The sequence below is a fragment of the Lathyrus oleraceus genome, chromosome 7 (assembly GCF_024323335.1).
Source record: "Lathyrus oleraceus cultivar Zhongwan6 chromosome 7, CAAS_Psat_ZW6_1.0, whole genome shotgun sequence".
NCBI lineage: Eukaryota > Viridiplantae > Streptophyta > Magnoliopsida > Fabales > Fabaceae > Lathyrus > Lathyrus oleraceus.
In genome coordinates, this window is record NC_066585.1 from 286,680,036 (window position 1) to 286,741,846 (window position 61,811).

Consider the following 61,811-nt stretch of genomic DNA (forward strand, 5'->3'; position numbering starts at 1 on the left):
TATTTGAGTCATTGTTGAGTGTTATGTGTGGAACACAAACAAAGAGAAGTAGTTGGTCTTTGGTTTCAAAGGTATTGAGTAGCAAAAGGGTGTCAAATTCATTATCACAAGGTGAAGATGAGAATGAGTTTGCAAAAGTGGACAATGCTTTGGAGTTATTTGCTTTTAACATTGGAAGCAAGTTAAGTGATGTTGAAAATTTGCAAAATAAGTTGGTGAGTTTAGGATCATGCATACAAGACTTTGAAGAAGGACTTGAATCATTGTTTAGGCGTTTGATTAAAATAAGAGTTGCACTTCTCAATATCCTTAATCACTAGTTGAATACTGAACCAGATGCATAAGAATTTTGGAAAATATAACATCTTGTTTGTATGATACAATTGTAGATAATATGTTATGTACCTGTTAATTTGATGGTAAAAGTTCATGAAATGATGTGAAAATATAATATGTACTCGTTATAAGTGGGGTGAATAATGAATTGCATCCTCACTTTACCTTGTGATATTGCACCCTTTAATTTAGCATTTTAAGATCAATCTTTGGATCCATATATATGGAAGAAAAATACTCCTAAGATGATTATCCATCTATGAATTACATAAACTAATAACAAATACGAAAACACTAATAATAATTTTAAAAAGAGAGTAATTCAATGAAATCACTTCCTATGTAATACACTGTTACGAATGGAAATTTGACTCATCTTCAATGGGTATCCGCAAATTTATCCACAATGGATACTGACATGAACTCGGATAATTATCCGTAAAAATAAGCGGGTACAAGTGCGGCTATGAGTGTTTTGATACCCACTCCGGCTCATACTCGAACACTATATATATATATATATATATATATATATATATATATATATATATATATATATATATATATATATATATATATATATATATATATATATATATATATATATATATATATATATATATATATATATATATATATATATATATATATATATATATATATATATATATATATATATATATATATATATATATATATATATATATATATATATATATATATATATATATATATATATATATATATATATATATATATATATATATATATATATATATATATATATATATATATATATATATATATATATATATATATATATATATATATATATATATATATATATATATATATATATATATATATATATATATATATATATATATATATATATATATATATATATATATATAAATTTATATTTTTATATAAAAATGCATATCTATCAATTATAATACGTATATAAATGTTAAACCATTACGTATTTAATATAAGTATTTATTTATTCCAACAATAAATTATTTGAATTTTTTTTAATGTTTTTGAAAATTTAAAATTATATGATATTTTATAACTAATCTATTTATTTTTAATAGGAATGAAGGTCACGGATACGGGTATGAGTACTTACATATGCATAGAGCATGAGTACGAGTGCTAACTTTGGCACCCAAGCAGGTATGAACACGGACACGGAATTTTTTTTGAATCTCGGATATGGAAATGAGTACTATAATACCCTGTCCAAACCCTATCGATTACCATTCCTAAACACTATTAGTCTAAATAAGACAATAATAATGTTAATTAGATATTGAGATTAATTGAAATACACTGACAGTGTAAAAGAGTTTTACACCGTCAGTTAATTATAGACGTTAGATATTAAAAGAAGTTTGACTTTTATTTTAAAAATTTATAAAGTAATACAAACGGGTGATGGTGATGAACCGACGGTGTAAAACTTTTTACACTGACAGTGTATAGTAATTAATCTCTTAGATATTTATCTTTAACACGTAATAATGTTGGCTATTTATAATAAGTTCACTTAAATGAGAATGAAAAATTGTTTTTAAAAAATGAGAATGAAAAGTATGTAAGTTTCTTGTAAACATGAGTATCTCATGAAAAAAAAATGAATGGTTAATATTTATTTTCACGTCTTTCATAGGAAAATTTCAAAAATCTTGCATAAAAAAGTTTGAATTCCTTATCTGATTTATAAAGATTCTCTTGATTTACTTTATAATTAAACTTAGTAAAAAACAATAATGTGATAATGATATGTTGTAATATTTTAACATTTTTTATTTAAAGTTAAAACACATGGCAATTGATTAATAATTAGATGCAAATAAGACAAATTAATTTCATTTAATTACTAATTAACCCTATTAAAATTGTAAACCCTAATTCAGATTAATTTTATTTAAATTACTAGTTACCCCTATTAAAATTGGAAATTCTAATTTCTAGAACTTCCTCTTTCTTTTTTGTATTCACTTTTTTTCTTTTTCTCCTCCTTATGTGCTTTATCTCACTATTGTTGTTGAAGTTTCACAATAAATTTCTCATCATACCCTTTCACCTTCAAAAATGAAAATGACAACAAGTTTCAACTCAAACGTGTTTTTAAATGGTTGAATTGTTGGTGCAAAGGTAGAATAAATGAAGAACGAAAATATTCTATTAAGAGAATGACGGCTACAAAACATGATAAAAGTTACAATGATTGTCACCCTATATATAAGTTAAAACTAGGGTTACTAGAATAGGATAAAATACTAAAATACTCTCTAACAAACTTAGGGGCTAAGAAAATAGTACAACTAATAAATATGAATTACTTCTAATACCATCCCTTAATTCATATTCCATCAAAACTTGTAACACCAATTCCATCCCTTAATCTGAGAAATTGATCAGTCTTGATAGCTTTCGTCAGAACATCTGCTAACTGTTTCTGAGTGCTGCAGTGTACAACTTCTAACACTCCCCTCTGAACTTGATGTCTCAAAAAATGATATTTGGTCTCAATGTGCTTGCTTCTCCCATGCAACACTGGGTTTCTGGCAAGATTGATTGCAGACTTGTTGTCAATCATCAGCTTCAGGGGTTTGTTTACTTTAATCTTCAGATCCTGCAATAGATTCAGAATCCACACAGCTTGGCATGCAGTAACAGCACCTGCAATGTATTCAGCTTCACAAGTTGACAACGCCACAACAGGTTGCTTCTTGGAACACCAAGAAATGGGACCTCCCAGAAATTTGAATAAGTACCCAGACGTACTTCTTCTGTCAACTCTGTCTCCACACCAATCAGAATCTGAATAACTCAGAAGTTCTGACTCATCCTTTCTTCCAGAAGGAAATAATACTCCATACTTCAGAGTTCCTTTGATATACCTCAGAATCCTGACAGCAGCTTGGTAATGGGACCACTTAGGTTTACTCATGAACCTACTAACCATCCCAACTGAATAGCAAATATCAGGTCTGGTATTGCACAAATACCTCAGAGAACCAACCAACTGTTTGAAGGTTGTAGCGTCCACATCCTTTCCATCAGAGTCAGAATCCAGTTTCTGATTTGTATCAGAAGGTGTGACAGTAATCTTACAATTCTTCAGATTAAATCTCTTCAGAAGTTCTAATTCATACTTGAGCTGATGCAAAATAATACCTTTCTTAGAGTATCTGAACTCCATCCCTAGAAAGTATGTCATTTTTCCTAGATCAGTCATTTCGAATTCATTCATCAGAACTTTCTTGAACTTGGCTATCTCCTATTCAGAACTTCCAGTCAGCAGTATATCATCAACATATAAACATACCAGAGTCATATTTCCTTCAGAAGTATGCTGAACATAGACACCGTACTCCATCTCACATTTCTGAAAACCTTGCTTCTTGAAAAATGAATCAATCTTCTGATTCCAAGCTCTGGGCGCTTATTTCAATCCATATAGAGCTTTGTATAATCTGTACACCATCCCTTCCTGATTCTTTTTCACAAATCCAGGAGGTTGTGACACGTAAACTTCTTCTTCTAATGGACCATTTAGAAATGCAGATTTTACATCTAAATGCATCAGAGGCCAATTCCTGTTAGCAGCTATTGCAATCACCATTCTGATTGTTTCATGTCTTGCTACAGGTGCAAACACTTCAGAGTAATCCAACCCAGGTTTCTGTAGAAATCCTCTGGCTACCAACCTTGCTTTATGTTTGCCAATTGAACCATCTGACGCTGATGGCTTTCTTGTCTTTTGGAAGTTCTGTCAGCTTCCAAGTCTTGTTTCTCTCTATAACATCAAGTTCTTCTTTCATGGCCTTCAGCCAGAGCTTCTGCTTAAGATCCTCTTCTGTACTCATGGGTTCAGAGTCTACTAACATGGCACACTGTATAACTTCTCCTTCAGAGTCTACTTTAGTGTCTTGCAGCATGTCAAATTCTGCATATCTTCTGGGGATGTTTCTGATTCTTTGTGGTCTCTGAACTTGTTCAGAGTCTTGAGCTTCAGAGTTTCTAGCTTCAGATGGTTGACTTCCTCCAGAGCTTTGACCATCTTCAGGGGTTGGCATATTTCCAAAGTCTGAATAGCCACCAGAATCTGGATTACCATCAGAGTCTGGGTCATTAGAGTCACCTTCATCTTCTGAGTCTTCTCCAGAGTCAGAATCACTATCAGAATCAGAATCAACGTCAGAGTTTACTCCAACTTCAGAAAATCTTAACTCTGACCTTTCTTCAGAAGTTCTAACATCAGAATCAGATTGAGACTTATCCCAATTCCAAAATTCTGATTCCTTCACAATCACATCTCTGCTGAATTCAATTTTGTTGGTTTCTGGACAATAGAGCTTGTATGCACCTGTACTGTGGTACCCTATCAGAATCATCACTTTGCTTCTATCATCCAGCTTCTGTCTTCTGGCTTCTGGAACATGTTTATAGCAAACAGAACCAAACACCTTCAGATGACTAACACTTTGCTTATCTCCAGTCCACTTCTGTATTGGAACTATTTCCTTCAACTTCTTCGTAGTACATCGGTTGAGTACATACGTTGCAGTGGCAACAGCTTCTCCCCACAGCTTCTGAGGAAGTTTCTTCTCCTTTAGCATGCTTCTCACCATATCAAGCAAAATGTGGTTTCTTCTTTCAGCAAGACCATTGTGTTGAGGGGTATAAGGAGCAGTAACCTCATGCTCAATTCCATTCTCCTCACAGAACTTCTGGAACTCTTTGGAGTTATACTCACCTCCACCGTCAGTTCTAAGAATCTTCAACTTCTGACCACTCTGATTCTCATCCTTCATTCTGAACTTCTTGAATTCATCAAACACCTCGTGTTTAAACTTAATAAGGGATACCCATGTCATTCTTGTGAATTCATCAACAAATAACACAAAGTATTTATTCCCTCCAATCGATGCTACTGGAAATGGACCACACACATCAGAATGTACAACTCCGAAGGCATGTTTTGCTCTTGGAGCAGTTTCTGATGCAAATGGCAATCGTGGTTGTTTTCCTTCTATGCAAACTTTGCATGACTTTTCAGGCTTTTTAATTGCAGGAATTCCATGTACCAACTTCTTTGAATTCAAATGTTTTAAGCTTCTGAAATTCAAATGACCAAATCTTCTGTGCCACAACTCACTCTCCTTCTCAGCACTTGTTGCACTAAGACATTCTGAGTCTGCAGTTCTGACATTCACCTTGAATGTTCTATTCCTTCCCTGTTCTGACTCCATAATCAACTTCTGATTGCAGTCATACAGCTTCAGAAGATTGTCCTTCATGGTAACTAAGAAACCTTTCTCAATTAATTGTCCCACACTCATCAGATTGCTTCGGATGCCAGGTACATACCACACGTTCTGAATCAATGTTGTTTTCCCATTGTTCAGAATCACTCTGACATTTCCCATACCTTCTGCATTAAGATATTTGTCATCAGCACATCTGATCTTTGTCCTCTTTTCAGAGTCAAAGTCAACCAGCCATTTCTTATTTCCAGTAAGATGATTTGAACAGCCAGTGTCCATATACCACCAGTCTATCAGATCCATATCATCAGATTCAGAGGCCATCAATAGCACAGATTCGTCATCAGAACTTCTGGCTATATTTGCTTCTTCTGATTTTCTCTCCTTGTTTGACCAACAGTCTCTAGCAAAGTGACCAAACTTCTTACAACAGTAACATTGGATCTTCTTCTTGTCATACTTCTCTTTTCCCTTCTGAGCATTCTTTTGTCTATTAGAGGTTGAGCTTTCTGACTTCTGACCACCATCAGATCTTCTCCTGGCTTCTGACTGCTTCTGATACCTCCTATCAGAAGTTGCTTTCAGAGCCTGCTACTCTACTTCCCTTTCAGAAGTTCTCTCAGTCAAACGCAACTCTTGCGTTTCTAGACTGCTCTGCAGCTCTTCAATTCTCATGGTGCTCAGATCTTTGGAATGTTCTATTGCTACCACAATGTAATTAAATTGAGAGGTAAGGGATCTCAATACCTTCTCCATGATTGTTTCTTCAGAAATAGTTTCTCCACACGCTTTCATCTCATTAGTGATCAGAATCACTCTGGAGATGTATTCAGAAACTTTCTCATTATTCTTCATGTTGAGATTCTCATATTGCTTTCTCAAGGACTGAAGCTTCACCTTCTTCACTGATGCATCACCACCATAGCATCTAACCAGTGTGTCCCACGCAACCTTTGTTGTCGTTGAATCTACAATCTTCTCAAACACATTTACATCAACACATTGATGAATGAAGAACAATGCTTTCTGATCCTTCTTCCTTACTTCCTTCTGCGTGTTTTTCTGTTCATCCGTCGCATCTGCTGCTACCGGAACATAACCATCAGTGACAAGATCTAGAACATCTTGAGCACCGAACAGTACACACATTTGGATCATCCAACGATTCCAGTTTTTACCGTCAAATACTGGAAGTTTGGTGTTCATGTTGCCGTTTCCGTTCATCTTTCTACCTTGCACAGTACACTCAGATTTCTCACACAGTGTTTCCCAACCCACAGAATTAAAATTCTGATCAGATTTTGTTCAAGATTCAACACGAATCTAAGAATCAAAATCAAACACACAAGACCTCACGTTCACTCATGTTTCCCTAATGAATCCGAACCGGAGCTCTAGATACCAATTGTTGGTGCAAAGGTAGAATAAATGAAGAACGGAAATATTCTATTAAGAGAATGACGGCTACAAAACATGATAAAAGTTACAATGATTGCCACCCTATTTATAAGCTAAAACTAGGGTTACTAAAATAGGATAAAATACTAAAATACCCTCTAACAAACTTAGGGGCTAAGAAAATAGTACAACTAATAAATATGAATTACTTCTAATATGAATCACTCCAAAATATGGACATGATCTTTCTATGAAATTGTTTGTTTCAAAGTCTAGTGAAAATCTTGAAAGAAAATAATGGAAGTGCAAATACCGAAGGGTCAGTTCTCTAATTGTTTACATTCTTCTTCTCTATGTTTTCTCCACTATTATCCTCTCCAAGATGTGATCTTCAATTTATTTATACAGAGGAAAATTGTGAATTGTTTCCCTAGGATGATAATTTTTTGTTGTTGGTATATTTAATCTTTATTATACATAGAAATGTTAATTTAGCTCAGTTTAATAATAGGAAAGTTGAATAAGTATTATGGGTTATAAGTTATTATAGTTTGTTATTCCTTATTATTCTCAGAGGTTTTTATTCAAACCGTAAGGCTTATATAAATCCATTATATTTTCATTTTGTAAAGACAAGAAGTGATCCCACTTGATTAATATTATTAAAGTTATTATTACTACTTCTTCATTTGGTATCAGAGCTCCATCACATGATCTGGTATAGTGAGTAAACAATAGTGTTTGACAGGAAAAACACTATAGTGACTGAAAAAAGTGAAGTGGATGAATCAAACAATTTTACTGCACCAAGTGTGCCTAAGTTTGATGGAGACTATGATCATTGGAGTTTAATCATGGAGAATCTACTTCAATCAAAGGAGGACTGGAGTGTTACTGAATCTGGAATGAAGGAACCAAAGGAGAATGAACAGATCACTGCAGCACAACAAAATGGCATTGAATGCAGAAAAACTCAAAGATCTGAAAGCAAAGAACTATCTATTTCATGTCATTGACAAATCCATCTTAAAAACTATTACCCAAAAATAAACAGCTAAACAACTGTGGGAATCCATGAAAGCTAAGTACAAGGGAAACACTAGGATAAAACGAGCGCAATTGTAGAGGCTTCGAAGGACATTCAAAACCTTAAAGACGAAGACAAGTGAATCAATGAATGATTATTTTGGAAGAATGATGGAAACAACAAATGACATGAGTAATTGCGGAGAGATTATGGACGATGTGAAAATAGTTGAGAAGATACTTAGATCTCTGACAGAAAACTTCAACTTTGTTATATGCTCAATTGAAGAGTCTAAGGACATTCATCTCCTAACTGTGGATGGGCTGTAAAGTTCACTACTTGTTCATGAGCAAAAGGTAAGAGAGAAGCAAAGTGAAGAACAAGTTGCGCAAGTTGAGCATGACACGCGTTATGGACGTGGAAGAGGAAAAAACAATTTTTAAAGAGGAAGTAACAGCTATATTAGAGGACGGGGAAGGGCAAATCCATTTATAAATAGGAGTGTTATTATATGTTATCAGTGTAGAAAACAAGGACACTACCAATTTGAATGTCTAAGTCTATAAAAAGAAGAAAACTATGTCGAGTTTGACGAGGGGGAGAAGTTACTCTTAATGGCTCATGCCGAAGTTCAAGATAATAAGACAAAGGGATATGGCTTCTTGATTCTGGTTGCTCAAATCATATGATAAGAAATAAAAAATAGGTTTAGATGAATTTCACCTCAAACAAGTTCAATCAGTTTTGCATAGAGAATGGAATTAAACAGAAATTAACAATTGCTTTCACACCACAACAAAATGGGGTAGCCGAACGAAGAAATTGAAAAATTATGAATATGGTGCGCTTCTTACTTACTGAAAAAGATATGCCAAAGACCTTATGGGTAGAAGTTGCGAAGTGGACAAATCACGTGATTAATAGAAGCCTTACCAAAGAAGTAAAGAAAATGGTACCAAAAGAAAGACGAAATGGATTGAAACCTAGAGTTGACTATTTTAGGGTGTTTGGATCCATTGTACACATACATATACATGAGCAGAAGAGAACTAAAATTGATGATAAAAGTCGTAAATGTATCTTAATTGGAGTGAGTAACGAATCAAAAGATTATCGGTTGTATGATCCAATATTAAATAAAATCACATTAAGCAGGGATGTCATACTTGAAGAAGGAAAAAAATGGAATTGGAGCGTAAATTCAGAAGAAGCAAAAGAATTACTCTTGATTGGGGTGATGATGGTAGTGACATGGAGGATTTGGATGAAGAATCAGATACAGATACAGAGATGAGTAATGAAGGAAACCATGAGCATACATTACAAAGTGAGGAACGAAAACATGAAGAGCGACAACATAAGGAACGACCAATAAAAAAGAGAAGAGTGCCTAGTAGGCTGTAAGATTACGAAAGTGGTGAGGGTCTCTCTGAAAAAGAACAAGAGGTCGAAATGGTTTAATTCATGTCAAATGATGATCCCAAAAATTATAAGGAAGTTGTGAATGATGTAAATTGGATAGAAGCCATGAAACATGAAATAAATGCCATCGAGAAGAATAAAACACGGGAGTTAATGAATCTACCAACAAAAGTTAAGAAAATTGGAGTGAAATGGATTTACAAAACTAAATTGAATGAATAAGACAAGATTGATAAGTACAAAGCTTGACTTGTTGCAAAATGGTATACACAGACATAAAGGGTAGACTATAATGAAGTATATGTTTCCGTTGCACGATGAGGCATAATTCAAATTTTATTGGCAGTGGCAGCACAAAAAGGATGAAATGTGTATCAGTTGGATGTGAAAAATATCTTCTTATATGAAAAATTGAAGGAAGAGGTATATGTGGATCAACCAGAGGTCTTCTTATATGAAAAATTGAAGGAAAAGGTATATAGGTTAAATAAAGCCTTATATGGCCTAAAGCAGACGCCAAGAACATGGTTTAGTAGAATCGATAGTTACTTCTAGCGAGAAGGATTTACAAAAAGTAAACATGATCATACTTTATTCATTATAAGAAGAGAAGAAAAAATAATCATGGTAAGTATTTATGTTGATGACTTTATATATACTAGGAATAATAAAGAACTGTGTGCAATATTTAAGCAGTCCAGATGAAAGAATTTGAGATGACAAGCCTTGGTAAAATGAGGTTCTTCATTGGAGTTGAAGTAAGTCAAAATACAAATGGAATTCACTCATGCCAAAAGAAATATGCAAGAGAAGTTTTGGAAAGATTCAATATATGGAATTGCAACTCTGTCAAAAATCCAATAATTTATGGAACTGAGTTGTCAAAAGAAGGTGGAAAACATGTTAATTTAACTTTGTACAAGCAATTGGTAGGTAGTCTAATGTATCTTACAACTACATGACCAAATATGATGTACGTAGTGTGTTTGATTTCATGTTACATGGCTAATCCAAAGGAGGAACACATGCAAATTGCTAAAAGAGCATTGAGGTACTTAAGAGGTACTTTGTATTTTGGCTTATTTTATAGAAGAATGACTGCCTCGAAGCTTTTGACATTTACTTATAGTGATTATGCAAAAGATGTATATGAAAAAAAGAGTACTTCAAGGTATGTGTTTATACTAAGTGAGACATCAGTTTGTTGGAGTTCGAAGAAGCAAGCAATCGTTACCTTATCTTTTACTGAAGTTGAATATGTGACGACAACCTCATGTGCTTGTCATTGTGTTTGGATGAAGGGTGTTCTTGAACAAATTGAAGATGAAAATTGTGAATGTATTGATATTTTTTATGACAACGGTTCATCAAGCAAGCTCTCTAAAAATCCTATGATGCATCGGAGAACTAAACACATTGATGTCAGATATTATTATATACGTGATCTTTCAAATTATGGAGTGATAAAGTTGGTTTTCTGTGGAACACAAGAACAAATTGTAGATATTATGACAAAGCCATTAAAATTGAATCAGTTTGTGAAACTTAGAAGACTATTGGAAGTACAACCACTTAAAAATTAAATTGTATGTTCAATGAGCATTTCAGTTTAAAGGGAAAAATTTGTTGGTATATTTAATAAGACTTAATCTTCATTATAAATAGAAATGTTAATTTAACTAAATTAAATAGTAGGAAAGTTGAATAAATATTATGAATTATAAATTATTATAGTTTGTTATTCCTTATTATTTGGTGAGATTTCTATTCAAACCGTAAGACTTATATATAAAGCCATTATATTTTTATATTGTAAAGACAAGAAATGATCCCACTTAATTAATATTATTAAAGTTATTATCACAACTTCTTCATTTTTTGGTGTAATAAAAAAAAACTCCGAAAGATGATGATGGAGGCAACATGTGTGACATGATGATATAATATTTTTATATTGGATTTACTTAGTTCAATTTTTAGGAGTATGTAACAATAGAACTTGAGAGGTAACAATGTAAGTTGATGTAACAATGGAACCAGATGCGTAATGTAGTTTGATTTTGAATGAATGAAAACCAAGATTCTGCCATTATATTATTCTGGTTCAAAGTTTTGGCAGTTAGCTTATCTGTTTCAATTCAAAATTATGGCATACGAGTTTGTCACTGCCATTAAGTCTCATTTGGTTAGTAAAGAGTCTATTAGGGTGTTTGTTCTAACCCTAAGTGGGTTTAGATCAATGTATGCTTTTGAATTTCAATTAAATATGCTGCTGGAAGTTTACCTGGTCCCAAGTTTGAGGGATTATATGGTTTGGTTAAGTGTAAACCTGGACGCCAACTTCTCAAGAAAAGCTCTGATTTTGATATTTTGTAATCCATATAGCTTGCAGAATAGTGCTATAGCACTACTTAAGGTGCAATATTGGATTCTCATGGATTCCAAGTTTTACTCAAATTGGAAGCTGCTACTAGTTGTCATACGGTGAACTGACTTTGTGTGTTTTTGCTTTGGAAAGCAAATGTCGCGGTTAGCAAGAGTCGCCACCGACTTTTCTTTTATCCAATAAGGAAAGGTGGAAAAGAACAGGAAAGACCTTAATTAGATTTTGGGTTCGGGAGGTACATTATACAAAGGGAAGGTGTTAGCACCCTTTGTATCCATGGTTATCCATGGGCTCTTAATTGCTTGATCACTTATGTTTTTCTTGTCTGAAAAAGTGTGTGAGAGCTGTTTAGAAAATGTTTTGAAAAGAGAGTTTAACTTTGTAATGATTCTTGTACGAATGTATACAAAGTATTTATCTCGTTTAATTTCGAAAGCTGTTTAGAAAAATATAACTTGACAATGATTCTAGTACGAATGTATGCCAAGTGGTGATTTTCTAATAGAGGTTTTGAAAAGTGTGAGGTGCGAAAAGTAGTTTAAGCTGTGAGCAAGCATTTAGGAGTTATACCTACCCAAGGTCTTTATGGGCATTTCCTATCCTTATGAGGGTAAAACTGTCCTTACTATTGAGAAGTAAGTAGTCTTATCCCTTTGGATGTAAAAGGGTCATCGTAGGGTCATCAATTGGTCATTGAAGGCAACATTTGTAAGGATACCTTAGCATTCGAAGGGACGATCATCATTTAACCGTAGGCTACAACGAAGGGTCATCGAGGGACAAAATCGTATATTCGCAGGCAACATCCGAGGGACAATGATTTATTTTATAGGGACATGATGATTTAATCGAAGGGTCTTTGCTAAGTGTATCCCCACATTCGCGGGACATGACCATAATACCGTAATACCGTAAGGCAACAAAGAGAGGTCCAAGATCACATATTCAAAGGCAATATTTTACAATCAATTAGGTAGTTGTAATCAATTAGGTAATTAGGTCCACATTATAATCAATTAGGTAATTAGGGTGAATCTCCACAAGGGTATCCCACAAATAAAGTGGAATACCTAGCAGGCTACCTTCTCCGGGAGTATGTGAACCCTTACAAAATTCAGCAAACAGGTCAGAATACCAAATCAGGGTGCAATCGAGAATTACACCACAAAAGAAACACAGCGGTAGGAATGTCAGGCAAAATAACGCATGGTTAGAATAAAACAGATCAGATAAGCATAGAACAGAACAGAAAAATCAGCGACTGTTACGTTCGCCCCTGCCTCGCCTGGCGAAGGCTTAGCGAATACTCGCTACATGCTCGCTTAGCGATGTGCTAGCGAGCGGCTGCGGGTTCTGGTTTTAATAACAGTACAATTCCAGAAAGCTTCAAACCCTATGGCATCCATTACAGAAATTACATGGTTAAACGTCCAAGATATTCATACATACTTAAATTCACATGTAAAAACTTAAGATATTTTTATAAATTCAATCATAATGCCGCATGCAAGTTAAGAACATAAAGCGGTAATAGTAATGCAAACCTGTTTGCAACTGAATTGCAACCTTGAATTGGCAAGTCACTCTTAGGGTTGGCGCCGGATTGAGTTGGGCGGAGATAACCTTGGTGCAGATGAGTTTCCTTCAGGGTTTCCTTTAGGGTTGCTCTGAATTCTCTGGGTTAGCCTCCAGGGTTTGCTGTGCCTTCTCTCTATCTCCCGTTTTCGTTCTCCCCTTTTCTGACTGAAGTGTTGGTATTTATAATGCTTTTTCGTGACCTAATAGGCTCAGAATGAAGCCCAGAATTTTCTGGTATTCGCAAGCTTCGCTAGGCGAGTGGCATAGCGAAGGGTTCGCTAGGCGAAGGAGCTGCTCGCCTAGCGAGCATGCCAGTTTGGGCCATTTTCTGGATTTGGCCACCTATGTGTTGGGTCTTTGTTCCTTTAAGGTCAATGCCTTGAGTAATGAGTTGGAGTGCCTTAAAAAAATGTCTTGCAAAATTAACGGGCAAATTTTGGGGTATGACACTAGTACATTGTGTTTGCGGTTGTTTCAGGTTTCAACTATCACACTCAGTTGCAGTTTCTAAGGAACAAAGCATATATAGGGAAAATAGTGCATTAGAGAGATTTGTACTCATGGTCTGATGTATCAAGAAGCACCAGTGGTCTAGTGGTAGAATAGTACCCTGCCACGGTACAGACCCGGGTTCAATTCCCGGCTGGTGCATTTATTTTTTGATGGAAAAGAATATTTTTTAATGGCTATAATATCATTTGGTTGCAGAAGAAGAAGCTATTTTCTATTCTCAAATAGCATGCATTCTTTTAAATTTGTCCACTTTCAGTGGATCAATTGGAGACACGAGGAATCTTCTTGTCCTGGTTTTAATACAATTAGTACATTCGGATGACTATATACTTTGCAATCTCCCAAACTTCATATCTACTATTGTTTAATCAATTATTAATATAATGCATCTTATTTGATAATACTTACGTTTATATGCGACTCAATTAATAGATTTGGTGAGATTTCTATTCAAACCGTAAGACTTATATATAAAGCCATTATATTTTTATATTGTAAAGACAAGAAATGATCCCACTTAATTAATATTATTAAAGTTATTATCACAACTTCTTCATTTTTTGGTGTAATAAAAAAAAAACTCCGAAAGATGATGATGGAGGCAACAGGTGTGACATGATGATATAATATTTTTATATTGGATTTACTTAGTTCAATTATTAGGAGTATGTAACAATAGAACTTGAGAGGTAACAATGTAAGTTGATGTAACAATGGAACCAGATGCGTAATGTAGTTTGATTTTGAATGAATGAAAACCAAGATTCTGCCATTATATTATTCTGGTTCAAAGTTTTGGCAGTTAGCTTATCTGTTTCAATTCAAAATTATGGCATACGAGTTTGTCACTGCCATTAAGTCTCATTTGGTTAGTAAAGAGTCTATTAGGGTGTTTGTTCTAACCCTAAGTGGGTTTAGATCAATGTATGCTTTTGAATTTCAATTAAATATGCTGCTGGAAGTTTACCTGGTCCCAAGTTTGAGGGATTATATGGTTTGGTTAAGTGTAAACCTGGACGCCAACTTCTCAAGAAAAGCTCTGATTTTGATATTTTGTAATCCATATAGCTTGCAGAATAGTGCTATAGCACTACTTAAGGTGCAATATTGGATTCTCATGGATTCCAAGTTTTACTCAAATTGGAAGCTGCTACTAGTTGTCATACGGTGAACTGACTTTGTGTGTTTTTGCTTTGGAAAGCAAATGTCGCGGTTAGCAAGAGTCGCCACCGACTTTTCTTTTATCCAATAAGGAAAGGTGGAAAAGAACAGGAAAGACCTTAATTAGATTTTGGGTTCGGGAGGTACATTATACAAAGGGAAGGTGTTAGCACCCTTTGTATCCATGGTTATCCATGGGCTCTTAATTGCTTGATCACTTATGTTTTTCTTGTCTGAAAAAGTGTGTGAGAGCTGTTTAGAAAATGTTTTGAAAAGAGAGTTTAACTTTGTAATGATTCTTGTACGAATGTATACAAAGTATTTATCTCGTTTAATTTCGAAAGCTGTTTAGAAAAATATAACTTGACAATGATTCTAGTACGAATGTATGCCAAGTGGTGATTTTCTAATAGAGGTTTTGAAAAGTGTGAGGTGCGAAAAGTAGTTTAAGCTGTGAGCAAGCATTTAGGAGTTATACCTACCCAAGGTCTTTATGGGCATTTCCTATCCTTATGAGGGTAAAACTGTCCTTACTATTGAGAAGTAAGTAGTCTTATCCCTTTGGATGTAAAAGGGTCATCGTAGGGTCATCAATTGGTCATTGAAGGCAACATTTGTAAGGATACCTTAGCATTCGAAGGGACGATCATCATTTAACCATAGGCTACAACGAAGGGTCATCGAGGGACAAAATCGTATATTCGCAGGCAACATCCGAGGGACAATGATTTATTTTATAGGGACATGATGATTTAATCGAAGGGTCTTTGCTAAGTGTATCCCCACATTCGCGGGACATGACCATAATACCGTAATACCGTAAGGCAACAAAGAGAGGTCCAAGATCACATATTCAAAGGCAATATTTTACAATCAATTAGGTAGTTGTAATCAATTAGGTAATTAGGTCCACATTATAATCAATTAGGTAATTAGGGTGAATCTCCACAAGGGTATCCCACAAATAAAGTGGAATACCTAGCAGGCTACCTTCTCCGGGAGTATGTGAACCCTTACAAAATTCAGCAAACAGGTCAGAATACCAAATCAGGGTGCAATCGAGAATTACACCACAAAAGAAACACAGCGGTAGGAATGTCAGGCAAAATAACGCATGGTTAGAATAAAACAGATCAGATAAGCATAGAACAGAACAGAAAAATCAGCGACTGTTACGTTCGCCCCTGCCTCGCCTGGCGAAGGCTTAGCGAATACTCGCTACATGCTCGCTTAGCGATGTGCTAGCGAGCGGCTGCGGGTTCTGGTTTTAATAACAGTACAATTCCAGAAAGCTTCAAACCCTATGGCATCCATTACAGAAATTACATGGTTAAACGTCCAAGATATTCATACATACTTAAATTCACATGTAAAAACTTAAGATATTTTTATAAATTCAATCATAATGCCGCATGCAAGTTAAGAACATAAAGCGGTAATAGTAATGCAAACCTGTTTGCAACTGAATTGCAACCTTGAATTGGCAAGTCACTCTTAGGGTTGGCGCCGGATTGAGTTGGGCGGAGATAACCTTGGTGCAGATGAGTTTCCTTCAGGGTTTCCTTTAGGGTTGCTCTGAATTCTCTGGGTTAGCCTCCAGGGTTTGCTGTGCCTTCTCTCTATCTCCCGTTTTCGTTCTCCCCTTTTCTGACTGAAGTGTTGGTATTTATAATGCTTTTTCGTGACCTAATAGGCTCAGAATGAAGCCCAGAATTTTCTGGTATTCGCAAGCTTCGCTAGGCGAGTGGCATAGCGAAGGGTTCGCTAGGCGAAGGAGCTGCTCGCCTAGCGAGCATGCCAGTTTGGGCCATTTTCTGGATTTGGCCACCTATGTGTTGGGTCTTTGTTCCTTTAAGGTCAATGCCTTGAGTAATGAGTTGGAGTGCCTTAAAAAAATGTCTTGCAAAATTAACGGGCAAATTTTGGGGTATGACACTAGTACATTGTGTTTGCGGTTGTTTCAGGTTTCAACTATCACACTCAGTTGCAGTTTCTAAGGAACAAAGCATATATAGGGAAAATAGTGCATTAGAGAGATTTGTACTCATGGTCTGATGTATCAAGAAGCACCAGTGGTCTAGTGGTAGAATAGTACCCTGCCACGGTACAGACCCGGGTTCAATTCCCGGCTGGTGCATTTATTTTTTGATGGAAAAGAATATTTTTTAATGGCTATAATATCATTTGGTTGCAGAAGAAGAAGCTATTTTCTATTCTCAAATAGCATGCATTCTTTTAAATTTGTCCACTTTCAGTGGATCAATTGGAGACACGAGGAATCTTCTTGTCCTGGTTTTAATACAATTAGTACATTCGGATGACTATATACTTTGCAATCTCCCAAACTTCATATCTACTATTGTTTAATCAATTATTAATATAATGCATCTTATTTGATAATACTTACGTTTATATGCGACTCAATTAATAGATTTGGTGAGATTTCTATTCAAACCGTAAGACTTATATATAAAGCCATTATATTTTTATATTGTAAAGACAAGAAATGATCCCACTTAATTAATATTATTAAAGTTATTATCACAACTTCTTCATTTTTTGGTGTAATAAAAAAAAAACTCCGAAAGATGATGATGGAGGCAACAGGTGTGACATGATGATATAATATTTTTATATTGGATTTACTTAGTTCAATTATTAGGAGTATGTAACAATAGAACTTGAGAGGTAACAATGTAAGTTGATGTAACAATGGAACCAGATGCGTAATGTAGTTTGATTTTGAATGAATGAAAACCAAGATTCTGCCATTATATTATTCTGGTTCAAAGTTTTGGCAGTTAGCTTATCTGTTTCAATTCAAAATTATGGCATACGAGTTTGTCACTGCCATTAAGTCTCATTTGGTTAGTAAAGAGTCTATTAGGGTGTTTGTTCTAACCCTAAAAATCTTAGTGGGTTTAGATCAATGTATGCTTTTGAATTTCAATTAAATATGTTGTTGGAAGTTTACCTGGTCCCAAGTTTGAGGGATTATATGGTTTGGTTAAGTGTAAACCTGGACGCCAACTTCTCAAGAAAAGCTCTGATTTTGATATTTTGTAATCCATATAGCTTGCAGAATAGTGTTATAGCACTGCTTAAGGTGCAATATTGGATTCTCATGGATTCCAAGTTTTACTCAAATTGGAAGCTGCTACTAGTACATTGTGTTTGCGGTTGTTTCAGGTTTCAACTATCACACTCAGTTGCAGTTTCTAAGGAACAAAGCATATATAGGGAAAATAGTGCATTAGAGAGATTTGTACTCATGGTCTGATGTATCAAGAAGCACTAGTGGTCTAGTGGTAGAATAGTACCCTGCCACGGTATAGACCTGGGTTCGATTCCCGGCTAGTGCATTTATTTTTTGATGGAAAAGAATATTTTTTAATGACTGTAATATCATTTGGTTGCAAAAGAAGAAGCTATTTTCTATTCTCAAATAGCATGCATTCTTCTGAATTTGTCCACTTTCAGTGGATCAATCGGAGACACGAGGAATCTTCTTGTCCTGGTTTTAATACAATTAGTACATTCGGATGACTATACTTTGCAATCTCCCAAACTTCATATCTACTATTGTTTAATCAATTATTAATATAATGCATCTTATTTGATAATACTTACGTTTATATGCGACTCAATTAATAGATTTAATTTTATTAATCAGTTACTTAATTACTTCTTTGGTGACTCTTGAAGTGAAAAAATTTGCTTACTGGTTTAACTTCTCTTTCCTTTCAGATATTTTAATGCACAACATTTGGAAGAAAAAGGGATATTGAAAGATAAAGATTTTGAAGGTAACTGATCAAGAGAGATAGATGTTGAACTAATCGGATTTGCGTAGTAGCATAAAATATATCATTCAAATAAATGGAGCAACAATTGTTCTTTATTATGAATGAAAAACCAAACTTGTCCAACCAAAAAATGAAACTAATATTCTTTCTAATTGCAGGTACATAATAACAGTTCTCTAACTGAATTATTAAACCACTAGGTAAAGTCAATATATAAGTTCCTACAGCTAAAGCAGTAACCTTTGCTCCATTGCCAACTTGTAGGTCAACTTCACCCTTTGCCTGATCTCTACTCCTCTTTAGCCCCTGCACATTGGTACAAATGTGAGAATCACATCTATTATCTAATATCCATGATGCAGAAGTAGATAAATTAATTTCAATAACAAAAATACATGAAGTTGAAGTCTCTACTCCATTCTTCTTATCTTTAAGGTACTTTGGGCAGTTTCTCTTCTAGTGACCAGTCTTACCGCAATGGAAGCAAGTGCCTTCCTTTGTTATGCCTCCACTAGACTTCAAAGCAGGAGCAATGGGTTTGGGTTTGGCAACTTCCTTGCCTTTCCCTTTACCACCCTGCTTGGTGGGCCTTTTGTTCTGTCTATTTTCATTTCAGATCATCAGAATGGACTTCCCTTTTGACTTCAAATTTTGCTCAACAGTTCTTAACATGCCTAGCAGTTCGGGAAGAGTTTTGTCCATATCATTCATGTTAAAATTAAGGACAAATTGACTGAAGCTATCTAGAAATGATTGCAAGATCAAATCAGTCCCAAGTTCCTTTCTGAGGGGAAAACCCAACCTCTAAAGGTTATCCACATACCAATCATTTTGAGCACATGGGGACCTAGAGGGGCTCCCTCAGCTAACTTGCCTTGAAAAGGGGCTTTTGAAACTTCAAACCTTTCATGCCTTGCTTGCTCTTGAGAGAGCATCTTCAGGTGTCCGATCATACCGAACGCTGCCATGTTCTCATGTTGCTTTTACAACTCTGAGTTCATGGTAGCTAGCATGAGGTAAACCGTTTCATTGGCATCATCGACATGCTTCTTATAAGCATCTTTTTCTGTCTTAGGTGCGTAACTAGGAGGTTCCTCTTCAGAAACAGGTTTCTCCAAGACATACAACTTTCTATCATGCTTGAGGACAATCCTCAAAGTTCGGTGTCAATCCAAAAAATTTGTCCCAGACAATTTTTACTTATCAAGGATTGATCGTAAAATGTTGTTAGAGGTGTTTGTTGTCATGGTAATCTACATGAAAAATATGAAAATATTAGTATCACTAAAAGAACATATTTAATTAGGCCTTTAATTAAATATACTCCCACTATTTTACTCAAAACAAATGACCCTCACCATTTGATTCGGAAAATCCCGTTGGAAGATTTTCTAGTGGGTCGAGATTCACATTTCACTTTGTTTTAAGTCCGCGTAGGCAGATTACACAAAACTAGGTTATTTAGGTAGGAACTCCTTCCAATTGTATCTAATACAACTCTCGAATATTTTAGTTGGGTGAATGACTCCTTATTCCAATCCATCATATGGATCATTTCCAACTCTTTCTTCTAAACGTATATAATCTTATTAGAATTTGTTTCGTTAAGTTTGACCCATTGTTTTAGCAATTGGATATTACAATTATCCTATTGCACCTTACAGATATAGAACATGCACCTCGCGTAGGCGAAACCTACATTATCTTATCCCATTGATATACCCTCAATATTACCTTCACTTGAGTAAGATGACTAGTCTTGGGTTTAGCTAGATATCTAGCACATACACCTACAAATAATGTGATGTCAGGTTTACTTGCTGTGAGATAGAGCAAATTCCCAATCATACTTCTATATAAACTTTGATATACACAAACTCCATTTTTATCTTTGGTCAATTTCACATGTGTAGCAACATAAGTTCTTTTGTGGCTTGCATTGTCAAGCCCAAACTTCTTCACTATACTCTTATCACTCTTGCTTTGAGATGAAAAAATGCTATCTTCCATCTGCTTAACTTGAAGACCAAGAAAATAAGTGAATTATCCTACAAGACTCATCTCAAATTCAAACTTCATTTGTTAGACAAAGTGTTCCACCATGTGGTATGATATTCCACCAAATACAATGTCATCAACATATATTTGAGATATCATGAGCTTTCCTAAATGATTCTTCATAGAGAGTGTTTTATCTATTCCACCTCTTTTGTATCAATTATTGACCAGTAACTCATTTAACCTTACATACCAAGCTCTTGGAACTTGCTTCAAGTAAGAAAAAGTTTTCTTTAACTTGTACACATGATCTGAAAATTTGGTATCAATGACCCTCTTTGGTTGCTCTACATAGAGTTATTCATTAAGATAACCATTTAGAAATGCACTTTTAGCATCCATTTGATAAAATCTGAATTTCATCATGCATGAAATTTATAGTAATAATCTAATGGACTCAAGTCTAGCAACTGGAGCATATATTTCATTAAAATCAACTCCTTTTATTTGAGTGTATCCTTAAGCAACTAGCCTTGCCTTGTTCCTTGTTACATTACCACATTCATCAGACTTATTATTGAATATCCACTTAGTACCAATGAAATTTACATCTTTAGGTCTTGGAACTAACTCCCATACATTATTCCTTTTGAATTGACACGATTCCTCTTGGATATCATTTATCCAAAATTCATCATTCAATGTTTTTTTTACATTCTTTAGTTAAATCTTATAGATGAATCAAGAGTTGGAAATTATATCTTTGGATCTGGTGATGACTCAATCATTCAAATTTGCCATGATATTTTCAATGCGATGATCCTTCTGAATTTTGATAGATGGTCCCTTGTTGCTGGGAGTTTCTCTTGCATTTGTGCTTTTAGACTCAATATCAGACCTGTTGTCTAGGACATATGCTGGGACATCAATCTGTTGAGGAGATACATCATCTTCTTCCTTAATAACATCATTTTCTTCAGGATTATCATCAATGACAACATTTATGAATCCATCATAGTCTTGGTATGACTGTTATATACCATGTAAGCCATGCTATTTATAGAGTAACCTAAGAATATCCCTTCATCACTCTTTGGATCCATCTTTCTTATTTGCTCACGATCTACCATGATGTAACACTACTAGAATAAGTCATTTTAGCCTCCTAGTTTAGAGTCGGCCACCGACACGGACACCATTAGTGTCGGCTAAGCCTACACTAACGGACTCTATCTAGGTACATCTTTTAAGACAAGTTATTTTTTTTATCAGTGTCGGCAAAACCGACACTACTTGTTATGTTACCTTTGAAGAATGTTTGATTAATTTATTTAGAGTCGGTGAGACCGACTCTATCTAGTAGCATTATTTTTTAATTAGTATTTATTTACTTAGAGTCCGCTGAGCCGACTCTATTCTTATAACATATACATTTTCCATTTATTTATCTATAATATATATATATATATATATTTAAGGTTTAAGTATTTTATTTATTAATTAGAGTCCGCTTGGCGGACTCTATGGAATTTTCTATTTCGGACCAAAAATTGCGCGACAGCTTATTTCCCTCTTTCCTTTTCCCTCGTGATTTTTCACTCTCCCTCCATTTCATTTCACAAAACGAAAACCCTAATTCCATGCTAAATCGTGAATCCCTTTTTTCCCTATTTCGTGAACCGATTCGTGAATCCCTAATCCGTGAATCCATTGAAGAATCCCTAATTCAAAATCCCTCGTTAAAGGGTTTCTGAATCATCAAAGGTAATGCATATTCATCTCAAGTGATTTCCATGGAGTTTTGGTTTAATGAGTATGAGATAGTCATATGTTTTATGTTTTCTGAATGTAGGTTTTCCAGAACTATCGGCTTTGTGGATGCTGGAATCAACTTTTCTTTGCAAGTTTAGTATTGTTTCCAAATATGTTTAAAGTCTCCTTTAAGTCTGAAACTACAAAAATCAAATTATTTGCTAATTGGTTTTCTGAATGTAGGTTTTCAAGAATGCTCATCTTACTTAGTGGAGGCAGTAAGCAGTTGTTGAATGCAAGTTAATTTGGAACCGAAGCACTATATCATCCGGGATTTTGCAAAGACAACTCTTTCTCAAGGTTAGTCATCCCTATGTTAATTTGGAACCAGACTGAACTGTTAGTGTTTGCAATAGTTAGTGTTTGCATCAGTTAGTGCAATAGTTTGAAATACTTAACACTTTAGTTATTATACAATTATTTGGAATAAGTGAAGTTGTTGAGAATTATTTATGAATTGATTTTGTGGTTATGAGGAGGCTATGGAATTTCCTAAGTTCTGCTTAATTATTTCTTATGGGGTCAAACTAAAAGAGCTGAAAAAGTTTGTGCTGGTTTAGATTTGTTTTTGTGGAACCAAGGTTTCTGGTATGTTGATGATATTGATGCATGTTTTCATCCTTCCTCTTATCTTGAATGTCCTTCATGTGGTTCTCTTGATGATGTTTCCTCCGAGTAATTTCCAGTTGTTGCATTGTGTATTGATGATGCGGCTGCTTGAGTGCTTTATAGATGAACTCATATCTGTAGTTTAGTTTCCCTTTTGTTGCTTGATGTATGTCCTCTAATGCTCTAGATTGTCCTGTTCTTGATGAGATATTTGCTGTTGAGCCTTCCTTGCTTCAGGCTGAAGGTGATGTTTTCATTGTGCCACCTGATTTGGCTGTTGTGCTTCTTGAATTATCTGTTGTGCCTGCATTCCATAACTGATTTCTGATGTGAGTTGCAGTGCCAGTATCAGCCATTTGTAACAATCTGTGTGTCTGCTATATATTTGTGACCTGATTATTAGTGCTTGTTTTCTAACTGTTGTTGATGTGTCTTAGTTAGTGCTTTGCTTGCTTCTAGTGACTGCAATTGAGAAGTGTTCCTTTGTTCTGTCTTGTGTTGTTGTCCTGTTGTGCTAGCAGTTCATCCATATTTTTGAAATCAATATGTTTCTCGATTCCCCGAGTTAGCTTCACGTGTTTCTGATTTCTCCATTCCTACTGTCTTGTTTGTCTTGTGCTTCCTTGTGTTTTAATGGATGATTGGATGTTAAATTTCCATTTTCCTTGCAAATAAGATATTCTGTTATACCCTGCTTGTGAAGCATAGTGAAATGGATAATTGGATGTTACTTTTGGAATAACATTGTAAATAATCATAATCTATTTTGTTTCTTCTTTTTGCACTGTACGGCTCTGTTTGCGTAGACGGTTTGGTTATAGTTACCGTTAGTTTTTGTCGGCACCGTTAACTCTAATTGTTATAAGAGAATTGTTTGATTGTGGTTACCACTTGTTTAAACTCATAGTTCGAGCTAAGTGTATGATTTACAAATTTTTGAACTTTATTTTGATTTCGAACACGCATTGGCTATGTTGTGTTTTTCTCTTTTCGGTTTCCCTTGGATTGCGAATTGGTTATGTTGTAAATGAAATTCTAGCATCGGGATATAACCTTTCACCTTTGTGGCATTTGATTCGCAAAGATTTTGTTTATATTTCGAATTAAGTTCTATTCTGTTGTTGTGATTGTCCCAGTGTTGTGTTTTTTTTCTGGTTTCGAGGCGGTTGCTTTGTGTATCGGCTACCTTATGCGTTTTGGTTGCGTATGTTTGTAGGTAGAAGTTTTGTTTTGGTTTGTATGTTGATTTGTGTTGGCATGGTAATAATTTGGTACTACTGTACATGACAGTCTATATAGTGACTACATACTGCAAGTTGTTAGTTATTTCCATTAACATGTAGTTTTGGTTCGGTTTACATCAAAAAATAAACTAAGAATTAAGGCTTACATTGTTTTAGTTAGATTTCAGGAAGTGAGTACAATAGCTTATTGGATTTGTTAAAATATACAGCAGTTTAATAGATTTATAAATCTGTGCAGCAATTTTGTTTACGGTCTGAAATAATAATGTACAATAGTATTAAAATTTGGTATGTTCGTCATGTTTAATTTTTGAACCACTGAAAATAAAATAAAAATCCCTTGGAATACATGTATTCTATTCTCTCCTAATACCCATTAGGAAGTTATCTGATTTTCTCCTAATACCCATTAGGAACTTATCAGCCATTCATTTTTGTCTAATATATGTTTTAATTTTCAGTGGTTGACGAGTTAATTGTTTGCCTTATAGAAAATGGATCGTACTTGGATGTACGATAGAGTATATTCCAATAGACACGGATTGAAAGAAGAGTATGTTCGCGGGGTTAAAGACTTCGTAAAGAGGGCTTTGAAACAACCTATTTGTAAATCTGAGGGAGGGATAAGGTGTCCATGTATAAATTGCAAGTGTCTCAAGATAAGAACACCAACTAATGTTAGACTTCACTTGTATCGAGATGGATTTCAACCAGACTATTGGATTTGGACTCAACATGGAGAAGTAGAGCTCAATGTTAATACAAGGAATGATTCAAATAGTAGTGAGCATGTGCATCATGATGACCAAATTGAGGCAATGAATCAGATGGTGTATGATGCTTATAGGCCTTATGGAGTATTCTCTCACGTGAATGATAACATAGAAGTTGAGGAATATACGGAGGATGAGTTTCCCAACGAAGATGCCAAACGATTTTATGACAAGTTGATATCTTTCAACAAGCCCATTTATGAGGGAGCTACCCAATCAATATTATCAATATCTACTCAACTTCTTGAAATTAGGTCTAATTGGCATGTACCACAAAAAGGTTTAGATTTTGTTGCACAAATGCTTAAAAGTGTATGTCCAGTTCAAAAATGCTTGCCCGAGAACTATTACCAAGCAACACAGTTGGTATCTAAGTTAGGGCTAAAGGTTGAGAAGATTGATTGTTGTAAGAATGGTTGTATGTTATATTACAAGGATGATAGCAATCTATCAGAGTGCAAATTTTGTAATGCTCCTAGGTTCATTCCTCGCAAGACTGGCATGGGAAAGTACAAAGATATCCCAGTGAAGAGAATGTTCTACTTCCCAATCATTCCCAGATTACAAAGATTGTATGCATCAACTGAGTCGGCAAGTGAAATGAGATGGCATCACATGAACAAAAATAGTTCCAACATCCTTCGCCACCCGTCAGATGGAAAAGCATGGAAACATTTTGATAGTGTATATCCTGACATTTCTAGGGAACCCAGAAATGTAAGGTTGGGTCTGTGTTCAGATGGTTTTACTCCTTACATTCAAGCGTCTGCTTCTCCATACTCATGTTGGCCAATAATAGTTACTCCGTATAATCTCCCCCCTGAAATGTGCATGACCAAACCATACTTGTTTTTGGCATGCCTCATACCCGGACCTAAAAACCCTAAATTAAAGATAGATGTCTACTTGCAACCATTGATTGATGATCTACATCGATTGTGGTCCAATGGAATATTGACCTATGATATATCTACAAAACAAAACTTCATCATGAAAGCCTGCTTGATGTGGACAATTAATGATTTTCCAGCCTATGGTATGTTATCTGGATGGGGAACACAAGGTAAATTGGCATGCCCTCATTGTATGGAACACACTGATGCTTTCACCTTGAAAAGTGGCCATAAGAATTCCTGGTTTGACTGTCATCGTCGTTTCTTGCCATCTAATCACTCCTTCAGAAGGAGTAAAAGAAGTTTCCTAAAAAATAGGGTTGTGACCAATGAGCCACCTCCCATTTCCACAGGGAAAGATATATGGGCGGTAATAAGTAATTTTCCAAAAGTTACTGAAATTGGATGGGAGGCGAAATGGAAAGAATTCGAAGGGTATGGAGTGGATCACAATTGGAAAAAGCGAAGTATTTTTTGGGATCTCCCATATTGGAAGGATAACTTGTTAAGGCATAACCTCGATGTGATGCACATAGAAAAAAACGTCTTCGATAATATATTTAATACTGTCATGAATGTTAAGGATAAAACAAAGGATAATGAAAAGGCAAGAGAAGACTTGGCTAAATTATGCTTTCGCGGGGACTTGGAGCTCCAACCCTTAGAAAACGGAAAGAATGGTAAACCAAAGGCTAGTTACACTCTAACCAAATCTGAAGCCAAGTTGGTTTGTAAATGGCTTAAGGAATTGAGAATGCCAGATGGCTATGCTTCAAACCTCAGTAGGTGTGCCAATGTAGAAAAGGGTACGGTGCATGGGATGAAGAGCCATGATTGTCATGTTTTCATGGAATGTTTACTCCCAATTGCATTCCATTCATTGCCAGATTTGGTTTGGAAACCATTAACTGAGCTAAGTCGATTCTTTAAAGATCTTTGTTGCAATACATTGAGGATGGACGACTTAATTAAGTTGGATGAGAATATTCCAATTATCATATGCAAGTTGGAAAGGATTTTTCCACCAGGTTTCTTTGACTCAATGGAGCATCTTCCAATCCATCTTGCCAAAGAAGCAATTCTAGGTGGTCCAGTACAGTACCGATGGATGTATCCATTCGAAAGGTAATTGTTGTGGTTGATTTTATTAAGTTATTGCATGTTTATCATAAATTAATAAACGTGGAATGATTGAATGTGCAGATTTATGGGAGTCTCAAAGAGGGCAGTGACAAATAAGGCTAGAGTTGAAGGTTCCATATGCAGTGATTATATACATCGCGAGACAAATTACTTTTGCTCTCATTATTTCAACTCTTTCCGTTTGTTGCCAACCATAAATCTTAGTAACAAACCTCATTTAGACAATGATGACATTCTACCTACAATGTCCATTCTACAAAGTGGCGGTCGACCAAGTGGGAAGTCACGAAAATATTTTCTATCTGATAAGGAATGGAAGTCTTCACATGTGCATGTCTTGATAAATTGTGATGAGGTTAAACCATATCTTGAGTAAGTGTGCATCATAATATATTCAATCAAATTATTGATGCATATCATAATAGATATTTACTTATGAATCGTGTGATTTATTTCAGCATATTCTTAGAGAACCACTCTCTAGATATAGAAGATTCATCTGGGCGCATACATATAGAGTTTCCCATATGGCTGAAGAAATATGTAAATGAGGAGACAAATGGAGTTACTAACCAAGATATAATTGCCTTATCTCGCAGTCCTGCATCAATGGCCATATCATGGAACATGTATTTTATCAATGGGTACAAGTTTCATACTGAAGAATGGAGCAAAGGTAGAAAAACTAGCAATTGTGGTGTGCACGTGAAAGGTCTTGCAGAAGGAGGAAATACTGATTTTTATGGAATAATCAAACATATCTTTGAGCTAGATTACTTTGGTCTGAAGCATAAGATTCCAGTTTTTAATTGTGAATGGTTTGATCCAACAAGGAATACGGGCACAAAGGTTCACCCACAATATAAAACTGTGGATATTAAGATGGATAAACGTTATCGTCCTTATGATCCTTTCATCCTTGCGCAAAATGCAAGACAAGTGTATTATGTCCCATATCCAGAAATGTGTAGAGATATGCGTGGATGGTGTGCGGCAATCACCACAAAACCAAGGGGTCGCGTAGAGATTGACAACATAGAGGATGAAGTACCTTATCAATCTGATGGGATGTTACCGGCGCTACCCAATGTAGAAATTGAAGCAATATCTTGTTTGCGTGACATGTCACAATTAGATGTGTTTGAAGAGATTTTTGATTGCTCTACTAGTGAAGCAGATAGAGGGCATTGATGAAGATAAGCGTGATGTGACGTGAATGAAGTTGTTGTTAATCTTTTAGTTATTATTACTTTAGGACCACAATAGAGTATGCATATCTTTCTCTTAACTTTTTTTATTGATTGATTAATATGAGTCCTGTTTTTATAAGGTTTGGAGATGTATGAGAATATCGTACAACAACAATGAATGTTTTGTTTTCTAGTAGAACTAGAATTCACTTTATATGTTTTATGAAATTTTTTTATTTAGCAAGCAGCCGCCTCCCTTTATCTGTCTTCTGGCATATAATAAAAAATCCACATCTTCTCTGTTGAAACTAGGGGGCATTTTGGATTCTCCATTAAGAATCCGTACTGTAAATTGCTCAAATTGTTTCCTGTAGAGCAGTGTTGTGTTATCAAATATCCGTAACTACGGCGCTATGGTAGGTATACGTGGCAGTTTTCGGACTCGCCACAGTATGGAGAGGTTTTTGCTGTTGTTGATGTTTGGAGGGGTTTTTGCGTGTTATGATAATGTTTGGCAACTGCATTTGAATTATCAGAAACAACATTGTTTCTTTTCTTTTACTTTTAATTTTATCAGAAACTGCATTTGATAATGTTATGATAATGTTAAGAGTGTGAGACTGACTAATCCTTTTATTTTTATGACAACAGATGACTAAAAGAGGTGGAAAAGCTAAGGTATTAGCACCAGGAAAACTTCAAGAAGAACGAAATCGCATAATTAACAAGAAGCATATCGTTAGGAAACCTGCTCAAACAACATTGTCTATGCAGGATGCATCATCGGCACCAACACCAGCTCAGGCAGCACCGTCCGTGCAGGTTGCATCGTCGATGCCGACATCAGCTTCGAAAAAATCATCTGTGCAGGCTGCATCGTCGATGCCAACACCAGCTCAGGAAGCATCGTCCGTGCAGGTTGCATCATCAATGCCAACATCAGCTTCTAAAAAATCGTGTGTGCAGGCTGCATCGTTGATGCCAACACCAGCTCAGGCAGCATCGTCCGTGCAGGCTGCATCGTCGATGCCAACACCAGCTCAGGCAGCATCGTCTGTGCAGGCTGCATCGTCGATGCCAACACCAGCTCCAACTGTAGTACCTGTTCATGCCACTACCTCTGAGAAATTCAGTTTTATGCCTACTCCAACTTTAAGCCATCAAACAATGGCTGGCCCTCAAAGTATAAACCTTCAAACAATGGCTAGCCCTTCAAATTTGGCAGAGGAGGAAGATGTGGATGCTGATGAGGATGAGGCGGTGGGTCAAGAAACTATTACCCCTCTTGTGCCAACAATAGATGAGAATGGGAAAGTTATTATAAAACCATCTGGTACTGGGTAAGTCATATATATTCTCATAATTTAATAATTTAGTAGTTTTATTATTGTATTTTGTCTAAAATATATATAACCTGTTAAGAAAGTTGAGAATATTACTATCCATATGATTCTTAATAATTTAGTAGTTTTATTATTGTATTTTGTAGGCTAGTTCCTGCCAAAGAAGTTGCTGGTGCCATTAATTATGCGATACGCAAACAATTTTATAAACCTATACATCATTGGTCTGCACTCGATCCTGATACGAAAGCTGATTGGTTTAAGTTGTTTGGAGTAAGTATTTATTGACTTTTGTCACTTAAGTTGATCAAATTATATTTAAAAAAGTAACTAATTGGTTATTAATATTAATTATGTGATTTTAATTATTTTTAGGAGAAGGTTTCGTGGGATCCTTTCGATCATGCATTTGTCTATAGCGCATTTGAAAAAAAAGGAAGAAAACGATTAAACGACATGTTGGGGAAGGCGAGGAGAAAAGGGACTCGACCTTCATGGATTGGTGATGATGCTTGGGTTGAACTTCAAACTTATTGGAAAAAGACCGAGTTTTTGGCTGTGTCTTCTCAAAACAAGACCAATCGAGCTTCCGCAAGAGGCGGAGCAGTCCACACCACAGGCCGTAAGGCTCATATTGATGTTGCACTTCAACTTGTAAGTAATAAAATCCTAACAAATTATTATTATTATGAAGATTCTTTATATCTTGACAGTTTTACTCGTATTCTGTATTGATTATTGGATTATTTGATTTTTGTAGTCACGTGAACTTCAAAGGGATCTGCGTCCCGATGAGTTATTTTTAAAAACACACAAGAGGAAAAATGGTGAATGGGTTGACAGTCGTGCTGCATCTACTTATGTAAGTTCTCGTAAATTTTACTGCAATCAGTTTGCTGTGCTGTTTGATATTTGTTTGAAATTCCTGCAATCAGTTTGCTGTGCTGTTTGATATTTGTTTGAAATTCCTGCATCAATATTTGCTGTGCTGTTTGATATCAGTTTGAAATTCCTGCAATCAGTTTGAAATTCCTGCTATCAGTTTGAAATTCCTACTTCCTGCTATCAGTTTGAAAATGAAATCCGATTGAGGTTTCAAGTGAGTAGCAATGTTGGGTCCAATTGGGTGGGATCACGGTTCACAATACCTGCAGGTTGGAAGGCAGGTGCTACTTATTCCACCAAGATTCAGCCTTATTAACTATTATTACAGAAAAACAGTTTAAAGTCCCATAAACTGTTTGTTGTTGCTGCTTTTCAAAATAGGAACTAAAATTATGGATTTGTCACTTTATATGGATAGATATATATTAACTAATGTTTAAGATTATCTAACGACACTTTCCATTCTTCAATTGGTTTATTTTGTAAGGAACATCCCACGTCTTTAATCAATTTAGGCACACCTTCACATTCAAAAGCAACTTCACGTGCAACATTCAGTAACTCGAATGAGTATGAACACTAGTGATGTGTATCTTTGTTTGCTATAGTGACAATTTAGGCAAAATAATTATCAGTCCCATTAGATTTCTGAGCACAACGTGGATGTGTCGATTGCTATAGTGACAATGCATGAGACAGCGCACAAATACTATTATTATTATTGATTCTTTTCTTAGATAGATATGGGACTTTAAACTTGTTGTGTTATCTTGAGTTTCATTGGCATAGCCATTTGGCAGATATGGGACTTTTCTTAGATAGATATGGGGCATAACCATTTTGAGTTTCATTGGCATAGCTGTATAAGAATGATACAATTGCTTGTGTTATCTTGCTGTTAAATATTCCTTACTTTTTCAACCTACTGACAGTGACGTGCTAACAACTCAACATTACTCACTAATCCGACTCCTAACACTAACAGAAATCAAACATTCAATTAACCATGCTAACCACTAATTCGAACTATTTTTTTTACTTGCAGTCCAATTAAGGTTGGTATATAATTCTAATAGAGTTTCAAAACTGCTAACTCTATCCATGTAAACTAACTCTAACTTTTGTGATAATTCGTTCTATTAATCAACAAGGAGCATAGCATAGCAACTTCAGAGTCAACAAAAAACCATTCACCTGTAAAACTGTGTAATCATCCAATAAGCATTAATTCAATTGCATTGACATAATCATTTTCTTTACTGATTTCTAACAGTTAACATTTTCCTAACGACTTAACCTACGAACATTAACATTTTTTTCCTAACTGTAATTGCAAAACTAATTGTAAATCACACTAACAATTTTCTAACTTTTTTTTAATTACAAACTCAAGCCAACTGATTTGTTCATTTTAAAGCTGACACCAAGTATTTCACTAACAGACCTTACTAATAGAATTTAGCATCTTTCTAGTAGAACTAACTATTACTAACTATGTAACTCAAACAAACTTAGCATTATAAATAGTTAACTGATTCAACCTTTTAACAACATTTAACAAATTCTAACAATTCTTAACAAAGCACTAACTTCTAACCAACATATCATCTCTAAATTCTTAACAGAGCACTAACTTAGCATTATAATGTTGTGTTATGCAGAAGACTTTTATAAAGAAGTTTGATGCAGAACTTCAGCCAACTGAAGAAGGGAATGGAGAGGTTGTTCAAGTGTTAGATGGAGAGCGTGTAAATCAGCTATGGACAGAGGCTGCTGGGGGCCGTAACCGTGGTCGAGTTTATGGCGCTGCAGATTTAGCTATTAATCTAAAACGTGGATCAAAAAGTTTTACCCAACAATCTCAAACTCCTCAACACTCTATGTTTGGGATGTCATTAGAAGCTGAAAGAGCAGCTAGAATTAGAGCTGAACAAATTGCCGAGGCTGCAACGACCCAATTACAAGAGGCTAACGAAGCAATGCGAGCTGCTACCGAGGCTGCAAAAGCTGCTACCGAGACTGCACAAAGGATGGAGAGGGAGATGAATGCTTGGAAGGAATTTATGATGAAGAAATTTGACACTTCAACTTTTGTATCACATTCTCATCATTATGATGACGATTTGGATGATCAATCATTAGATGAAGATTGATCTTGTACTTTTAGTAGAACGAATTAATCTCGGATGTGATTACTTTTTGTGTATGTTTTTTGAAAGTTAATGTGGGTAGAACTTTTGTAGTTTCTTTCACGAATGTTTAAAATTGTTTCCAAATGTTTTACCATCAATATGATATTGTTCGGTTGATGGAGTGGATTGAAAAAATTTGTTCGAGTGAGGTTGTCATGTTGCAACCCGACTATAAACATCTTTATTGTCCTTTTTTGTTGACTTTAGAGTCGGTCTATGCAAGGCTAAATATTATTATAGACTTTCCTATGTTGACTTTAGAGTCGGTGCTACGGACGCTATATGTTTTTTCTTGAGTTTTATAAATTGACCTCAATGCCAGTCGATCGATGCATAAAAAAAGTTGACTTTTTTTGTTGACTTTAGAGTCGGACAGGCCAACGCTAAACATAATATTGACTTTTCATGGTTTTGAAACAATATAGCGTCGGTCTCATTAGTGTCCGCTTTAGCCTCCGTTTCACCGAGGCTACGTAGCCTCGGTGTATCTTTAGCCGACGTTACACAGTAGCTTCGCAACTTTTATTCAAGGCCCGACACCGACGCTAAACCGACGCTAACCACATATTAGTGTCTATTTTTTCACCTTTAGCGTCTGAAAGTGGCCGACGCTAATAACTGTTTTTCTAGTAGTGTAACACTAAACCTTACGATATAAAAATTGTAGAGAATGTCTCAACATCATTAATCACATAGTTACGAATCTTTAACATTAAATCTACCTTTTGTATATGTATATTTACTATATATATTCAGCTATTAAACCAACTGTGCAGACACACATGTATTATATTAGTTCTCAATAAAACCGATCAAATAAGAATTCAAAGTTAATAGCAATGCAAGGAAAAATGAAATTTATTTAAATATTTTAATTAAAAAAATATAAAAATTAAGATCACAATAATAAAAATAGACACAATATATGCATCATGAATTGGTTTTAAATTATTAGCTTAGTTTTACCATTTAATTGTCTCAAATATGATTGTTATTGAGCTATTTGCATGTTGCTGATATAAAGTTTCAATCTCTGCAGTTCATGCACCTTATAATTTGCCATTATATCATTTGTTTGTAGAAGAAGAAGCTATTTTCTATTCTAAAGAAGAATGCAGTCTTTGAACTTGTCTGCCTTCCATGGGTCAATCGGGAACATGCGGAATCTTCTTGTTTGGGTATTAATACAATTAGGACATAATTATGACCATTTACAACTTCATATCTATTATTTAATCAATATTTATACAATGCATGTTAGCTCCTAATATTAATACTAATTAGCTGGTACTCAGTAGATTATTTATCTCTATTATTAGCAAATAAACTTGGGATGATGTGCAAAGTTTTTAATTAATTATGAACCCAATGGGAGTTTTGAGATTGACAACTAGGATATGCATACTTAATTTGCAGAGGTTTATAATTATTTTATTTTACTTCTCCTCTTTTTCCATTCTTCATTTTACTTTTTACCAAAACGAGAAATAGATTTTTTTTAATTACTTTACTTCTTTTGTGACTCTAGAAGTGAAAAACTTTATTGACCGGTTTAACTTTTGTTTCCTTTCACTTATTTTAATGGAGAATATTTGAAAGAAAAATGAAATTGAAAGAAAGATTTCGAAGGGAACTGTGCAAGAGAGATGATGTTGAAGCAATAAGGGTTTGATCCCTAGATAATAGTATTCAGTATTAAAAAGAAGATATATTCACATTCATTTACAATTGTGTAACACTCTTGGGGGAAAATTGAGTGCGCAAAAATCATACAGACACTATGGTTAATGGTTGAATATGTTAAGAAGTGAAACTCTATTTCTAATTAATTTTCTTGATATTTGTTCAACTTCTATTTCTAGATCTTGAATGCATATCTCCAAATCGTCCATATGACTTTGAAAAGTTTCAGTAGATGAAGGCTTCTGGATGATGAGGGACTGCAAGTCTGAATCCACCTTCTTAAATTCATTTGTCTCTGATTCTAGAGAGTCACAAACTGCTCTTTTAGAATGCATCAACTTAGAAATTGCTGACCATCTGCTGTACTTTGCGCGTCCTTTAGGATCAGATATAAATAGCAACAGATGTTCTAGTGAGCACAGGGTAACTGATTCTGCTTCTTTCAAGATTCCAAACACGGTCGAAGAGTTATTGTTTTTGTTGCTTGAGGAAGAAGCCTTTAACTCATTCTTCATTGCTTTCAATTTTAACATCGCCTTTCGAATTTGCTTCTTTATGTTTTTCCTCAAAGCCATGTATTTTACACCCTCAACTTTGAATCTAGTATCATTGCCTCTTCTGATGACTGACTGCAGTTCATGAATGTTTTCCTTTGATAACAAAAGGCAATCCTTAGCTATACTGCAGATATCCAAGATCCTAAGTGATCCTTCTAGTAGCTCATCAACACATTTTTCATTGCACTCTTGTGCTAAGGCTAGCTGTTCATAATGCAAGTGAAGTAACTTATCAATGCAGTCATGCAAATCTTGCGTGCCATTAAGTTTGTTGCATACCGAAGACGATGACACTGTGGAGGTACTTTCAGAACTCTTTAACTTGTGCAAATTGTCCTCAAATTGTGATACAAGAGGGTGAGGTGTGGAGGGTAAGCTGTTGCTTCGAAGATGTAGAGAGCTCTTTATGTTTGTTTCAAAAATTGCCATATTTACTTTGCAGAGAAGGTTATAAGGTTAGAAAGGTGAGTTTGTTTCAAAATTTGAGTTTTTCTTGGCTTTTTTGCTTCATATATATAGCAAACTAAGCAGCAAATTAAAGGAGGCAAGAAGAATATTTATGTTCCTCAAATGTCACCTAATTTTTATTCGGGTCTTAGCAACCTTGCCACTTGTTTCTCTGCATTAAGCTTCCAACTCATCCCTAAATATATTAATTGGGAATCACATGGACTCTTTCAAAATGGCATCTTTACAATATAATAGTTTTAGTCTTGAAATTGTCTGCCTGCAACAGGACATATTGAAGGCAAGGGAAGTCTTGATCTTCAGCTACTTCTTGGTGGCAATGTTTGTGCAGTGTCCCCAGCTAGAGACTTATTAATTTATGTTACCATTTTGTTTGCTGCTATCACCTGTCTCATTAACATGTGAAAATCTAATTTATGTTACCTTTATAAGATTATTATTATTATTATTATTTTTCAAATGGACTTGATCAAAAGGGTGTATGCATAGTTGGAACACGAGTAAATATGGAAGGGAACAAAAGTATAGTTTAAACAATCTTTTTTTTTTTTTATATTAATCAATTGAGTTACAGCGAGAGGCAATGGATACTGATTTATTTCTTCTATATATGTATGTAATGTGCCAATAAAATGCTGTTTCAAATGTGGAATTGCATAAAAATGTAGAGATGGATTGAACCCTGCTTGGGTGTATTCTATGTGGCTGGTTGTGTGCTGTATTTCTATGGTTGCTAATACTGTTTTTGGTTGGGCTTGATGTGCTTGGGTCAGTAATTTATAGAACTTCATTGACCTTTATTTAATCCATAAAGAGTTGTAACATTTTTATGGTGCACGGTTCATACTTCATTTGCAAACAACTTGGTTCATATTTTACATGGCGTATAGACTATAATAACATAAATTTACACGGACATTGCCAACAAGCACCAGTGGTCTAGTGGTAGAATAGTACCCTGCCACGGTACAGACCCGGGTTCGATTCCCGGCTGGTGCATCAATTTTTTATTTTTAATGGAAAAAATATCTGCATGATATATACTCGGATTCAAAGATGCTACTTTAGGTACTAATGTTTCTGCTACGGACATGCTCGAACTGGTGTAATAAGGAGGGAGATTGTTGTTTTTTATTTTTAATGGAAAAAATATCTGCATGATATATACTCGGATTCAAAGATGCTACTTTAGGTACTAATGTTTCTGCTACGGACATGCTCGAACTGGTGTAATAAGGAGGGAGATTGTTGGTGATCACCAAAATCAGGTTGTTAGCATTAAAGTAATGACAAGAATCATAAACATGATCCATATAAAGTAATCTAAACCAATTATATCATCTTTATTTGCTTCTCACCTTCCTTGCTATTCTCTGATTGAAGTCGTAATGTTTACTATACACTCACTCAGCTTCCTAACTCATTCTTTTATTTTTAACTTGGCATCACATGGATAAACAACATCTCTGCATTTTGCTAATATAAAATTTCAATCTCTGCAGATCATGCAACTTAATGGCTATTATATCGTTTGGTTGCAGAAGAAGAAACTATTTTCAATTCTCAAATAGCATGCATTCTTTTGAATTTGTCCACTTTCAGTGGATCAATTGGAGACATGACGAATCTTCTTGTCCTGGTTTTAATACAATTAGTACATTAGGATTGCAATCTCCCAAACTTCATATCTACTATTGTTTAATCAATTATTAATATAATGCATGTTATTTGATAATACTAATTGGATGCTCCTTGGTAGATGAAACACAACTAGCTTATTTATCGCTACTATTAACATAGAAAACTTTAGAACACATATAAGCCTTTTTATTTAATCATGAACCTAATGGCAGTTTTGAGATTCACAACTAGGATATGCATTTAAGTTGACCTTGAGATTCACTTACGTTTATATGCGACTCAATGAATAGATTTAATTTTATTAATCAGTTAGTTAATTACTTCTTTGGTGACTCTTGAAGTCAAAAAATTTGCTGACTGGTTTAACTTCTCTTTCCTTTCAGATATTTTAATGCACAACATTTGGAAGAAAAAAGGAACTGATCAAGAGAGATAGATGTTGAGCTAATAGGATTTGATCCTTAAGATAATAATATTCAGTATTGGAAATAGGATATATTCACATTCATGTACAATTGTGTAACACTCTTGGGGGAAAATTGAGTGCACACAAATCATATAGACACTATGATTAATGGTTGAATATGTTAAGAAGTGAAACTCTATTTCTAATTAATTTTCTTGATATTTGTTCAACTCCTATTTCTAGATCTTGAATGCACATCTCCAAATCTTCCATAGGACAATTTTCAGTAGATAAAGACTTGTGGCTGATGAGAGACGACAAAGCTGCATCCACTTTCTCAAATTCATTTGTGTCTGAATCTTGAGAGTCACAAACTACTCTTTTAGAATGCATCAACTTGGATATTGCTGACCATCTTCCATTCTTTGAGTGCCCTTTTGGATCACAGATAAATAGCAACAAATGTTCTAGTGAGCTTAGGGTGACTGCTTCTGCTTCTTTCAAGAATCGAAGCATAGGCAAAGAGTTGTTTTCTTTGTTGTTTGAGGAAGAAGAAATCAAATCATTCTTCAATGACCTCAAATTTACCAACTTCTTTCGGATTTGCTTCTTCATGTTCTTCCTAAAAGCCATGTATTTGGCACCCTCAACTGTGAATCCAGTTTCATTGCCTCTCCTTCTTCTGATTATTGATTGTAGTTCATGGATGTTTTCGGTTGATAGCAAAAGGAAATCCTTAGCTATACTACAGATATCCAAGATCCTAAGTGATCCTTCTAGTAGCTCATCGACACATTTTTCATTGCATTCTTGTACTAAGGTTTGTTGTTGAATCGGCAATTGAAGCAACTTATCAATGCAGTCATGCAAATCTTGCATGCCATTTAGTTTGTTGCATATCAAAGATGATGACGCTGAAGAGGCACCTTCTGATGTCTTCAATCTATGCAAATTGTCCTCCAATTGTGATACAAGAGGGTGAGGTGCGGAGGGTAAGCTGTTGCTGCGAAGATGCAGAGAGCTCTTTGTGTTTATTTCAATGACTGCCATTTTTCTTCCCAGAAAACAAAAGGTTAGTAGGTGAAAATATACAAGAGTTTAAAACTTGAGTTTTGGCTGACTCTTTTGCTTCCTATATATAGCAAACACATCAAGGGGACAAGAAGAATATTTTTGTTTCTTAAATGGAACCTTATTAGTATGCAATTATATCAGCTACCTCACAATGATCTGTCAATGGTCTCCATGCACCACTCTTCCAACTCATCCCTTCTCACAAAATAGCATCTTTACAATTGAATACTTTATACATAGAAATGCATTGTGCATGCATTGTAAATGTATATTTTGTTGGAGGATGAGAAGATGCTGTTTTGTAGCAAGATTATCTTTTAGTCTATGAAGTTGTCTGCCTGCAACAGGACATATTGAAGGCAAGGAAAGTCTCTTGATCTTCAGCTACTGACACTGTTACTTCTTGGTGGCGATGTTTATGCAGTGTCCCCAGCTAGACACTTTAATAATTTATGTTACCATTTTTGTTTGTTGCAATTACCTTTCTCATTAACATGTGAAGAAAACAATTGATGCTATTAGAGTACTGTTACCATTTTGTTTGTAGAGTTTTTATTTTATTTTTAAATAACTCTTAGAGTACTGTTACATTTCCAAATGGAGATGATTCAAAGGGAGAATTTGAGTGTAAGTGTAGTTGGATATGTGTAAAAATTGAAGGTATGCATTTGTCATTCATGTGTCTGGATGTCCAATTAATATTATGTGGATCAGTCGATTGACTCGTTCTTTCTTATAACTGTTGTTTGTTACCTTTACAAATAACTATGTTAATTTGCAGGACCGGACTTCTTCAGGACGGATGATTGTGTCATGTGAGTCAAATGGTTTCTATTATCACTATCACATCAACATTTGTTAGAGTCACACACTCACATTTGTTTTATTTTTCTCTTTCACTTCCATGATAATGTAATTCATTTGCATGGACATGTGGACTATTCTGATAGATGAAACCATGACTGCAATTCTTATATAGGGATGAATGAAAAAGAGACCAACCCAATTTTCATGGTCACCAATATATGTGTTATTTATGCATCTCATTTCGTGTAAATTAAACTGCTTGATGGTTAACACATGTGAAAAACTATGTACTTTGAATATTTGATCAAGAAAAATATGTAGTTAGGTATATATTAATTTAAAGCATTATAACCATTATCTAAAGCAATTATATCATCTTGATTTGATTCTCATCTTCCAACTCATCCCAATAGAATGCATCACATGGAGAAACAGCATCTCTGCAAATCATGCACTCTTTCAACACGTTTGCCTAAACAAGACGAATCAATACAATTGGTACATTATGATGGCTATATTTCATATGTGTCCCCAACTTCATATCATTATTTAATCAATATTCATTGTTAATATAATGCATCTTAGCTCCTAATTTTAATACTAATTCAATGGTTCTAGGTAGATGAAACACAACTAGCTTCTTTATCTTTATTATTAGCATATAAAATTTGTGAATATATGCCTAGTTTTTATTTAATCATGAGCCTAATGAAAGTTTTAAGATTCACAACTCTGATATGCATTTAAATTGACTTTGAGTATCATGTTGGCATACTTAATTTTTGCGGAGGTTCACAATTATTTTATTTTAATCCTCCTCCACTTTTTTCATCCTTCATTATATTTTTTTTACCAAAATGAGAAACATAAATTTATTAAGTGAAAAAGTTTGTTGAAAGATAAGAAGATTTTGAAGGAAACTGAGCAAAAAAGATAGATGTTGAAATAATAAGGGTTTGATCCCTAGATAATAATATTCACAATAAAAGAAGATATAATCATAATCATGTACAGTTGTGTAACACTCATGGTGGAAAATTGAGTGCACACAAATCATAGAAACACTATGATTAATGGTTGAATATGTTAAGAAGTGAGACTCTATTTCTTATTAATTTTCTTGATATTTGTTCAACTCCTATTTCTAGGTCTTGAATGCACATCTCCAAATCTTCCATATGACTTTGATAATTTTCAGTAGATAAAGACTTGTGGCTGATGAGAGACAACAAAGCTGCATCCACCTTCTCAAATTCATTTGTGTCTAATTCTTGAGAATCACAAACTACTCTTTTAGAATGCATCAACTTGGATATTGCTGACCATCTTCTGTTATTTGAGTGTCCTTTTGGATCACAGATAAATAGCAGCAAATGTTCTAGTGAGCTTATTGTGACTGTTTCTGCTTCTTTCAAGATTCTAAACATGGTCGAAGAGTTATTGGCGTTGTTGTTGTTTGAGGAAGAAGCAATCAACTTGATTGCTTTCAAATTTGCCAACGCCTTCTGAATTTGTTTCTTCATGTTCTTCCTCAAAGCCATGTATTTTACAAACTCAACTTTGAATCCAGTTTCAATTCCTCTCTTTCTTCTGATGACTGACTGTAGTTCTTGCGTGTTTTCCTTTGATAGCAAAAGGCAATCCTTAGCTATACTGCAGATATCCAAGATCCTAAGTGATCCTTCTAGTAGGTCATCGATACATTTTTCATTGCACTCTTGTGCTAAGGTTTGTTGTTCATTTGGTAATTGAAGTAAGTTATCGATGCAATCATGCAAATTCTGGATGTCATTAAGTTTGTTGCATATTGAAGATGATGACTCTGATGAAGAGGCAGAGGCAGCTTCCGAAGTGTTCAATCTTTGCAAATTGACCTCAAATTGTGATATAAGAGGGTGAGATGTGGATGGTAAGCTGTTACTGCGAAGATGCAGAGAGCTTTTTGTGTTTGTTTCAATGATTGCCATTTTTCTTCTCAGAAAACCGAAGTTTAGAATGGGAAAATATACAAGAGTTTATATGAATACTTGAGTTTTGGTTGGCTTTTTCGCTTCCTATATATAGCAAACAAATCAAGGAGACAAGAAGAATATTTTTGTTTGTTAAATGTCACCTAATTAGTATGCAATGATATCATCTTGATTTGGAACCCATCTACCTCGCCATGATCTGTCAATACTCTCCATGCACCAAGCTTCCAACTCATCCCTCAATTGTTTTCTTTGGAATCATGTTGATTCTGACAAAATGGCATATTTACAATATAATACTCAGAAATGTATAATGCATGCATTGTTAATGGAGGTTTAGTTGGAAGATGAGAAGATGCTGTTTTAAAGCATGATTATCTTTTAGTATATGAAACTGTCTGCCTGCAACATGACATATTGTAGGCAAGAAAAGTCTCTTGATCTTCAGATACTGTTACATTGGTTACTTCTTGGTGGCGATGTTTATGCAGTGTTCCCAACTCAGACACCTATTAGTTTATGTTACCCTTTTGTTTGTTGCAGTTACTTGTCTCATTAACATGTGAACAAACTAGTTGATGCATACTGGTTTTGCAGAAGTTCACGTTCAAAACAACAATTTTTAAAGAGTATTATTACTTTTTTTCAACTTATGATTAATAATTTCTTGTAGCCTTTTCTATGATCCTGTTGGTTTGAAAATTAGGACAGATAAAAAACACACATGATAGGTTTCTTGCCATTTTTATATTGAAGTTCATTAACGTTGGGACAAAAGTAGAAAAAAAAATAAACAACACATTTGATAACCATAACAAAAAAGATTTTCAATATGAAATCGAATATCGCTAAAGTGCCAAAATGATGCCAAATCATACATGCAAACAAACGAAATAAACAATGTAAGACGAAAAAGTTAGAGAATGATTTTCTTCCAAAGCTAAAACATTTGAAGCCAATTTCATTGATTCATTGACATGACATAATTACAAAAACATTCATTCAAATTTATACAACAACTAGTGATTAAGGATGTTGAGAAGAGAAACTCTAATCCTAATAAACCGTTTAAAAAGAACTTCAAGCGCTTCCACAAACTCTTGAACAACAGACTCCAAATTTTCCAATTGATTCTGCAAATGATTGACATTATCTGACTTTCTTGTCACATTAAACACAAAAGACTGCAAAGCAGCATCAACATTGGAAAACTCATTCTGATCACCTTCATGTGTGGAAGAAACCTTCTTGTTCTGCATCATAAGCTTCGAAACCAATGACCAATAATTACTTGGTTTCGATTGCGCCGGTCCAGAGATAAAAATCAAAAGTGACTCCATCATAGAAAGAGTAATCACTTCCACATCTCTTAACAAACTAACCAAAGTCACTTTTTCATGATCCTTATTAATGCTAGGAGATGATAATTTTCCTTTACCTTTCTTCACATTAGTCTTCAAATTCTCCAAAGCTTTGAGGATTGCTTTCTTTACTACCTTCCTAGAAGCCAAGAATTTCCTCACCTCCGCCGTTACCTCCATTTCGCCTCCTCTTTTCCGTCTCATAATCGACTGAAGTTCGCGTGCGCATTCCTTCGTATGAATTAGAGAATCCTTTGCTACCGAACACACGTCAAGGAGTCTTAACGACCCGTCTAAAAGCTCGTCTATCCATTTCTCTTGACGCGCTTGAACAAGCACTTGTTGAGTAAGAGGTAGCAAAACCAAATTTTCCACGCAATCATGTAACGCTTGAAGATCGGTTAGCTTGCGACCGAACAACGATGAAGTGTTGATTTCATCTAAAGACTCTAAACTCGCCAAGTGTTGATTGCATTGTAGAATTAGAGGGTGCGGTTTCGAAGGCAAGCTTTTCGAGCGAGGTTGGTGATGTGAGGTTGGACTAAAAGGAATTGTAGTAGCCATTGATTTTTTTTCACAGAAGAGAAGAAAAGATCTTTTGCATTTGGATCTACCTTTCAGATTAGTTCAATATATATTGAGAGTTGAAGAGACATAAGGAATCAAATAGTAACAAAAATCCATAATGAGCTAACTGATTTAGATTCAGATCTATGGAAAATCTCAGTAATGTTAATACAATGTCTCTTGCATAGGAACACTACAACTCACATACTTAATATTTTTGTCTCTTAACACACTTTTCCATTGCAAGGTGTTCCTTCAATTAATGCAAGTATAAAATTAACTTTTTCATAGAATCACTTTTTTGTTGTATTATAAATGAAGTTTAAGTACAAAATACAGATTGAATTAGTTGTACATGTTACTATAGAAAGTTCTGTGCAGTCTTTCCTAAACAAAGGGAAGTAGTAATCAATATAAACTTTTATTATAGGAAAGACAAAAATCACGTTGTGCATTGAATTTTAGATTCATAAAATAAAAGAACATGTGCAAACATTTAATTTTGACCATTTTTAATCATCAACTTACCTAACTACACTTGTTATCTTGACAGCAGTTTGGATTCAAATTGACTTTCAATCCCATGTGGGATTGATAATAATTGATGTGGAAACGTTTCTAATTTTGCTAATGCTACTCCACCTACTTCTTTTTCTCCATCATTTTTGTCATGCTGTTTTTTTCTATTACATATATGAGAAATAAGACTTTATTGAGAGATGATTTCAATAGAGAAAAAAAATATATTCAACTTTGGTTGGCAATTAGGTTGATCAAAAATTGCAATATGAAGTATTTGTTTATATATTATCTTTCTTTACTTTTTTGGTAATGTTATCTTTTTGTGTGGTTAGTAAATTGTTAAGCAAGAAACATGGATAGGTAAGAATCAAATCATAGTCATCTTTTATTGCCTCCAACTTTAGTATTGATTACACTTACATATAAAGTTGTTAGCTGAGAATTGTGTACAACCAAATTAAGGGTGAATTGCTACTTAGATACTTGAGTGAGAAATCAGTCGAAGTAAGGACAATTCAATGAGTTAGCCAAATCTTTCTCAACTCCAAATAATCTCACAAAATTTATGAGAACGTCAAATTGGTCAAGGCTACAAGAAGTGGATAGTTATGACTTAAGGACTCGATTTCTGTTTATAGCTTTGAGTAACCAATACGACAATAATCTAGAAAGCATGGTAGAAAAGAGACAAATATAGGAGGCTTCGAATTAGACTTTTATATATCTAAAGGCATCAACTTCTACATAGAAGACTTGTAACATACATTATGTCTCGTCGTGTAGTTGTCAAATATAGGAGGCTTCCAATTAGACTTCTATATATGGATGCATTAGCTTCTAGTGCTCTATCATTCTTCTGTAGTTTCTCATTTGTTACAAGTGGAGTAACGACATGTTTGCAAATGTACATCTTAAATTTCTTAAGTAAGACTTTTGTGTATTTCTTTTGCGAGATGAATATTCCATCATTTCTCTGACATACCTCTATAATGAGAAAGTAACTCATCAAATCAAGGTAAGTCATCTCAAATGTCTTCATCATGTCTTCTTTGAACTCCATCATCATCTTAGTATTGTTTCCCATGTAGATAAGATCATCTACATATAGAGAGAGTAAGATAGTGCACTGACCTTGAGACTTGATGTATAGTGTAGGCTCACTCTTTCTCCTCATGAATCCTCGATCCATGAAATGTTGATCGATTATGATATATCATGCTCGAGGTGCTTGCTTCAGACCATATAGTACTTTTCTTAGTCTTAAACTTTGCTTTCTTCCCCTTCAAACATGAATTCTTGTGGCTGATCCACATAGATCTCTTCTTCAAGTACGCCGTTGAGGAAGGAAAATTTGACATCTAGTTGATGGATACTCTATCACTTTTGTGTCGCAAGAGCAATTAGAGCACTTATGGTATAGAAACGATTTACTTGTGCAAATGTCTCATTATAGTCAATCCTGGGTTGCTATGAGTAACCCTTAGCTACTAGCCTCGCCTTATGTTTCTGTATGGTGCCATCAGGGTTGAGCTTTGTCTTATAGACCTACTTAACCCCAAAGATATTTTTTCCATTGTACGATTTACTAACTCCCATGTGTTTTTTTTTCTCGATCATCTTTATCTCTTCTTCCATTGCCTTGACCTATATTTCCTGCTTTTATGCTTCTTCAAAACTTTCAGGTTCAAGTATGGTCAAGTTGCAGAATGCATATATGTCCACCAAAGATCTTACTCATCTTGGAGTAGACTCTGGTGGTGATAGTTCTTGTTCTTCTTGTTGTTGTGGAGGTGAAAGAGGTTCACCTGAGTCTTCTTCCTCAGGTTCTTCTTGAGGTAGTTGAGCTGGTATAAAGATGTTCTTCTCCATTTTTTCTTCATCCCAATTCCAAGAAGCATTCTCATCAACTTCAACATCTCGAATGATGATTAGTTTTTTTTGTTTGCAAGTTATAGAAACGGTAGCCTTTAGAGATTGTGCTATATACTAATAAGATACCTAACATAGTCTTGTCTTCAAGATTATGCCTCCTCACGTCTGGAATATGAATGTAGCATATAGATCCAAAGACCCTTAGGTGCTTTGCTGGTGGTTTCTTTTTGTTCCAAGCTTCAATTGGAGTCGTATCTTATACTATATTAGTTGGACATTTGTTGACTATGTAAACAACAATGTAAACTACTTTATCCCAGAATGTGTTAGTCAGGCCTTTCTCCTTAAGCATCAATCTAGACATCTCCATAACTGTGCGATTCTTTCTCTCAGACACACCATTTTGTTAAGGAGAATATGTGACTGTAAGTTGTCACTCTATGAATTCATCCTCGCAAAATCCGTCAAACTCACAGGAGGTGTACTCTTTGCCACAATCACTTCTTAGTACTTTTATCCGTTTTCTACTTTGATATTCAGCAAGGGCCTTGAACTTTTCGAATACTCCAAATACTTTTGATTTTTCTTTTAGAAAATAGACCCATGTCATTCTAGAGAAGTCATCGATGAAGAGTATGAATTACATGTTATTCTCATGAGATGGCGTCCTTATCTTATCCATCTTCACTTGGGCTATCTCAACAATTTTATTTTTGTTGTCTAAGATTTTGCATACACCTCCTTCAAAGTGAAGTGTCTAGTTGTTTACCATTGTTTTTATTAAACAATCACGAGTTTGAAAGTATATGAGATTAACTCTAAAAATCTCCAAAGCAATTTGTGCAAATGATTTGTGTGAACACACGTGCGTGTGAATTGAATGCAGTCGTCACGTGAATGATAACAACGTAGAAAAGATTTTAAATGAAGTCAGGTTGTGATAAATTATAGGGTAAAATGCAATAGATGATGTTAAACAAAGCAAAATTAAAAGTACACTTTCCGTTTAAGGAAACAAAAGAATAATGGAAAAGACTGGACACAAACGCATACATGTTTCTCGCTCAACTGTTTCGCTCTTTGACTCGAGTACTCCAGTGGTATGGGAAGGATGTATAAAATTTTGCGATCTTTAATCCCATGTATGAGTATGCTATTTATTCTATTTACAAAGTAACTGTCAACGACAGTTATGACCACTAAGGAACTCCTGCATTCACTCCACATTCAATCTTCAAGTTTCCACTAGTGCCTTTGCGTGTTGATAACATGAAATTATATCATATTTTAGGACTTAATTCAATTAAATTATATTATTATTTATTTCAATTTACTGCATTTTATTAGATATTACGCGGTATTTCCTTTCTATTTGCCTCAGGTGTCTTATTTGAAGCACAAGTAAAAAAGGAAGAAAAGGAGGTGCAAAAAGGAATGAAAAGAAACAAATAGCAAAAGGCAAGCCCAGCCCAAAGAAGACACAGGCGTCGTGCCTGTGACGACCGCCACGGATGCTGTGACGAACGTCACGCTGCATACACTTATGTGACGAGCGTCACACATGGTGTGACGGACGTCACACCATCCCCCTACATTTCTGCCTTCAGAGACGTTGAGAGTCCACGTTTACACGCTGAATCCTATTTCCACGGCGATGCATCCGTTACGTGAAGACTCCTTGACGCGGACTGCTTTGAAAACCGTTACGGAAAGCATCAATATAAATAGCAACTTTGCAAACCCTGCAGAGGTTCCACGCTTCCACGTTTGCACGCTTTTTCCAGATTTCGGCAGTTTCCAATTTTCTTTTCTTCAGCAGTTTAAGCATACCTTTTACATACCGCTTTTGCAATTTTTATTGTTTTCTCTTGCAACTCTATTTTCCTCTCTAGCACTTAATTAATTTTCACATAATAGTTTCTACACCGGAAACTATTGTGTACCTTTTTACCGGATCTAACCTTACGTTAGAATCTAGTTTTTTATTCCTTCGTTTTAATTTCTTGTTCGATTGAAGAATTCAAGAGCAAATCCTACCGGCTTGTGGTGGAGTGTTCAAGACTACTGTTTAAATAATTCAGGTTCTTTAATTATTGTTTAATGCTTTGTTTTATTATTTATTTATATTATTTGCTTGAGATGAGTCTGTTTATGCATGATAATTATTTAAGTTCGTTTAGCATGTCTGGCTAATTCGCCTAGATATCGGTATGTAAAGTAAGCGGAATAAGGGATCAAAACTAAGTCGGTTTAATTAAATTTAAAATTAAAATCACTCTTTTTACGGTCTCAGTTTACAGGTTTAATAACAAAGTTTTTATACGAGAGTAAAGGACATAAAGAGGTTAAAATCAATAGAGCGAAAGTTTGAGGTTTTAACTGGACAGTGTAAATTGGACATTAATTCTAGATCAGGGCGAGAGCAATTTTTAGAGTTAATTAAATTCTAATCTTTTCCAAAAAGTATTTTTAAAGATTGAATGTGAGGACGAGAGTTAAGCATTCGAATTTAATTATATAACCTAAATCAACAGAGCGAGAGTTTGAGATAAGGGTGTTTAAACGGTTAGTGTTTTCTTAAAAAGAGTTTCTACGGACTTTATTGCTTTCAAAAAATGGTTTTTGACTTAATTATAAGTGACAGCTACGTTAACATAAAATCATGGTTTATTCAACATAGCGAGAGTTTGAGATAGAACTTTTAATCAATATAGTCAACTGAAATGATTTATTTTAAAACCGAGAAACCAACAAAGAATTGGTTCCCTAATTACGACGAACTACATACCGATATCCGTTTATTTGATATTTAATTTAGATTCTATTTTTAGTTTTAGTTTTTCCCCAAACAATCAAACATTATCTGTCTTAGCTTTACGAAGTAACCTTAGATAACGGTATATCGATTCATAAGTCCCTGTGGGATCGATATCTTTTAAAACTACGCGATAGAACTGTGCACTTGCAGTTTGTACCCCAATTCGACTCATAAAGTCGAGCGATCAAGTTTTTGGCGCCGTTGCCGGGGACTTTTGTTTAGTCGATATCGTAACTCTTCTGTTACGCTGTAGAGACTAAGACTTTTCTTTTTCTTTTCTTTCTATCGTCGATTTGTATGCCACACACTCGCTCACAAGGCGAACCGTTCTACTTACGAATCAACGATATCGAACTATATCTCTGAGTCTTACGACGAATTCGGGAATATCGTGCTGCAAACAACCTCCCTCCTGTCGAACTTCCTGATTTCAAAAACATTTTCCCTTCGATACCCGAGATGGCAGAACCAGCTCGTGCTCTTAGAGATTACGCCGCTCCATCACAAGATGAGCCGCATTCAAGTATTGCTCCGCCCGCAATCGAAGCAAACAACTTTGAACTTAAACCTTCGTTGTTGCAGGCAGTACAACAGAACCAATTCTCTGGAAATCCTACCGAGGATCCAAACCTTCATTTATCCGTATTTGTCCAATACGCTGATACTGTTAAAGCTAATGGTGTCACTTCAGAGGCAATTCGACTTCGTCTTTTTCCTTTCTCATTAAGAGATAGCGCTAGAAGATGGCTTCAGTCTCTCCCTTCCAACTCTGTCACCACATGGAACGAGTTGAAGAAAGTTTTTCTTGCCCGATATTTTCCGTCAAGCAAAACAGCTATGTTAAGAGCCCAAATAAATGGATTTAAACAGAAAGATAACGAGTCTCTTTTCGAAGCATGGGAAAGATACAAAGACATGATGAGACTTTGTCCACACCATGGTTTAGAAGACTGGTTAGTAATTCACACATTCTATAATGGTCTCTTATACAACACAAGGTTAACAATAGACGCCGATGCAGGTGGTGCACTAATGAACAAACCTTATGCTGATGCTTACCAGCTTATCGAAAGCATGGCCCAAAACCACTATCAGTGGGGGACCGAACGAACAATGGTGGAAAAACCTCAAACGAAAACCGGCATGTACGAGATAAGTAACCTTGATCATGTTAATGCAAAAGTGGATGCTCTGGTCCAGAAAATTGAAAGTTTAAATGTATCACCTCCAACCGCCGTGGTTGCTATAACTCAGAATTGCGAAGTCTGCCGAATCCAAGGTCACACTCCTACAGATTGTCAACTCTTAACAGGAATCCAAGCAGAACAAGTAAACTATGCTCAAGGAAGCCCCTACTCGAATACCTATAACTCAAATTGGAAGAACCATCCAAACTTTTCATATAAGAGTAATAATGCTTTGTACGCACCTGGACAGTCTCCAAATCAAGCCCCAGCTATACCTCCGGGATATCAGAAGCCGAACCCATCTACACATAGCAATAACGCCCCTAGGAAATCCAACTTGGAAATCATGATGGAAAACTTTATAGCTTCTCAACAACAAACCAATAAAGATTTCTTAAACCAGAATGTACACACTGGCGAACAAATTAAACAACTAGCAAGTAAAGTGGATGCCCTGGCTACCCATAACAAAATGCTGGAAACACAAATATCACAAGTAGCTCAACAACAAGCGCCTACTGCTGCCCCAACTGGTACATTTCCTGGACAGCCCCAACCTAATCCGAGAAGCCACGCTCATGCAGTCATACTAAGAAGTGGAACGGAAGTGGAAGGACCATCTGATCCAAGGATAGAAAACCAAAACCCTAAAAAGTCAACTGAGGAAGAAAATAGACCTAAGGAAAAGGAAGAGAGTAATAAGGAAACCATAGAAAAGAAGGAACCTTATGTACCTCCACCACCTTATAAACCACCTATCCCTTACCCTCAAAGGCTTGTTAAAACCAAAGATGCGGGCCAATTTAAAAAATTTGTTGACCTCCTTAAACAATTAAACGTTACAATCCCGTTTACAGAAGCTATTACGCAAATGCCCTCATACGCCAAGTTCTTAAAAGAAATTCTTTCTAATAAAAGGAAACTTGAAGATAGCGAAACTGTTACACTCCCTGCCGAATGTAGCGCTATAATCCAGAACATGCCTCCTAAACTCAAGGATCCGGGTAGTTTCTCTATACCCTGTCACATAGGAAAATTTGTCATCGACAAAGCCTTATGCGATTTAGGAGCCGGAATTAGTGTTATGCCTTTATCCATATGCAAGAGACTGGAAATGGGAGAATTAAGACCAACCAAAATGTCTGTGCAACTAGCAGATCGTTCTGTTAGATACCCTGTAGGAATTCTTGAAAATGTTCCCGTACGCATAGGTCAATTCTACATCCCAACTGATTTTACAATTATGGACATTAGAGAAGATGATATTACACCCATTATACTGGGAAGACCGTTCTTAGCAACTGCCGGTGCAATCATAGACGTAAAACGAGGACGACTCACCTTCGAAGTAGGAGAAGAGAAAATTGAGTTCATTCTTTCCCAATTTTTGAAAGCACCTGCAATAGAAGATACATGTTACTTCATGGATATCATCGATGAATGCATAAAAGAAACAGAGTTAGAAAAGGACAAATCATCCGACTATCTTGTAGAAGACAAACTTAACCAATGTTTAGCAATAACACCGGACCATACGCAGTGTCTTAAGAAACCAACCCTAGATCTGAAAACACTTCCCAAAAATCTGAGATATGAATTCCTAGACTTAGAACTTGAACGACCTGTGATAGTTAATGCTGACCTAGGAAGACTCGAAACAGAAAAACTCCTACATATCTTAAGAAAATATCCAACCGCACTAGGTTACAACATCACCGATCTTAAAGGAATAAGTCCTTCTATTTGTATGCACCGCATCATGCTAGAAGAAGATTGTAAAACTTCTAGAGAACACCAGAGGAGACTAAATCCGATCCTGAGTGAGGTAGTGAAGAAGGAAATAACCAAGTTATTAGAGGCAGGTATCATATATCCTATATTTGATAGCCAATGGGTTAGTCCTGTACACGTAGTACCAAAGAAAGGTGGTATAACAGTCATTGAAAATGAAAAAGGAGAAACTATAACCAAACGAATCGAATCGGGATGGAGAATGTGCATTGACTATAGGAAACTAAACAAAGCAACCCGAAAAGATCATTTCCCTTTACCATTCATTGACCAGATGCTAGAGCGATTGGCAAAACATTCACATTTCTGTTATCTAGACGGTTATTCAGGCTTCTTTCAAATACCAATTCACCCTGATGACCAGGAAAAGACAACATTCACGTGCCCTTTTGGTACCTTCGCTTATAGACGAATGTTGTTTGGCTTGTGTAATGCTCCTGCAACTTTTCAAAGATGCATGATGGCAATTTTCGCCGATTTTCTCGAAAACATCATGGAAGTATTTATGGATGACTTTTCCGTATGCGGACAAAGTTTTGAAGAATGCCTTGAAAACCTAGAAAGAGTTCTTAAGCGATGTGTAAAAGTAAACCTAGTACTTAATTGGGAAAAATGCCACTTTATGGTACAAGAAGGAATTGTTTTAGGACACATTATATCAAATAGAGGAATTGAAGTAGACAAAGCCAAAATAGAGGTAATCGAAAACCTTCAACCCCCTAAAACCGTGAGAGAAGTACGAAGCTTCTTAGGACACGCCGGTTTTTACCGACGATTCATCAAAGACTTCTCTAAAATAACTAAACCTTTAACCGGACTATTAATGAAAGATGCTGAATTCATATTCGACAATAACTGTTTAGAAGCATTTCAAACGCTTAAGCAAGCATTGATCTCCGCACCCATAATGCAGACACCCGACTGGAATGAACCATTCGAAATAATGTGCGATGCCAGCGATTACGCTGTAGGTGCTGTTTTAGGACAACGAAAGGATAAAAAGCTTCATGTTATATATTACGCAAGTAGAACTCTAGATGAAGCACAGATGAATTACGCCACAACCGAGAAAGAACTCCTAGCAGTTGTGTTTGCGCTAGATAAATTTCGTTCTTACTTAGTCGGAGCCAAAATAATAGTTTACACTGACCACGCTGCTATCAAATACCTCCTAACAAAAAAGGATGCTAAACCTAGACTCCTAAGATGGATCTTGTTGCTACAAGAGTTCGATTTGGAAATCAAAGACAAGAAAGGAACTGAAAACGTAGTAGCAGACCACCTCTCTAGACTTGAGAACCTTGAACCGGAAAGAACATCAATTAACGATGATTTCTCGTACGATAAGCTTATAGCTACTTTGGAAGAGAATAACTCTGACAAGCAAGTAGAAACCACCTTAGCTATATCTGTTACACCATGGTACGCTGATCTCGTCAACTATTTAGCTGCCGGAATAGTTCCACCTACTTTATCCTACCAGCAGAAGAAACGATTCTTCTATGACATAAAACACTATTACTGGGATGATCCCTTACTTTTCAAAAGAGGCCCCGATGGTATTTTCCGTCGATGCATACCCGAAGAAGAGGTAGAAAATATAATCCAACACTGCCACTCCGCTCCTTACGGTGGACACGCAAGTACATCCAAGACCTGCTCTAAAATCCTACAATCCGGTTTTTATTGGCCAAGTATATGGAAGGACGTACATGCGGCTATTAAGGAATGTGACAGATGTCAACGCACAAGAAACATATCTAGACGTGACGAGATGCCACAAAAAGGTATTTTGGAAGTAGAGATTTTCGACGTGTGGGGAATAGACTTCATGGGACCTTTTCCATCCTCTTTCGGTAACAAATACATACTCGTGGCGGTAGACTACGTTTCAAAATGGATCAAAGCTATAGCTTCTCCAACAAATGACACCCGAGTAGTAACTAGACTCTTTAAGAATATAATATTTCCGAGATTTGGCATCCCAAGAATAGTAGTCAGTGATGGTGGATCACATTTCATATCCAAGGTACTCGAAAAACTACTGTTTAAGTATGGCGTAAGGCATAGAGTAGCGACACCTTACCACCCTCAGACCAGTGGGCAAGTGGAAGTGTCCAACAGAGAGATTAAACAAATATTAGAAAAAACAGTCGCCACTTCAAGGAAAGATTGGTCATTAAAATTACCAGAAGCTTTATGGGCGTATCGAACTGCTTATAAAACCCCCATAGGGACGACCCCATTTAAGCTCATTTATGGAAAACCTTGCCATCTCCCGGTAGAATTAGAACATAAAGCCTATTGGGCTATTAGAAATCTGAACCTAAACTATAAGGCCGCCGGTGAAAAGAGAATCCTTGACATAAACGAATTAGAGGAACTCAGAAGAGACGCCTATGAAAATGCCAGAATCTACAAAGAAAGAACAAAACAATGGCATGACAAGCGTATATCAAGGAAAATCTTCCAGCAAGGCGATGCAGTCCTTTTATTTAACTCTAGGCTAAAGTTATTTCCGGGAAAACTACGATCCAGATGGTCAGGTCCTTTTCATATCACTAACGTCTTTCCCAGTGGAGCAGTAGAAATTAAAGGCAAATCTATGGAACCATTTACCGTAAACGGGCAACGTCTAAAACATTATCACTATGCAGAAAACAATGAAGATTCGCAAGTCATGCACTTAGACGAAATGCCTCCAGAAATTATAGATTATAATTGATTGTTTTTATGTCGAGCTTGCGACATTAAACAAAGCGCTTAGTGGGAGACAACCCACAAATTATTTTATTTCCTTATCCTATTATTATTATTTTTCTATTTTCTCCTTAATTATTCTTTTCTGTTTAGTATTCATTCTTAATTTATTTTAATTTATTAAAAACTTTTCTCTTCTTTCGGCATTTGGCCAAATCCTGACTAAAACTCATGTTTTCTTTTCTCTAGCTAACACCAACCAGATGGGACAAATTGACCGTATGGGTATCAAATTCAGAGGAATGGCTCACAAACTAAAATTTGAAGAACTAGCCACGAGAGAGATGCTACCTAGTTTATATGCTAATGACTGGGCTATGACCGCCCTTGGACTAAGAGAAAGTGTCCTGTTTTTGCTGAATCAGATAGGGTGGGAAACATCTCCTATCCTACGACATTTCGTCACCTACCGGAGACTAACACTAGAATTCCTTAGCTCATTAATATATCTACCCAGCCATGGGAAAGGAATTAACAGAGGTTTTATCCAGTTCAGACTGCTCAACATGGAGTACCAATTTAATATTAGAGACTTTACCAACCTTTTGGGTTTCCCTACCTCCCTTGATACATTCACAGTGAGCCAGGAAGAACTTTTTGAATATAGAGAACTCGAACACTTTTGGGGTAGCTTGACTGGAAATGACGATCCCGAGGAACATGAGTTTCTCTCTGGAAACATATATAACCCGGCCTTCCGCTACTTCCATAGGATCCTGACCCACACCTTATTTGGACAGAAGCCATACAGCACTTCAGTTTCACGTGATGAACTCTTCATCATATTCTGTGCTTCCCAGAACCGTCCAGTAAACGGTGCCACCTTTATGCTAGCAAATTTAGACCACCTTATCCAAGATGAGCGAGCACCTATTAGAGTAGGCGGTTTGATATCCATGATTGGTAATGCACTCGGATTACGTCAGCCTATGCTTGACTTAAGCCCCTTCTGTGGCATTACTACTATGAGTATACCCTTCCTCTTCAATGCCATGTTTATAGCAAACCAAGGGTCTGACGAGTTCGAGCTTATAATTAATAACCAAGTTCTTTGCCTATTCACCTTACCCAATCCCAGGACTAATGTTCATAACCGCAGTAACTGGCTCTACAATCTGAACGCGACACCCTCTCCAGCTAGATCCGCTGAATCCATCCAGGACTATGAGATTTTTGATGACCAGATCCCTTATGCTGAATCTGACCCTCAGACACCATCTGGCTATTATGATATTGACCCTCCTCCTCAGCCTGTTCAGACCGAAGAATCAGCAATATCCGACCTCCGACATCATATGCCCGGAACTGATTATAACACCGCCATTGAAGCTTTGATGTCAGAACAAGACGCCCTCAAGGAAGAGTTTACTGAAATGAGACACGAAGTTCTAGGATACATGAGCAGTATGACAAATCAGTTTCACGAGTTGCTATACCGTGTTAACTCTTTTGCTCCTCCGGCCAGAGATCGTGCAGATGGATAGAAATTATTCTTCTTAGTTACTTAGTTTTAAGTTAGATTATTCATTAATGTTATTTGAATTCATGTTCGCATTTGTTTCCCTTTCGCATTTCTTTTTGTTTTTCTTTCCAATATTACATTATGATCATTTTATTGAAGCTATTTATTTAATTTTATTATGCAATAGCTATTATGTTCTCTACTGTTGCTACCTATGACTTATTGAATTATATATGCACTATTATACAAAGTAGAATAGCATGCAGGAGAAATTAAATTGTAGAATAAATCAACCCATAGCAAAACAAAAAAATAATAACTTACCAGTCACTCTGAAGGACGCTAGTTGAAACCATGCCAAACCGACAGTGTGACGAGCGTCACACATCCTGTCACGGACGTAACGCTAAGTACCTGTGACGCCCGTCATGTGTAACACCCTTCTAAAATACCCCAATAATTAATTAAAACAACAAAATATGAATCAGAGTAGATATGCAATTTCAGGGTGTCACACTTGACACTTCACACCATTCACCAAAATAACTTGTCATGCTCATTTATTAACCAAAATCAAACATTGCACAATTCGCAGCGGATAGAAATCTAACAACATGCAAACCATGTAACACATTACATGTAAAATCGTTCAACAACCAAAAATGAAAACAAAGTAAAACATCCCGTCCCGATGTTACATATACCAGAGCATGACCCACTAAGGAACTACACTAGACTCCAAGCACTAGCTTCTACTCAATCACTGCTCGTTACCTGAAACATAGTTGTAAGGGTGAGTTCCTCAATCGATATAATAAGCATTATAAAATATCATGTAATGCTAAGTAAATTAACACATTCATCACCCTAATCATATCACACATTCAGCAACGGCAACATCAACTCATAATCATACTCAACACAAACACAAAACACACGTATAATATCGGAATACATCCATTCATATTATACGCCATACATACATTATGAAATGAGACTCCATGCATGCGGTACCGACTATTCGTGAACACATAGTTCAACCTCACCGATCAAACCCAGATACGGCTACCAAGCTCACTAGTCCCACTCATTTGAGACCTAGTGACTCACTCACTAATTCCTCACCACGGGAATTAGCTACCACCATAAAGGCTATGCTATGCACGCTAAATCACCTAGCATGCAAACATCAACGACAATCCACAATGGACATATGCTCACACTCTAAGCCATAAACAGTCCATCCACAATTGCATACATAATAGATATATTCACAGCATTATGCATACCATCATACATCATCAGCATGTTTATCACAGAATCCTATCATGTCATGCCAAATAATAAATCACAGTATTAGCACACTCTACTAATACCTATACTGCTCAAAACCACGGGAAATGATCCCTACTATATCATACATGCAATATATCATTCACCAATATAGGCCAATCATCAAATATGTACACATAATTCCATTCCAAAACGTACACAATATTTAAATATCAATTTTTCACTTTTCAAACAGTGTTAACCTGTTAACGCATTTGGTTAACCTGTTAACGCAAGACAGAATACAATTTTTACAGTATTTCAACAGTGTTAACCGGTTAACGCCCTGGGTTAACCTGTTAACGCAAGACAGAATGCAATTCTAACAGTATTTCAACAGTGTTAACCGGTTAACGCCCTGGGTTAACCTGTTAACGCAAGACAGAATACGCTTTTTGGCAAATTATAACAGTGTTAACCTGTTAACGCATTTGGTTAACCTGTTAACGCAAGACAGAAATTAATTTTTTTAATTATCATAACAGTGTTAACCGGTTAACGCCCTGGGTTAACCGGTTAACGCAAGACAGAAAGCTGTTCCTGCGCTAACAACGAACAGAATGCAGAATTACCCGCATTTTTCGCCGTTGGAGGACTTCCGGACCTCCGATTTCGATTCCGTAAAAAGCTACACGTTCAGAAAATTACGAATCACCCAAATATAGATTCATTCACAGTTTTAACATAATTTATTCATCACAATTTCTAACCTTATTACATCTAATTCCTACGAATTTTCTTCAATTATAAACCCATATCTCATTCATCCATAAGTTTACAATTTGCAGCATTCATCATCCTAATTAGAGTCAATTCAATGGCTTATTACTACCCATTACATGTTAACCCATAATGCCCATTAAACGACGATAAACCCCCCTTACCTGAGTTAATCCGGCAAATCCTTTAACTTCAAGCTTTTCCCTTCTTCAACCCTTTTTCTCTTGCTCTTCCTTTTTGCCCTTTTTCCACTTTTTAGTCGCTTCTCTGTTTTCACGTGAAAAACCCTTTTTACTAAATGGGACTCTTTACTGATTCCAAAAATCGTTCCAATTCCAACTTTATTATTCCAATAATATTCCAATTATTTAATTAAATTAATAAATATACTAATAATAATATATATGAATGGTTTATCTTTTATTTTGAAAAATAATACCCTCTCATTCATATTATCATCATAATATACTATTAAACTTAAATTAAATAATTATCATATTTTATCGGGGTGTTACATCATGCACCTGTAACGAGCGTAACGCCCTTCAGACTAGGTGAACGTTAAGGAGCCGTTGGAGACGAACGTTACACCCCTTCAACTTTTTACCTTCCCCATTTATTCACATTTACCCACAATTATTCACTTTTCAACCACCTATTTTTCCAACTTCCAAAATTTTTCCTATAAATACCCACCAAACCTTCCTTCATTCACCACAAACCACTTTCTTCTATCAAACACTTTTCTCTTCTTTCCAATTTACCTCTTTCAGTTCATCCATCAGTATGGCGGGTAACCAGAATTTCGGAAATATCCTCTTCCGAACCGAAGATGAAAATTATCAAAGGGAGCAATACGAGCGTTTCCAACAGCGAGGCGTCGTCTCCACCAGGTATCCTGATTTTACTTGTTTACAACAATTAGGATTACTCCAAGGTATCGAATGGATGCTCCGTCAAGCCGACTTAACCTTTCTATGCACGCATAATCAACCCACTTACCCCTCCCTAACCTTAGAATTCTTAAGTTCATACGCATACACCACTCCCGCCGGTGAAGACGAATTCTTAACCGGTACCGCAACCTTCCGTATGTTCAACACCGAGTACTCCTTAACCCAAAACCAGTTAAGCACCATGCTACAATTCTCCACAGAAGGCCAAGTCTACCCCAGAATCCCTCCCGACCTAAACTGGAACACAGTTGCCGTTTTCACCCTCTTTAAGAAAATATCCGGTCTAGATGCCTACAACTGGGAAGAGCTCCTCCTTTCCCACATACATAATCCAACCATCCGATATTTTATCCGCATCTTACAGAACACAGTTTTTGCTAGACCAAATAACAGCAAGGTCAACTCAAAGGAACTCTTCTTCCTCAAATGCGTCTTCGAACCGCAAGCTAAGGTAAACGCCGCCTCCTTCCTATTTCATCATATCCGCACCTTATGTGCTAGAGGCCGTCAACCTTTTGTAATTGGCGGATTAATCACCACCATAGCACTAGGCTTAAACTTAGGGGACCGACTCCAAACCTTAGAATCTCTACCTCCCCTATTTATGGACATCAGCTACTGTCGATCCAGCCGCCTGATTAAGAACAGAGTAGGCGGAGGATATTATCTTATGGTGAACAACCAGGCTATTCCAAGCGTTGTTCTACCCAACATGGCCCTAACAGATGTCACAAACCCCAACCGCCACCTCTATGATCTAAATGCTCCCGAAGCCACCGAGCCTTCACAAGCAAACCCGCCCGCAGACGAGTTTGAAGACATGGAACAAGGTGATCCTACTCCTACACAACAATCTGTCCCGCTCAACCACTCCGATGCTGCAGTTGGCCCATCCTCACGTCGTCGACGACGAAGGCCTGCAACCAACGACGACATCATGGATGCAATTGATGGTATGCAAGCACAGAATCTCGAAATGATGCAACTAATGCGCCAAATGCAAGAACAACAGGAAGCGAGGAATACCATTACTGATCAGTGGTTCACTGAGTTGCTTAGCCGGTTTGACAACTTAGAGGTACATCAACAATCACCAGGTCCAAGAACCAGAGGCGGAAGGCAGCCTTAGTTGTCATCTCTTTTCCCTTTCCCTATTGTAGTTCATTTCCTTAAAACATTGGGGACAATGTTTATTTTAGGTATGGGGGGAAAACATGTTCTTTCTATTTCCTTTTTTTTACAAGTATGTACTTTTCCTTTCATTGTTATTTCCCTTTCTTATTATTTATTTATATTAAAATAAAATAAAAATAAAAAATATTTAGATTTATTTTAAGTTAAGTCCCGAGTGTGAACAATTTCTATTATCTATTCCCTCAATTTTCATGAGCCACAACAAAAATTCAACACCCAATAAGTATAAAGGTTGCTCATTTTATCGAACTTGAGACGAATTAAGACGAAAACTATTACCGCCAAACACTCTGAAACAAACTGCAACATGTTAGATCAGAATAAGTACCTATTATACCAATCCCGTGAACTTTTAGTTTTATAGTAACCCCGAGTAGTTTATACAAGAAGTCAGCACCATCTCAATAGCAAACTACGTGGAGGGCCGATGAATATAAGTGAATGATTCCCAAAGTAACATAAAAAAATATATATATCAGGAAATGCACTAATTAAGTTAGGTGATCCTTACCAGATCATTTAATCTAAAGGTTGCAGATCATACAAAAGCATAATATGAAAGATCCATCATGAGTTGGTTCAGTAGGTATCTGGTACTGAACTTGGTAGGGCGGACTACGGTCCGATCCCCCGCAATTTGCAATGGACTGAATAACGAAGTTATCCGACTTATGTACCAGAACTTCTAGCTAAAAGGGGATCAGAGTCACTAACCGGTTACTCCACTACGTGCGCGAAAAGATAAAGGGCTTAATGTGATTTCGCTAGAATGAAAACGGGTGAAATAAGAGTAAAGGAACTAGGACGGCTATAATGGCATTACTTGAACTGGTTTGCATGAGGTGAGGTTATCTAGGTTGTGACGGTGGTTGTCAATGTCAAGATTAAACTCAAGTCACTTCTAAACAAAGTTTACATGCAACCTAGTACGAATTGATGCGTGTTTTGAAATTTCATCTAGCTAAAATTTTTAAAACAAGTTCTATACTGAATTTTGCTTGAGGACAAGCAAAGATCTAAGTATGGGGGAGTTTGATAACATGAAATTATATCATATTTTAGGACTTAATTCAATTAAATTATATTATTATTTATTTCAATTTACTGCATTTTATTAGATATTACGCGGTATTTCCTTTCTATTTGCCTCAGGTGTCTTATTTGAAGCACAAGTAAAAAAGGAAGAAAAGGAGGTGCAAAAAGGAATGAAAAGAAACAAATAGCAAAAGCCAAGCCCAGCCCAAAGAAGACACAGGCGTCGTGCCTGTGACGACTGTAACACCCTTCTAAAAATACCCCAATAATTAATTAATTCAACAAAACATAAATCAGAGTAAATATGCAATTCAAGGGTGTCACACTTGACACTTCACACCATTTTCCAAAATATCCTGTCATGCTCATTTATTTAATCAAAATAAAACATTTGCATAATACGCAGCGGATAAAAACTAACAACATTCAAACCATGTAACACGTTACAGGTAAGATCATTCAACAACCAACAATGAAAATAAGGTAAAACATCCCGTCCCGATGTTACATCTACCAGAGCATGACCCACTAAGGAACTACACTAGACTCCAAGGACTAGCTTCTACTCAATCACTGCTCGTTACCTGAAAAATAGTTGTAAGGGTGAGTTCCTCAATCGATATAATAAGCATTATAA

The 61,811-nt window shown here is 35.8% G+C and overlaps 7 protein-coding genes and 5 non-coding genes across 12 annotated transcripts in view; 7 read left to right on the forward strand and 5 right to left on the reverse strand.

Annotated features, from left to right (window-relative positions):
* The window catches only part of LOC127107057 (uncharacterized), a 1,120-nt gene extending 679 nt beyond the window's left edge, over positions 1–441 (forward strand). The window contains exon 1 of the mRNA XM_051044334.1: positions 1–441. This exon is cut by the window's left edge and continues 679 nt beyond it. Within this exon, the coding sequence (XP_050900291.1) occupies positions 1–320 (320 nt within the window). The 3' untranslated portion in view covers positions 321–441.
* A 13,568-nt stretch (positions 442–14,009) lies between these two features.
* On the forward strand, positions 14,010–14,080 carry TRNAG-GCC (transfer RNA glycine (anticodon GCC)). The gene has a single exon. It is a non-coding gene; the product is annotated as a tRNA-Gly (tRNA).
* Positions 14,081–17,169: 3,089 nt separating this feature from the next.
* On the forward strand, positions 17,170–17,240 carry TRNAG-GCC (transfer RNA glycine (anticodon GCC)). Its single transcript has one exon. It is a non-coding gene; the product is annotated as a tRNA-Gly (tRNA).
* Positions 17,241–18,394: 1,154 nt separating this feature from the next.
* Positions 18,395–18,465, forward strand: TRNAG-GCC (transfer RNA glycine (anticodon GCC)). Its single transcript has one exon. It is a non-coding gene; the product is annotated as a tRNA-Gly (tRNA).
* Positions 18,466–22,505: 4,040 nt separating this feature from the next.
* LOC127103472 (uncharacterized) lies at positions 22,506–32,952 on the forward strand. Its single transcript, XM_051040727.1, has 9 exons — positions 22,506–22,671; positions 22,760–22,811; positions 22,903–23,019; positions 29,223–29,911; positions 30,061–30,187; positions 30,290–30,568; positions 30,675–30,860; positions 30,957–31,013; positions 32,461–32,952. Exons 4-9 carry the CDS (start codon positions 29,223–29,225, stop codon positions 32,950–32,952), a joined length of 1,830 nt encoding a protein of 609 aa, XP_050896684.1. The 5' UTR covers positions 22,506–22,671; positions 22,760–22,811; positions 22,903–23,019.
* Positions 25,067–28,572, forward strand: LOC127103471 (uncharacterized). The gene is made up of 3 exons (XM_051040726.1): positions 25,067–27,363; positions 27,442–27,753; positions 27,840–28,572. The coding sequence occupies exons 1-3, from the start codon at positions 25,067–25,069 to the stop codon at positions 28,570–28,572; spliced, it is 3,342 nt and encodes a 1,113-aa protein (XP_050896683.1).
* A 1,734-nt stretch (positions 32,953–34,686) lies between the features above and the next one.
* On the reverse strand, positions 34,687–35,783 carry LOC127105234 (uncharacterized). The gene has a single exon (XM_051042399.1). The coding sequence runs from the start codon at positions 35,658–35,660 to the stop codon at positions 34,776–34,778; it is 885 nt and encodes a 294-aa protein (XP_050898356.1). The 5' UTR covers positions 35,661–35,783; the 3' UTR covers positions 34,687–34,775.
* An 844-nt stretch (positions 35,784–36,627) lies between these two features.
* On the forward strand, positions 36,628–36,698 carry TRNAG-GCC (transfer RNA glycine (anticodon GCC)). Its single transcript has one exon. It is a non-coding gene; the product is annotated as a tRNA-Gly (tRNA).
* Positions 36,699–37,846: 1,148 nt separating this feature from the next.
* On the reverse strand, positions 37,847–38,847 carry LOC127106158 (uncharacterized). Its single transcript, XM_051043446.1, has one exon. The coding sequence runs from the start codon at positions 38,794–38,796 to the stop codon at positions 37,912–37,914; it is 885 nt and encodes a 294-aa protein (XP_050899403.1). The 5' UTR covers positions 38,797–38,847; the 3' UTR covers positions 37,847–37,911.
* A 1,799-nt stretch (positions 38,848–40,646) lies between these two features.
* LOC127105286 (uncharacterized) lies at positions 40,647–41,662 on the reverse strand. Its single transcript, XM_051042451.1, has one exon. It carries the CDS (start codon positions 41,592–41,594, stop codon positions 40,698–40,700), a length of 897 nt encoding a protein of 298 aa, XP_050898408.1. The 5' UTR covers positions 41,595–41,662; the 3' UTR covers positions 40,647–40,697.
* Positions 41,663–42,530: 868 nt separating this feature from the next.
* Positions 42,531–43,920, reverse strand: LOC127107358 (uncharacterized). Its single transcript, XM_051044644.1, has one exon. It carries the CDS (start codon positions 43,520–43,522, stop codon positions 42,617–42,619), a length of 906 nt encoding a protein of 301 aa, XP_050900601.1. The 5' UTR covers positions 43,523–43,920; the 3' UTR covers positions 42,531–42,616.
* A 5,654-nt stretch (positions 43,921–49,574) lies between these two features.
* On the reverse strand, positions 49,575–49,681 carry LOC127108751 (small nucleolar RNA R71). The gene has a single exon (XR_007796265.1). It is a non-coding gene; the product is annotated as a small nucleolar RNA R71 (small nucleolar RNA).
* Between the last annotated feature and the right edge of the window lie 12,130 nt (positions 49,682–61,811).

Bases quoted from the DNA above. Each gene is read 5' to 3' on its own strand.
- LOC127107358 (XM_051044644.1), bottom strand. From the start codon at position 43,522: ATGGCTACTACAATTCCTTTTAGTCCAACCTCACATCACCAACCTCGC.
- LOC127106158 (XM_051043446.1), bottom strand. From the start codon at position 38,796: ATGGCAGTCATTGAAATAAACACAAAGAGCTCTCTGCATCTTCGCAGC.
- LOC127103472 (XM_051040727.1), top strand. From the start codon at position 29,223: ATGACTAAAAGAGGTGGAAAAGCTAAGGTATTAGCACCAGGAAAACTT. The intron at 30,569-30,674 runs GTAAGTAATAAA...TGATTTTTGTAG, and splicing joins TTGATGTTGCACTTCAACTT to TCACGTGAACTTCAAAGGGA. The intron at 31,014-32,460 runs GTGAGTAGCAAT...TGTGTTATGCAG, and splicing joins AAATCCGATTGAGGTTTCAA to AAGACTTTTATAAAGAAGTT.
- LOC127103471 (XM_051040726.1), top strand. From the start codon at position 25,067: ATGGATCGTACTTGGATGTACGATAGAGTATATTCCAATAGACACGGA. The intron at 27,364-27,441 runs GTAATTGTTGTG...TTGAATGTGCAG, and splicing joins TGGATGTATCCATTCGAAAG to ATTTATGGGAGTCTCAAAGA. The intron at 27,754-27,839 runs GTAAGTGTGCAT...GATTTATTTCAG, and splicing joins GAGGTTAAACCATATCTTGA to CATATTCTTAGAGAACCACT.
- LOC127105234 (XM_051042399.1), bottom strand. From the start codon at position 35,660: ATGGCAATTTTTGAAACAAACATAAAGAGCTCTCTACATCTTCGAAGC.
- LOC127105286 (XM_051042451.1), bottom strand. From the start codon at position 41,594: ATGGCAATCATTGAAACAAACACAAAAAGCTCTCTGCATCTTCGCAGT.